General features: G+C 27.7%; 1 protein-coding gene across 4 annotated transcripts; it reads right to left on the reverse strand.

Annotated features, from left to right (window-relative positions):
• Nucleotides 1–3,138: 3,138 nt before the first annotated feature.
• On the reverse strand, nt 3,139–59,100 carry LOC136974107 (ankyrin repeat and SAM domain-containing protein 1A). Of its 4 annotated transcripts, none has more exons than XM_067268938.1 (22): nt 58,787–59,100; nt 46,310–46,390; nt 45,378–45,534; nt 37,430–37,504; nt 37,034–37,255; nt 36,845–36,920; nt 29,131–29,232; nt 28,807–29,011; nt 28,376–28,578; nt 26,292–26,362; nt 24,967–25,500; nt 24,327–24,362; nt 24,006–24,035; nt 22,660–22,825; nt 17,082–17,375; nt 16,498–16,622; nt 16,155–16,415; nt 6,953–7,063; nt 6,561–6,824; nt 6,293–6,451; nt 5,382–5,519; nt 3,139–5,292 (listed from the first exon to the last, which is right to left on the reverse strand). In XM_067268938.1, the coding sequence occupies exons 1-22, from the start codon at nt 58,888–58,890 to the stop codon at nt 5,065–5,067; spliced, it is 3,642 nt and encodes a 1,213-aa protein (XP_067125039.1). In that variant the 5' UTR covers nt 58,891–59,100; the 3' UTR covers nt 3,139–5,064. The 4 variants fall into 4 exon arrangements, with proteins under 4 accessions (XP_067125039.1, XP_067125095.1, XP_067125177.1 ...); XM_067268994.1 differs by having other exon boundaries at nt 6,561–6,803; nt 58,787–59,099; XM_067269076.1 differs by lacking the exon at nt 24,006–24,035.
• Nucleotides 59,101–72,089: the final 12,989 nt, after the last annotated feature.

Here is a 72,089-nt window from a genome sequence, read left to right on the forward strand (position 1 = left end):
ATACAGAGATGGAATATTCAAATTACTTCTTTATAACGTTTCTTAAGTCGGGGTACTTCAGCGGAGGAATCCATAGCGCATCATGCTAAACGAATAACAATAGCTGCTTTTACAGTGATGAATTTATATATATGAGGCTTTAGGTGTAATTAGTTTTCGCCCGTTTATAGAAGGCCCTAAAATTCAAATTATTTCTATATAACGCTCAGCTTGAGCTGGGGGATGCTTCAGCGGAGGAATCCACAGCGGCGCATTGTAAATTTAGAATACAATTAAACCGCCGTTTTGTCTAATTACAAGAGAAAAATAATTCATTCGGTACCTCATATTTATAATTTAAATTATATTAGAAACAAAGATTTTTGGATAAAGAAAAATTTCAAAAGGAAAACAAAAAAAAGAAAAAAAACGATGGGAATAATTGTTCGTCCATCGGTGCTGCTTTAATCGCAATGACAGAAATAAACAAACGCTTGATCGGGTTTCGTGTTCCCGTTGCACCGAACCTTTTGGTCATTAGATCGGTTCTTATTGAATCTGTTCTTTCATCTGTTAACCGGATAACTACCGCTAGTTGTATGGTGCATCGTTAGTTGAAGAGGAACTACTTAATGACGTTTTGTACGGTCCACTTGGTATTGCTAATAACCAACCGAAAAATCTTCGCCGCCATATACACCGGAGAAAAGATTAAAAGTGGAACACAAAGACTTCACAAAACCAAGACTCGTACTGGTCAACGGAGCGTAGAGCCATTGCCAATGACGTTCTTTTGGTTGTCGTGTTTGGTGAGGTAACATGGTCCATTGAATATATACTTCCATTTTAAACTGCTTTCTACACTGGATACGGAGAATTGTTCTTGTCTGTTCGAGTTTGTTTGTAGCCAACTAATAACGTTACGATAACAAGGCGTTATTTAATGCATTAGCAACACCAACCGTATTGATTCGTTCTTGATTGTTTTAATGATTTATTCGAAATTACTTACGCCTAACTTGAATATAATAGTTTTATTTCCAAAATCCACCTTGTAATTACGCAATCGAACAAAGAAAACTAAATCGGGATTTGCCAGAATTAATTCCACGTTTTCCATGATATTTTACGGATTTGCGCCTCTTCTACAATGGATTCGTGCATTCGCCGCGTTTTTTCATATACAATGAATAATTCGCTAGTTTGTTGCTATTTTTATGGAATTTTATTATTCTAAAGTATACAAAATAGATTTATCGTTCTTTCGTTCTTTCTTGAAGAAGAAACACCATTGAAGGCCTTAAAGTGAAGAAACGATTCTATACATCCACTTGAGAATTCCATTGGAGGCCTTAAAGTGAAGAAATGACTCTACAAGAATCCACTCGAGAATTTCGGCGATTAAGAATTCTATTCGATATTTAAAAAAATGCGAATATTCCCGATAATTATCATCAATTTCTAAGCATGGCACTCAGAAGTAGATGCTTGGATTATGTAAGATTAAATAGTCTCTTGGGTCTTCTATCATCGGGCTAATGTATGTCTAACAAATTAATCCTCTAGTTAAACAAATCCGCTCGAGTTTTAACCATTTTTTTTTCTTTTTAAAATAAATTTAACATTAATTTTCTACATTTTATATTCAGAAATTTTTTTTAATTGCTAGTTTTTAACAAAAACATTAAACTTAAGCGTTAATATGTATTTAGAAGGTGGCTCAAGTCAGTAAACCTTGTTTTGCGTGTATTCGCGAATATGAACGAAGTTGAAAACGTGTTTTTTTATTTACAAAATTGGAGAAAAAGTGATAAAAATGTTATTAACTATTTAAGCAAGTTCACAATTTAGTCTTTACAGTGATTAACAGACTTTTGGGCTACTCTTTTATATTTTAATTAAACAATAAGGTAAATTAGAAATTGAATAATATTCGATTTAGCGACAGGAAAAATGTCTTAAATACTTAATTTAATTAACCGAAAATATTTAATTTTGTCTAAATATTGTTTTTCATATGAACTTTCATATTGGAATTCATTAATGGCACTAGAGTAATTGGTTTTGTATAAATCACCAACTTTTAAAATATATTCTTAAAAATAATTTCAAATTAAAAATAAGGCATTATTTTTTTTTCTTAGTTTTCTGGAAGTGAATTGTAATATGCAAATGAACGCCTTACCTCAGCATTTTATCGAGGAGATATTCCATGAACATCGTATTTTCACGACAGACTAGTGCTGCCATCTGTGATAAAAATTTATACTAAAAATTCGTTAGAAATTTCTCTTAAATATTTAACGTTTTGAAATTAAAGCTGTCAATCATTAATTTTAAATTATTTATAAAAGATAATTAATTAATTAATGCATTCGATAGTAAATATAATGTCTACGTCATCGGTAATAAAAACGATTTATATTTTTAAATAGAAAAAAAATATATATATATATATATATATATATAATAAATAAATAAATAAATAAATAAATAAAAAGCGCCTATTAAATTCTAATTTTTATAATAATTTTTTTTTTCTTTCGATTTCCTTCTCTGTTTATGGTAATTTATAGTAATAAAGTCGTATCCAGTTTGTTAATAACGTGACAGGCCCCCTTTTAATTCTAAGTTTATGACAAATTTTAAATAAATGATGCTAAAATTTAGTATTTTATTTTTATTTATTATTTAAAAATAAATATTTAAAATAATTGTAAAGATTTATTTTAAATTGAATGACTTCTACGGATGTAAACGTAAAAATTTACACGTGACAAATGGGCTTTGCATTATTTATAGGAATTTTAATTATTAAACATTTTTTAACTCGATAAAAAATAAATAAATTATAACTAAAAACTGTTATTAAAAATATACCAAGTCCATAGATTTTTTTATGCTATTTTTAAAAATTTTTTCAATTTATTTATATTTTTAAAATAAATTTATAACGATCTCTTTATAAAATAGAAGGATTATATATGAAATTTTTTATATAAAAAAAGAAAATTATATCACAGTTAATTATAGGCTGTTACAGATTATTATTATTAAATAAATACTTCTGGTATAAAATTATATAAAAGTTTTTTTTTAAAATAATTAAAAATGATTTTGTTATATGTATTTTGAAAAATGTAATAATGAGAACATCAATTTATCATTTAGTCTGTTTTTTAATATCACATTATGAGCACTAGACAGCATACACAAATCTGCATGGATGATCAGCAAAAAGAGAAATTTCTCTGGGAGGGGGGAAAACACAAAATTTATAGCTTCCATATACATATATATAATATATTATTATATATATTATATAGATGTATACTTAATTATTTATATATAATATATGTATATGTATTTTAATATTATATAAAGAATATTTTAAAGATGACACACAATTCATAAAGAAGACCCGATTTTAAAGTCTTATTTTCAGAAGGAAAAAATCACATTTTTTCTCTAATAATAATAATAATAATAATAATAATAATAATAATAATAATTAATCTGTACACTCTCTTATTTACACTAGACAGGATTTAATTCGAAGTACTTAGAATGTAGATCTATTACACAATCCTGGAGGAAAGATCTGCTCATTCTTCCACCCATAAATCATTATCATTATCATCTTTCACAGCTCAAATTTGAATTTTTTTTTAAAATCTTGTTCAAGTTGTGCTGACTTATCCCTTATTTTTTACTATTATTATTTTTTTTTCCTGTTGATAAATTTAAGCTTTAGCCACCAATTATGAACTTCATCCTGGACTCTTCTGTTCTTGGTGTTCGTCTTGCAATAAGAAACATCAGTGGAAAAACTATATATACTGTGTATGTATATATATAAAAAAGAAGGGAATTGACTGAAGCACAGTAGCAGAGAAACAAATCAGGTGAAACGTCAACAACGCAGATGATATATGACCTCTAGGTGACTAGACCTCTATCTGTATCTGACGTTACAAATGGAACGACGAATTTTTTTTTTTATATTATTATTTTTATTTTTATTCGCGGTAGTAAATAACTGCCAAAGAATCAATGTTCATGAACAGAAATATCTTTAAATAAACTGCATGATGTCATTATTTTCATCCATTTTGTTTTTTCTTCCTGATGCATGATTCATATATTAGAAAGATTCTATTTATGTATTTAAATATATTGAATTTTTATGTATTTCTAATAAAAGTACGAATTTCAAAAAACTTTTTATCTAGAATCAAAAACATTTTTAGGTACTTTGGCAGTATTCAACATTACATAATTCATTAACTTTTGTCGCTTTTTCTTGAAGAACTGATCCCTCAAGAACTGTTTCTTCTTGAAGAACTTGAAAGGGGGTTTGTTTGGAGAGAGATTGGGAATTTTCGAAGAATCATCATTGTTTATTGACTTCAACTGATCGATAATCATGAAAAGAAAATGTAAATTTTACTAATTACTATTGTTGGTGTTATTAGTACCTGAGGTATTAGTAAAATGTCTTTCAGATTTTTATAAAGGAACCATGAGCAATAATCTTGTACTTTTCTGTAGAACAAATACTATAATTAACATTCATGATAGATTAGTATATAAAGTGGATCCTATCGGAAAAATTCAAAACTACACGTTTCTGAATAGATTGGAATTGTACTTTGAGCATTGGAATGTTCGTTTGCAACAATCGTGCTCTCGAGGATAATGCCCCAATTTAAAGAGGTAATTGTTCTTTAATTAAGGTATGAAATTTCGAAGCACCAATACACTGATACATTGAGGAATATAATATGAAAGCATACTTTTATATATACTTCGATTCCGTTTTACTTGAAGCTTCAACTTTCATGGAAATATTCGAAAGCTTTAACCCGCTTTCCAATATAATTAACATTAAAATTTATCTCGTAAAACAATCACTAATTGGGAAAACAAATAAAATAATAATAATAATTTATAAATTTTTTTTATCCGCTCTTTTTTTGTGTTGATTTTTTTTTCTTATTTTTGACGCGCGAATCTACCGATCCATTTCTATTTTTCAAAATTTCAGCGAAAATCGAAAATCGAGACTAAACAATTCATGAAAAGTCACGAAGACTGTTTATCTTCGGAATCGCCATCCTTTTCGGTTTTCTGTACTAGCTGCACGGTGATGTGACTGACATATTTCTTCTTTTCCTCGATTTTCTGGTCGTCTGACTTGTTCAAGAAGTGGACGAATTTTGATGCAGTTTTAGTTGAGTTTTCCTTCAGCGCTAACTGATAAGCCACTTCGAATGCTTGCCCCAGCGTCAAAATAATCTCCGTTGCTACGTCCTTTAATCAGAAAAAAATAATAAAATAAAAATAAAACTATAAATAAAAACAATTAATTCATTTATTTCTGGTATTAAGAAATAACTTACCGTATTCTGAGCTCGAAAAACATGGCAGTAATGATTTGTTGTTTGGTGCTCCTTGGTAATGTATGCGAAATGATTAAGGTCGTCGGTATCTTGGCATGCGCAGTGGATGTTTCTGATTTCGTGTTCGCACACTAATTGCTGTAATGTGAAAACAATACTCTAAATCACACTATATTGTATATCCTACCTATTTATTAAATAAATAAACAAACCCGGGCCATTGAGAGCTTGGCGTAGGGCACGGAAGTAAAGCGAACAAATGATATATGATATTTCTTTATTAATTAATAAAGAGCAGGCTTAAAGATTTTTTGTTGGTAAAAATAGCATTAATTTATAGAGGCAGAAGCCATTACGGTCCTAGAAAAAAATTCCAATTTCCCCTCGACGTCCCTGATACCTGGTACAGTCTCCTCATCCATAATGACGAGAGTTAGACACGTTCACATACTTTAATAGGCCAACAGTTCATACAAAATTCGGGCTTTCTTACAACTGCTAAGATACAACTGAACCTCGATATAACGCCAGTAAACGCCTGTAAACAGATCTCCTCCATAAATACAATATTAAACAAAGAACTTTTCAGTAGCTAAATTATCAAAGGATTTTGCAACGCAAAAAGCGTTATCACCACCACCAAATTACGTAACTTTAAAACTCTCAAAACTCGAACTTGTATGCTGACCGCATTACTATAGGCCTAAATAATTCTTATTGTTTGAAGTACTTCAGTTTAGTGCCAATTTTAAAGGCACTAAATCGAAGTTCGACTGTACACAAACACATTAATTCATACATACAGATAACTTATATTAATTTATCATTTTTAATTTTTAAATTCTTGAAAATACTTTAATTTACAAGAAATTTGGTATATAATTTAAAAGAAGAATTTCAAAATATTTTACCTTTGTTCTTCCATCTATAAATTTTACTCCTGAATGCGATATCGAAAGAATAACGTTTGGAACTTTTCCAATATCTCTAGATGAAGCTTTTAGTTTCTGTATTGACCTGAGAGTTGACTCCATTCCTTTCAATTCTTTTACTAAAGTGGATCCTAAGTACTGAATAAATTCAATAAAAATCAAAATAGAAACATTATTGCTGAAATTCTTTGTATATATATATATATATATATATATATATATATATTGAAAAATAAATAAAATCTACCTGCGCACTATAATTACAAGAACCTCGAATTAACACTTCTGGTTGATGTCTCCACTGTGTTGCAAACAAGGAAGGTATGTCTTGGAACAATTGCTGTGGTGACCTCAACCCTACTGTTGTTGGATCACCCATTAACTGCGTTGGTGGACGAATTTTTAAGTCTTTAGTATCTATTTCCATTATCGACTGTTGGTTTTCTACAGAGGTGGCTTCTCCCGACGATGCCTTATTGTCGTTACGTTCCTTGTACAAGTTAAGAGAGTTCTTGTTAGAAAAAATAATTTATTACTTTTTAAAAAAAACATTTTAAAGCTTTCGGGATTAAAAAGTATATCTTAAAACTGCTATTTTCTTAGATTTAAACATTAAAATCAGAACTTTTTTCCTCTTACCATTTTTAATAAATTTAAATCTTCTAAATCATCAAAATGCGAATCCCACGATCTGTCTCCTAAAGATGCTAATATTCTTTTCCTGTGGCCCATTTTTTCTATTTTCAGTATCTATTTTGGATCAATATTTTCATATTGTTTAATTACTACGGTTTTAAAGCATATAATTTTTTAAAATTTATTACAAAATGTTTTATGTTATACTTTTTTACACATTATTTAAGCTGCTATAATACTTATTCTAATAAATATAAATTTAATTAATTATTCAAATATTATTATATTAAATAGCAGATAATTTAAATATAAAAATTAATTAATTAATTTATTATTTAATATTTTTTAACACAGACCTACTTTCTTCCCCATTAAACAAGCTGGATTTTAACGTATACCGCGCTAATACTTTAATTTTAAATATAAATAATTAAAAATATAAAACTTATATATACAAATAAATAAGAGTAAATTGTATAAATTAAAAAAATTAATTTAAAAAATTAAATCAAATATATTATTTTTATGGGTGTAGTTTTTAACGCTTCAGACTGATGTAACACGAAACTCATTTTAAATTCTAAAAGAAATTCGTGAGTTATTAAATTACTGAATTTTTTTAATTATCAGAAATTTAAAATTGAATATTTTATTTAGAAAAAAGAAAAAAAATTATTAGCTGTTACATGAAACAGCTAAATTTAATTTTTTGGATAATGGCCAGAACTACGTAATCTAATCGATGCTTCAACTTTCCACCTTTCTAAAATCGATTTTAACAGATTTATTCCTATAAACTTAATCTTTAATAATGAAATTTAAGAAACTTCATTTTTTTTCCTTGAAAAAAAAAAAAAATAGAAGTGCTGCAGTTATTACGAAAGCTGCAATACAACAAAATAACTGAAAGCACCTCCAGTACAATGCATTTAATTAAATTACAATTGACATTGTGATATTTAAAAAAGGGGATCTACTCGCAAAGAAAAATTAAAATAAACGTACAAATTCACAAAAAAGGGCCAATTGTTAAGAAAAATAAAGGTGTAACGATACAGTAATGTAATAATGAGATGAGCATCAACCGATAGCAAATGAACACGTTATATATTATATATATATCGTGCATTTACTGCATTAAATATATATATATATATTAAAGCTTTAAATTTAAAAATAATATATTATATTTTATATATTTTTTAAGTAAACTGCATACAGTTTAAGTTTGTTTATTTATTTTTCTTATTTACAATAGGAAATATCTATGGCAATGGATATCCTCTCCACGTTAACAATAAAACCCCGAACAGATACATAAAATGCAATAAAAAATATAATAATTAAAACGTTGGATAAAATTTAGAAGTGCAAATTTTAATAAATTAAAATTTGTACTTCTAAATTTATTATTAAAAAAATTAAATCTATTGTTAATAATTAATTTTTAATAATAATAATAATAATAATAATAATAATACAGGGAATCTGTAAACTGTAAGCTAATTTAAATATTAATATAAATTTTACTTCCGAAAATTGCTGCGTGAAAATCAATTATTTTAATTATAATTAATGTAGGTTGATACTATTGAAATTTATCCTTCAATTCAAATTGGTTAAGCTTCGAGTTTCTACCAGTTTAGTAAGTTACAGAGAGAAAAGGCAGGAAGGATAATTCTTTGTTTTGCACTGATCTATTCAACAACTTCACAAACAATTTAATGATTTTATCTTTCCAGAACTTTTTTCATATAAAATAGTACAAATGGAAAAATTCAAAGAGTTGAAAATCGAATTCCTCTTCCTTCTTTCCTATTCCTAGAGGCACAATTTTCAGTTTTTTTTAAAGCTTTTATGCTGTGAATATACCCTATTGAATATTGAATTTTATCGATCTAGTTTTAACAGTTTCGCCAGAAAACCTTGCAGCAATAAAGATTCTTTACTTAAAATTCAAGAAAATTTCTCAAAAAGTGATATATATATATATATATATATATTTTTTATATATAAATATACGAAGTTACTTTCCATAAGTTTTCACTTTTTGATTCAAACTTAAGTAACTTATCTTGGGTCGAAATACAACTCATTAAAAGTACTTTTTGCAACTTGAACACAAACTATATGGTGTATTTTCTCGGACACATGGCAAATTTCATCACTAAGTTTTCCTCAGTTTCATAAACACTACAAAAAGTACTTTTATTAATCTCCTAATTAATTATCGAATTTTCTTAACATTTTTGATATTCGGTGTAATAAAGATCTATCAATTAATTAACAAAAAATTTAAATATTTTAATTAAAAATTTAGTCTTTTATTACATTGAAAAATTCTAAATAATATATTACTATATTTATCAATAATTCTACATTTTAAATATCAAATTAGTAATTAATTGATAGATTAATATAGATTCATACTGTCTTCCTTCTGTCTGTTCTTCCATAATCTCGAAGTTAGAAGAAAATAGAGGTAGGACGACCCGATTAACTATATACGAACTTCCGGGTCTGGCCCGGAAATCACGTGATTTTTAAATTAAAATATGATTAAAAATTGCAGCCGGCATTGTGACGATGTCACAATAAGAAATTGCTCGTTTTTATAGTATATTCTACTAAATAAATGAATCTAAATTCGGTAACTTTGTACAAATTTAAAGATCAAATTTTTTATAAAATTATTCTTCTAGAATATATTAAAATTTAAAAAATAAAATTGTGTCTTACGATGTAATTCCTTAATGCCTCATAAAACTAATATTTACAGAGAGAGAGAGAGAGACAGCGATTTCATTTGACATTTCCTCAAATTTTTATTGTTTATATATAAAATAATTTAAAAAGGAGTCAATAATTTTATTTTTAACTCTTACACGCTATTTTATCAACATTTATTACTTAGTTTAAGGTAATCAGAAAGCCAAATGAAGCTTAGAAGCCTTCCACCAACAATTATAATTACAGTACTCTATAACTCATGGAACCGTATCACTAAGAAATCTACACTTAGTATATCACAGAATAAATTTTTTATATTAATAATACCCAAATATATTTAATTAAATGACTATACAAATATTAGAATTATAATTTAAAACTCTGCTTAAAATAATAACTATACGTAAATTCTCTGAAAATTCTGAAACTGGGATCAGGAGATCTAATCATAGAATTATCCACATGAAAGCCCTAATGGAAGCCAATCTGACTATTAATTAACTATTCCACATTAATGAAGTCGACCTTTACTCCACTAGATCAACATTACTTCATTTTTTTTTTCTCCTTCCTAAAATATGAAATCACTAATTGGCAAAGAGAAGCGAATAGGTTGCTCCTGGTTCTTCGTATTTTAGAAATTAAAATAGAAGAAAATTCACCAAAATGAACGAGGTCCAACCGTTTATAAATTTAATTATTTAAAAATAAGAAATGTGTACTAATTATTGTATACAAGAAATCGTTTTCTTGAGAAATCCCTCCGCCAAATATTGACTCTCATTGATTTTATATATAAGCCTTTAATTAATATTTTTGTTAACGTATAACATTGCATTTTACACTATACTTCTGTTAAATAGGAATTTTAATTCGTACGAATGATAAAATATCACGTTACGAATTAACAGCTCTGTCAACAATGATGGGTACTTCGAAAAAAATATCTCGAAAATATTTAATTTTAGTTTTCAAAAATAATATTTACTTTAATATCATTCAAAATTATTTCAAAGGGATGCTGAGATGCAATTCGCAAATCACTGAACAGTTTTTTAAATTATTATTTGATTAAGAAAATTTAAACACCACGTTGCTGTGTTTGTATTATACATATTTATTATTTGTTTAGTATAAACTAAACAACATGTCTTGTACGTCAAAAATATCTAAATATAATTCTATTAATTCAACAAATCTACTGTATATAAAGTTTTCATGTAATATTGATTAGTTTCTAGATGAGTGAAGTGATTACAATTACACGAAACTATTATGTCTGTGAGTACAAAGATTAGAAAAACATCTGTATTGTGTTTTATTATTCTACTGTTGTACAATGTGGGTTGTCCAAGACTTATTAAACCTGATAGATAGATTTCAGGTTTAACAAGTATTAAACAACAGCAGATTTGTGGAATAATAAGGAACTCATTGTGGACTAGTGAAATAATAATAAACAGTAAAAATAATACTCTTTAAGCTAAAAATAATAAATCTATACTATGATAGAGATTTTAATATAAGCTCAATGGGAGAGAAAGTAGCCACGTTTCCCTACTGTATAAGCTCAAGCGATTTTACTGTTCACTGTTGAACAAGAGGAAATTTTAAATCATATAACTGAAATGTTATCTTCATTTAGACCAGGGGTTCCCAGCCTTTTTCACGTGTTGACCCCTTTTAAGAAAATTTTTTCCATTGACCTCTTCACTATTATATTATATGCTGTGTTATATATTACGTATTTATGTAACAGCCTTCATACATAATTTTCAATATTTTCTAATGAATTTTTTATATTTACAAAGTTTGATCGACCCCTCTTAAATTTTCATGGATCCCTAAGGGGTCGATAATGACCTCGTTGGGAAGCCCTGATTTATACTAAATTACAACTTTAAAGATACGAAAGGGAGAGAAGACGATTTAAATATTTAGTATGTTTATGGATACTTTTGCAAAAGAGTCTTAAGAGTGAATCCTGACGTTTATGACTCGTTAACGTCAAAAGCTACATCAGGATAAGACAATAATTTTTAATATAACAATATTAGGTTATAACTTCTAATAAAGAGCTAAAATAAGACAAATTAAAAATAAAAAATTTACTTATTTTATGGTAAATTAAATATATAATGTCCGGCACTGCTCGGGATTTTGAGGGGATGGAGAATTGGTGAGATTGGATTGAAAGGGGGTGATAAAAACAATGATCTTAATCGTTAGTAACTAACAAAAATGCACATTTATTGACCCGAGTATTTACAATAATGAAACTGCAAAACACAAAAAATTGCTCAGACTTAAGAAGGGGTGACTTTAGGATGGGGCCTCCACAGTACTTTTCTAGTGTACCGAAGAATATTCTTGACAAATTTAGTGCGGATACGTTGAACGGTATAGAAGCCTTTGCCTAATATATACTGTACAGTACATACATTTCGACATTTTTATATATAGAGATATCGATATATAGATATAAATTAAAAATATATAGATGTAGCATATAACTAATATACATTATATAGACCTAATATTTATAAATAATTTAATTAGTTGTTAACTGTGATAAAAAAATATAATAAAGGATTAGAGCATACGTTCAAAGTATAATAACAATTTAGTACTATTAATATTTAAATTTATATCACATTTAGTTTATCCTTTTCTTAATTTTTTTTCTCATTCTAATATTTCATAGAATCTAAAATAATAGTAATAAAAAATTCAACATTTTACGAATTTACTATGAATTATACACAATAGGTTGTTCTCCTTATCATAGTTTAAATTCGATATATGTTTAAATTTTTTCTTTAAACTAATAAAAATAATGATAATTTATATTTTAAGATATCCAAGTTTAATTCCCAAATTAATTTTTATATAATATTTATAAATTTATTTTTTGAAACGAAAAATAGGCCTATATAAATCATAATCTTAAAAACAGAATTGAAAAAAATCGATAAAATAAGTACCCCAGGCATTTTTTAGTATCTAAAATAACATTAAATATTTTTATATTTTATCAATTTACATCAGATAATATTTCTAAATATATACTAAAAAAACTTAGGATATTCTTGAATGAAAATAGGAAAAAATTTGATCAATGTTTAAAATAAAGTTACTATTGTCATAATAAGATAAGTGTATAAAGGATGATGCTTGTTTTCCTGGAGAGCTGTGCCAATAATATGGGCATCATATATATAGAGTCAATGTTATCAAGATAACGAGATCAACGAACACTAGAGTAATGAAACAATAACTTCTAGAGCTTACTTTTAGATCTATGTCATTTATTCAATTTTAGAAATTGCTCCGTCAAAAGATTATTCTTTAAAAACATAAATGGTAATAATATTATTAAATGTACAAACAGGGAGGAGACAAACGGGGAACTTGTATTCCCCTGTGATCGAATAAAACTTTTCAAAATTATAATCGTAAAAGTGATTGAGATATTAACTTTATATCATCAAACATGACTGTGTATTCTATAATCTACTTGTATAAAAACCTCAGAAAAATAAATAATTAAATAAAAGTTTATTGATGTAATTACTTGTCTCCAAGCTTTGCCCCTTGATGTACTGTAAATGTTTAATGCAATATAAAGAAAATACAATATGTATTTTTAAAGAATACCTTTTTTTATGATAGAATAATTTAATCGTCATGGATCTAACACGGTATTTACATTTGTTACTTTCTTCAAGGTAGGTTATAGACGTTATTACAATATATATATACGGTAAAAATGTACGTATTGTAATATCTTATAAGTTCTAGCTCAAATACAACAGCGCTTATTGATTACTAAACTGGAGATTAAAGGTAACATAATCCACCGTAAATGGAACAGAATATATTTATTTAACTCAAGAAACATTACAGAATTAGACAAAACTTTAGTAGATCAATAATTAATTCAATTGAAAATAAAATTAACTTTTACAAAGAATTATAGAATATATCATCTGAGATAAATCTGAGAATGGATTCTTTTCCATAATTTTCAAGTTTTAAAAAGTGTTCTACCCAATGATTGATTAGAATAATTTAAAAACAGCGAATAATATACACCTCTTAAATTACAAAGTATTCTTTCAGGAATCTGATATTATAAATACAGTAGCAATTTTAATATATTAAAATCCGTTATTATTTTATAAACTGTTGCAGATTTTAAAACGAAAGAGAAGTCAGAAGAGAAAACAGATAATTCAGAACTTATTAAAGAAACAAATTCATATTAATAATGTAATTTAAGTAGATTTTTTCACGTGTACTTAAAAAAAAAAATACAATTTTCAAATAGATGCTTCAATTAGAATAATTACATTATATTATAATTAAATTATAATTTAGTTTTTAATACAATAGAATGTTAAATACTTAATGTTTAAGCATTGTACAATGTAGTAAATTGCAAAAAATATCACGAATAAATTTTAAATAAAAATTTATTTTTTATAATTAGATTCATTGAGAAAATAATACCGTTCTGTTAGCATCTTGTGAAAACTTTTGAAATTTATATTATTCTTTAACTTAATTGAATAAATTCAATAATCCAATAAAATATTAGTAAAATTCAAGTGCCATAGAACTTTACTATAACCTAATTGCTACCCGAAAAGCCGTCGTAAAGCGAGACGTCACCTATTTCTCACAGGCTCAATGACATTGAAAATAAATTCCAAAGAAAAGATTTTAATACATTATCAGATAAAGTTAACATAAATTAAAATATGGCACTGAAATACGATCAAGTAGTCAAACATATTGAAATTTATATCAGTCATTGAAGTGGGGGTTGTAAAACGGTGAAATGTCAAGCAAAATCAGACGCAAAACATCTACATTTAATAAATTTATATTATTTAGAATGCATTTAAATATGTCTGCACAAAACAATAGCGCAAATTTTAAGAACTAAATAAATAGTAATATAAATAAGAAATTATTTTAGTTATTCATTCAATAAATTAAATACCTAACTAATCTTTTATAAATATAATATTTTATTTTGGTTACTATACATTAATTATATTTAGAAATTTTTTATTGAATTATTTTAATTATTCTCTATTTTAAAACTGCTTATAAAATAAAAATAGAAATGTAGTGGTTGTTAACAATTCCATTCAAGTTAATGTACGGCAAAAAAAAATTATTTTAAATATTTTTAAGTAGATTAAAGTTATATAAATTAATTTATCAATAAATAAAATCCGTATTTTCGATAATAAAGAACATTTTTACGTCATAATATTAATGATATCAATAATAACAATGATCAGTTAAAATATGTCATAATACATTGTCATATTATAAAAATAAGATATATAAAATCTGAAAATACTAAAATTCTTCAAAAAAATTTGAAATAAAAGTAATGTTTGATTGATTAATTAACACGAGACACCAGCATACTTAATCTGTATGGTCTGCCACAATTACACAATTATGGGTGGGGCTGACCTCCAATGAGGTCTACCACCATCGAGAGGGATGAAGAACGATGTCCCGACCTATACTACACATGATAAATTATAGGGGACTGAACTGTAGGTGTTCGAACACGGATCCCCACAGAGATAGGGCACACTTGTATGGAGTGGGGGTAGAGCGGGTCCCTTTTACTGTTTCTTTCTTGTTTTTTTTTTTTTTTTGAGCGAATGAAATGAATAGAATATTTCTTTATTAATAAAAGCAGTCTTAAACAACTTTATTTTTTTATTTTTAATAACATTAATTTATAGGGGTGGGAACCATTATGGGCCTCTTTGTCTACTCTGAGGGCTCCTAGCTAACAAAACTAACATTTAAGTCTAAAAACTCCTTAGTATACCGTAAATAATAAAACATTCCCTAAACAGATATTTCTTTTTATTTCATTGCGACTTAAATTTAAAGTATAATTTACAAATTTGCATGAATTTAATGATAATTAACTTGTTTCCAGGAAACAATCTGTTCAAAGCCATCGGTTTTATGCATTCGAAAAAACCTTACCTCTCACCATTTATTTCTGTAAGGTTTAAGCTATGTTGAATATGTTCCAAAAGTTACTAAGCAAATTTATTGAGTTATTTGATAAGTGTTTACTACTTAAAAAACATCATAAAACATAAAAGTAAATATTTATCCTGCATTTTAAAAACATCAAACTTGATGTTAAATAGTTTTTGTATAACATTAAAATGAGTAGTCGCAAAGGAAGGGAGACATTTTAAACATCTGCAAGTCATCGCGCCCACACAGATTTGAAAATATTAACACACGCAACGACAGTTACATTGTCGATATCATGTTTTATTATTCCACCTCGATAAGCTACTTCTCAGTAACTGCATAAACTGATACCAATGAAGTTATTTACGTCATACATGATAATTACATTAAAACAACTAAAATACATTAGGAAAAAAAAAACTTATAATTTCAAAATAAACCTTACCAAAAGCAGATCTTCGTTCGTCAATGTGGTTAATTTATCCAATTCTGTGAATTCATTCTCCGCAAATACGTTCACATAACTTTCCAAATTTAAAGACCTTAGCCACTGTTCTATCGAGTTTGGTATTCCAGCTTTGCCTTCTCCTCTACCTATAGGGAGAAGATTTGGAAAGTCTTTAGCAGAATTAAGAATCTTCTGTCTGTGATTTTCCGCTAGAACTCCAATTTCTATAAGATCTCTATCGTCCAGAGTCGTACTTCCCTACACAAACATAACATAATCATATATAATTTTATTCTTAAAAAACAAAATTAAAATGCTAATAAATTTTAAAATAACTCACCAGAAAGTCCACATCATCGAAGCCATTTTCCATCAATAAATTTTCATATTCTGCCATATCTAAACTTTCTAACCACTCTCTGACTGTACTAAATCCTCTGGCATTGCCCGCTTTTTTCCTGTTATCTGAAAATATTTTAAAAAATAAAACTTTACTAAGAGATTCGTAGATAAATATAAATTACATCTATGCTAGAAACCCTTAAAAAAGCCTCGTAAATGAATATTCAAAGACGTATATGAAGCATAGATTAAATGTAAACAGCGAGAGGGGGGCAGAATGCAATTAACTAGGTCCCAATTAAAAAAATAGAATAGATTTTAAAACCATTTTATTATTGGTTCCAACTTCGCCATTCTTTCATTATTTATTCAAATAAAGATAATTTGAATAAATAATTTTATCAGATTTAAAATGGTAAACACGAATCTAGAACAACAAAGAGGGGGGAAAATTATAATAATAAAATATTTAAATGCCTTAATTTAAATAAGAAAGAAGTTTATTTATCTTCCGTACATAAACAATATCGTTAACGAATTCACGAGATAAATGGAATAAAATAAAAAAATAAAAATTTTAACCTGAACTAATAAATGTCTTGGTGAACTGCTCTTCGATTTCTCTTGCAAAGACCGACTCTCTAGCGATTCCACTTCCAAAAGAGGCCATAATATCGGCTATTTCGGCCCATTCGGCATTCTCATCGAAAGGGCTAAGAAGTGATAAGCTGCTCCTTTGATCAGACGTCCCTCCGTCAGTCATCGTCTTCAATTTGGTGCCAACATCCCCATCTTGGAATAAATTCATCGGCCTCTTTGTTGGATGTCTGTCATCTGTACGACCATCCAAGGGACAGACGGAGCCTCGACATAAACCTGTTCGAGCACAATGACCATTGGGGTGATAATGCATATAACTAGGGTTTATGGATTATTGATTCGACTAGCCGTTAACGGAAAAAAATATATTTAAAATATACAAATAACTTCTTATAATTTAAAGCATGTAAGCAATTGTCTGTATTTGCAATTCTGTTGCTTCTAACTCATAATTTACAATACTACTCGATTAAATATAAGATATTTTTCTACATAACTTATAAATTATTATTATTTTTTAATACATTTAAATATATTTTTTAGTATTTTTAGTATCTTAGTCATCGTAGCATGATTAAGATAGATAGAGACGTGCAAGTAACGTTAAATTTATAAATATTCAGAGTCAATATTTATGCATAAATAATGTAATTATATAATTATATATATATAATAAATATTATAATTGTATTAATTATTCGGAAAATTGTAAATAAACTAAGTAAGAAAAAATAAAATAAAATGTTTATTCTATTTTTTAATTAATTAATTTACTATTCATTGATCAAAATTTTGAAAAAAATATAAAATATTAATCCTAATTAAAATTTTTTGTTTAGTTCTAATTATTATTTAAGAAAAATAAATAAATATATTTTAGATTTTTAAAAGTGTAGAAATTAATAGAAGAAAAATAAAGTATTTTCATTTAATTTCCGTCCTGAATTCGTCATTATTGATTTAAAATGAACGTCAGAATGAAGTACGTCGTCACGATTATAAAAATTGATTGACATATATATCAAAATTTCATTTATATAAATTATTTGTAAAAGAGTCAAGTGATCTAATATTTATTTAAATGAATACTTAATAATTATGGATGACTTTACAATCGAGTTTTCTATATTAAATTTTTATTATTTATTACAATTTATTTTTCGAAATAAACCTATTTAATGTCATTCTTTCTATATAAAGTTAAAAAATGCCTACATCTGATAATATCGATTATATATATATATTTTTTTCTGTTTAGTTATTACTCTTATTACAAGTTTGCAGCCCTAGTCTTCTATTTAATTAATTATTCAAATTTTTAAAGTATTATACGCAGAACAATTAAACTGTGACATGGCAAAGGAATCATTATTTAGCAAAGACGATGGTGGTAATAAATCAGTCGTACGTTATGACAATGTTAAATGAGCATTGGCATCTGATGATGACAACGAATTTTTGGATATGAAAGCCAGTAATCGGATTCACGACTGTGCAATTCCCTACTGTGGAATAATATCTTGTTACAGTGTCTACTAGGAAAAAGTAATAATAATTAAAGAAAAAATAAACGATCCTTTTGCTAAAGCATGTAACAAAAGAAAAAAAAAATTAAGAAGAGCAACAGGTAGTTTACGTATCGCATGTCTTTAAAATGAGTAACAGGTAGGCTGTTTCAATTTTTTACTATGTAGGCTATGTATTGCACACTTTTTAAGAAGCGTAGCATGTATTTACAATGTAGAATAAATAAATTATTTTTTAAAATAAAATTAAACATGTATAAATCATAATCATTGGCGAGTTTACGGCCCTATCCTCCGTTGAAAGTCGTAAAAATGTATAAATATAATCAACGAAGCAAACAAACTGTAAAATTTAAATATTTTTCTTAAAATTTTTAGTTTAAGAAAATATTTTACATTAATTCCTTACTCTAAATTTAATATTAGAGCAAGGAGTCAAGAATATAATTATGAAATTTAGAGATACTTTGAAGTCTTTTAGTCTGAACAAGACTTCAAATTTATCGATTTATTCATTTAATACTCAATAAAGAATAGGATTTATCAGCCAGACAATCTAATTCATTTGAGAATTTTTATTTATTTATTTTTTCATGATTTAACTCAGATAATGAATCATAACTGTTTCTCAGTTGTTAAGAAACTTCCCCATTGCCTAATCGTTATCTCAACGACGATTGACACTACAAAATGCAATCCATACTTCGAATTTTGTTTTATCAAAAAAATTTAAGACTTTTACTCCTCTTTCATACACTGATTCACTAATTTCGTATAAATTAATGTATTTTTTTTTTTACTTTCAATTTTGATATAATAAACCTACCAGAAGCAGAAAATCTTTAAAAATTTCATACCCATTATTGTAAATTGTACATTGATATTTATCAATTATTTTATTTGTTAATAAATATCAAATTACAGTTTTAATGTTGGATATAATTGCAGTTCTGTTATTAAATTACTTAAAATGACGTCATATATGAGTTACTTCATCATCTTTTTAGTTTTCTTAATTATAATTAATCTTTTTTAATTTAATATTAATCAAGAATATTTAAACTGGTTAAAAATTATTAGATAAACTCCCTTATAACTTTTAATCTGTATCTTACATATTCATAATAAACTCTAAGTTTCTATAGAAGCAATAAATAATTATATTAAATTTTATTAAAACAAATTAAATTATATAATTGAATAAAATTAAATATAAAAATTCTGTACAGAATTTCTAAAATTAAAGTTGAAAAAAATGTTGACATATAGAAATAAAAGTTAACTGAGCTTTTGGTATGTCAGTCTGTATATCTTGATCAACATAAAAACGTCCGATAAATTCTACTTTTCTTATCAATAAAATTCTGTCAAAATCAATTTGTGGAAAATACGGTGCCATAAATTTAGATCGAATTCTATTATTACTTTTAGTGAAATCTTATTTTTATAATCCAAGATTAAAAAATAAATAAGTAAATAAATTTTTTAGTAGGACTATTCTCATTTATCCAGTTTTTAGAAATTTACAACAAAAATTAAGATTAATTGAAAAAAAATTTTAAATTTTTTATCAAAATTTAACAAATAAAACGCTGACAAGCAATTTTGTTTATGAATTCAGCTTAATATATTGGCATTAATAAGAAATTTTTGTAATAATTACTCATTTCATAAAATTTTTTTTAAATAAAAATAAATATTTAATAATTTTAATTTTTAAAAAATCGACTTTTTAGATCCAAAATCTTATAAAATTATAATAAATTTCAGAGCAATTCATCCTCTAATTAATGAATTAAATGTCTAATAATCTAAATAATCATAATTCCTACCAATTATTAAGCTATAGTAGACATATTTATATAGTAACATCATTATCTTCTCTTACAATACAAAAATGATAGACTCATTAAAACAAATATAATCTTTTATGACTCATTTTGTAGTGTTAAGTACTTAAAAATAATTACTCGTTGGATTAGAGTATTATTAGAGATAATAATATACTGCTACAAAGTGGTATATTGCTAGAGTATATAGAACTTATATACTATAATACTACTTATTAAATATTCTTAAATATTAAATATGGACTTGAATCTTTAGAGATTTCATAAATCTAGTGGAAGAAATCCACATTAAATATAAAGGTGAAAGGAATATAATTTTTCTTTTCAACATATTCATCTTATAGGCCTATACGTCCTTGTTTTTATCTTTTTATGTATTTACAGTTAATGTCTAAATGTACTGTATATTTGTTTTTGCAGTTTGTTATATGGTTATACTTTGTAGCCTTTACCAGAGGGCATAACCCTGTACAGCAACTAAACTGATAACACAATAAAAACAAAGATGGAGTCTATAAAAATTTCAAACATCTTTGCAAAGAATAAAGCTGCTATTATTAGAACATATTTAATGCTTCATTCTAATAGATTTAGATTCCAAAAATTTATGAATAATTAATCAATTCATTCAAATAAACACCACCAAATTAATTTAAATTAATCAATAATTTAATTTTGTTATTAAAAAATAAAATTAAATAACATAAATAACAGCTCGATATTTAAAATTAATTAACAGAAGTAATAAAATTTTTTCCAACATTTAATATTAATTAATAAACCTCTATCTGTATCAGAACAAAATAAAATAAATTATTTATCTAAGAACTAATAATTAATTTTCTGGGGTATAATAAAGGGATAGAAATAATTTTAAAATAATTAGATAGAAATAATTAATAATTAAATTTTAAAATATGCAAATAAATATTTAATTAAAGACAAAAACAATATTAGGGGGTCTGAATTAAAACCTGCAAACCATATTCACCTCTGTGTAACCACTAACACTGTGGATAGAGTAAACTCTTGGGTTTTGTATACACATGTCTACTGTGTAAGTGTATTTATCACATTCAAATCTTTAATTTTTTCTTTATTTATAAAGATAAATGGGGCCTAGGGATATACTACTGATTACAGATATTGTAAAGTGAAATTCAAGTTCTAACAATGATTTACATTATATTCATTTTAATTATATTTAAATTTATACTTAACAACTATACAATTGTATATGGCATTCATTTCACACATAATAAAATAACTAATTCGAATTTTTAATAGCAATGTGGAGATATCTAAGGATAAACTTAAACTTGGACTCCTTCCAGGGTTATTTATTGAATAACTCGGTTACTAGTCCAGATAATCTTGTAATGTATTTAATTTCTGGGGGAGGAAAATACCTTTAATTGTAATCTAAGCAATTTTTCGAATATTAAATCAATGTAGATTCATAACCTTTTAAAAAATTAAACTTAAATCATCCGTAAATAGAAGAAAACTCAATTATTTTTTCAATTCTGATTCTATTTACGATTTAATTCTAAATTAACTAACTTGCCATTCAATGTTTTCAAGGTTTAATGACCTAAATAGAAATGTGTGTTTCAAACATCCAATGCAAGAGCTTGAAAAGTGCCAAAATTAACTTTTGACAGCAGAAAAAATACTGTATTACTTTAGTTCTAAGTAGTGTTACTAATAGCCATTTAAATAAACAAATTTAGAATATGATAAATAAGTAAGAACAAAGTCTGAATGGGCTTAGGAAATCGAAATTTAGGACACTTTAATATAATGATCGAGCTGATATATGAAATGTATGGCGTCAAAATGTGAAAAAATTTCGAAATAAAGGACGGACACCGATTGTAATCCAACAACAGCTGAAGTAGCCTTGAGGCACAAGCAGCTGTTGATCAAAATAGAGCACATCGAGAATGATCTAGTCCACTTTTAAGTACGTACGAAATATTAATGGTAAGTAATTTCATATACAGAATAACTCACCTAACAATTATAATTTACGACATACTTTTTTTGTACAAATCTCACGTTTTCGAAGGTGATTGTCAACACCACTGACGTCACGAGCCACGCCCAATTCTGACGTCACGGTGTCGGGCTCCCACCATTATCGTACATAGTTAAAATAGTCGAATAGGAACGTAATCTTACCTGCGAACGGGTCGTCCTCCATAATTTCTTCGATAGTATCTGTAGACACGGACTTATTTTCCTTGCGTAATGACACTCGCACGTTGCCGGAAGGATCGACGGTGGCGAACAACTCCTCTTCCGTCAGGGTCTCGATGTCACGTGACAGACGTTTCCTCTTGTACTCCTGGCATAGCAAGGAGGGGGTGAAGGAAAAGTGGACGGGAAGTCAGATTGAATGTAAGGTTATCTTCCAGTCAGTCGCATAAATGTCAACATGTGTGAGTGTGGGTGGGTTGGTTGCACGTGTTAAATTGACTAGAGTCGCGTTGAGTGATAAAACGTTCGAGGGGGGAAGAAATCTTATAGCGTATTGACTAATAATGGCAAATATAACGCTATTTAAACGCGAAACTTTGAATTTTTCTAATTGAATGCGATCGAGTTACATTAAACCGAGTGTTAGTATTGTTAGATTCAGTTCTTTTTTTAGTAAAAAAAAAACAAAAAACAAAATGGCAAGTTCGAATTATTGTTTAAGTAGAGCAATTTATATATATAAAAATGTCTCGTGTATCGGGAGGGGGGCGTTGATCTTTCAGCTGTGTTATGTCTAGTCATTTTATCATCAGATAAAACCAAATAATTGGACTGATTCGAACAGATTAAATTATTGCTAGTGATAGCATTTGTTTTTCTTTCGTAATCTCCTTGAGTATTCAGGAATATAAGCTATTTTCATATAGAAAATTATTGAAGAATATCTCAACAGTAGTCTTGACGGTATCGCCATTGGTGTTATCAATGTATTATCACAAATTAAATTTAAAAGCGTAATAGATAAGATGTGTTATAAGCATCACAATTATCAAATTATCGCCCAGAACTTTGTATTATATTACGATGATTTAAAAATCCGGTTCAAAATAGCTTCTAATAATTATTATCATATAAAAATTTAGATACAGCCGAACGTCCAACAACGGCCACCCCTAAACGGCGGCCATTTTCTCAGGGGACGTTTCTCTTAGAAATGCATACAGACAAACCTCCGAACAACGGCCAATTTTTATGTTCCCATCAATGGCCGTTGTTCACAGGTTTGACTGTTTGTGTATGAAATATTTTATACGCTGTTAAGCTGATTTTTTTCTTTTTATAAATAGAAATTAAAATTAATTTAAGACACAAAAATAAAATTAAAAAATAGATATATATTTTTATACAAATAGACATAATACATCTGAATAATTACATGTTTTTTTGTATAGTTTAATTTATATATATTTATATATTAGTTTGATTACAATATTGTTATTATCAGGGCTTGATTAAGTCCATAATATTTATATCGTTATTGCACTTACCGTCCCGTTTACTTCTTTTAAGAAATTAACCTTAAGAAAGAAAATAAAATAAACTAAACCAAAAAAATAATAAAAACTAAGCTAAAAACTTAAATAAATACAAGTTTAAAACAGAAATTAATTCCGTTATTTTCTGCAAAATACGGCAAATATTCGAAATTTCTTTTAGGTTTTAAAAATAATGTAAGGCATTAGAGAATTTCTAGACAATTTATTATTATTATTTATTTTTTAATGTAATGTTTTTCTCTTTTTTAAAATAATTTTCTATGTGGAAAGAGTTTTTGACAAGTGGTACTTTATCTAAAATAAACTACTCACCTGACTATCCAGGTAAACTGCTAAACGTAAATCGTCCTTTAAAATAAAGAAAATACTTTCTAAACAAAAAAAGAATATAACAGAAAACATATTTAAATAAACAACGTGAAAAATTTAACGTTTAAATAAAGAAAAAATAAAAAAAACTAAGAAAATAAAGAACACAAATAGTCGAAATTAAATTATATGTTAATAAAATTTGTTTTTTTAAATTTATATCAGGAGAAGCAACTGAAAATAATGATAAATTATTCATTCCTCTTTGGATTTTTATATGGTGGCAAAATATCAAGTTTTGAAATTATTTCATATTTTTTGGGTATTTTATGCTTCTACTGCGCATGCAAAAAATATATTTTGTTATTACTAGTCATTAGATCGTCGTATGACGCCATACTACAAGTTATAAGTGATGGAAATTGGATAATTGACAATTTAAAATGTATCCTTGAGTGGCGATTAGAATACGAAAAAAGTAATAAAATGCTAAATTATTTGCTCAAATATGGTTCCTTCGGTGTTCTAACTAACTCCGGTCGTCATATCTACGTTCTAAAGCCCACATACTTCAGCTCGTAATTTTAATATCTATCAAATTAGGTGATAAATGATATCTGATTTAAAAAAAAGGACTGCCTACCTGACTTAGAGGGCGTATTTTTTCGTGTATTCCACCTGCTGCTGTAGAGGGTGAAGGGGGAGGGAAATCGGGCGTCGGAGGTTGTTGATAATGAGTAGGGCTCAATGGTATCTGTACCGTCGCTCTTTTACTCCTAAAATCTAAACTATTAGGTTTGTTGGGACGTTCATCTTCGCAGCTGGAGACTGATTGTCTACCACGTGACAAAACTGCGGGGGAGTTATGGTAACGGAAGAAAGAACTACTAAATGACGTCACTCTTCCACTAGCGATGTCGTCATAAAGAGCACTGAAAGGCGAACTTTCCGTTATCTTCCCATTCTTGTTATCTAAGCTGCCTTTCCTCTTCTTTGGCTCAGCTTCGTTGTCGGATTCGTGGTGACCGTCTGATAAAGGCCTCGGCGATGTGCGTCCGCTGTTTGGCCCATGATCTCCTAATAACAGTTCGCAACTGTAACCCGATAGTCGTGTGGGCAGCGACTTGTCTATTGGAGATACTGGGGCTATAGAGCGTCTAGGTGGCTTGGCCGGCGGCTAAAACCATACACAACGTTCTCTATGATTATCACAAGTAATAAACTTCCTCTACAATATAAATTTATCTATATTATATTTTTAATATTTCTTTAATAGAAAAATATAAATAATAATTAATCAAATGTAATAAAAGTGGATAAATCATTAAAATATTTTAAGCCGTTGGAATTGCATTAATATTTCCGACTGAACGAATAAATTAACTTCATACAGATAACATTCGAACTCATTTACTCATGGAAATAAAAATTAATAATATATTTTTGCTTACTTCCTTTCATCGTTTATACGCGGAAAGGAAGTAAGCAAACATTTTTTCGTTGAAATTTCATCAAAACGACACCTTACAAGATCATATGTACAGTCAAACCTCGATATAACGCCTCCGAAATTGGCACTAAATGGAATGTGGCGCTAAACCGAAGGATCTCGAACAATAAGAATTACATAAAACATTGATTTTTGCATTGCAAAGGGCATTGTTATCAAATCACAATGCCCTTTTCAATGCAAAACTCATAACATTTAGTAATTCACAGGGTTGAAAGAATTATCTATTTTTAATATTTTAGGAAGAAATTCATTGGCGCTAAATCGAAATTTGCTGTATTTTAGAGAAAGGAATGGAATTTTTAAAATAAATTTTGTTTTCATGCAAAAATTGTTTTTATTCATTCAAATTAATTTATATTTTAACATACGTATGCATTTCCAATTTAAATTTTAATGTGTAAATTCCTTTTTGAAATATATTATTAAATAGAAAAATGAAAAGTAATAAAATATACCTGAGGTTTCGTGCCATAAACAGTTCCAGATGTGATTCTTGATGGAGGGGGAGATGGAGTCAGTTCGTTTCCTAATCGAATAAAAGAATTCTTACTTAATTTAAAATATTTTTCGTTTAAAATAAATAAAAAGAATTCTAAATTAAATATAAAATTTTGTTAAATTGTTTAAATTTATATAATTTAATTCGTTGTGTGACGTGAATAACTTATTTTGATCATATAATAATAAATTATTCATATTCTGCATTTCATCCTAAATATAATTGTTTGTTTACCTATGGAGAAAGGATTTTCTTCTGCAATTTTTACACAAGAATTAAATTTTATATAAGGATAAATAATTAATTCTCACATGGAATTGAATTACATTGAATGCAATTTTCTAACGAACAAGAATTAGTAAATTAAATTTTAAAATATAAATGCTTTTATTATTTATATAAGTAGTAAGTTTGCTTTAATACTATAATCGATTTGAAAGCAGTAAAGCTTCATAAATATATTAACTGCGTGTTTCCGGCATTGCTCGAGCTTTTGAAGGGTAAAGGTGACAAAAATAATGGTATAATAGGGTGAGAAAATGTGTTATTAAGTAAAATTTACATTTATTGACCTGTGTATTTACGTTAATCAGAAACAAAACAAAACAAAAAGGATGGGCTTTGGAGTGGTTGGGGTGGGAACCTTAAGTATTTTTTATAACGTGTCAGAGAATATTCATGCTAAATATGGTGAGGATAAGTTGAATGGTATAGCATCCTTTACATAACAAATGCACATAAGTTAAGAGGATGAGAACCCCACAGTATATTTTCTAGTATGTCAAAGAATGTTCAAATGCCAAATTTGGTGTGTCTATGTTGAATGATAGAGCCCTTTGCCTAACAAATATATACATATTTGACTTTTAAAATATAGATTAAAATATTTACACATTTAGTAAGGACTCATCAGTAAAGAATTTTAAAAATTTCACAATTTCGTTTTTACTGTTATGAATGTAAACAGTGTTTTAAAACTAGGCCTATTCTAGTAAACTTTTTTCGAGCTACTGACGCAATTTAAGTTTATTATTTCACTCATTTATTGTATATCTTTATTTTTATTTTGTTTATCTGTTCTAAAATCTCGTAAGTTTTTAAACTTTAATTTTAAAATTGTGTTCTATATTTCATATTCCAATCAGTTAATGTTCGATCTTGAAGATGGCTGCCTAAACGGCAGAAAACGTTCGATAAATAAAGTATTTGTGTTGGCAGAGGCTTAAACTGTTTTTATTTAAACTTTTTTTTTTAAAGCAAAATATAAAATATATAACTTAAAACTGTTATTTTATACTATTTTCATCAAATATAAAGGTGTTTAAACTGTAATTCTGCACTTTTTTTAGTAAGTGGAAAATGTATAAAAAATTATATTGTATCATATTTCATTGAAGTTGTTTTTAGATTATAGGAAGGACATAATTTTATAATTTTTTTTTTATTTCTACTGACAGATCTTGATAATTAAAGCTATATATAATCTTACTAATTATCAATTACTCCAAATAGTAAAATAAAAATTAAATTAATTCATTTAATTTAATTTTTATTTTCTTAATTTACACTTAATATCATTTCAAAAAACACTAATAAAGCTCATTTTTAATGTTTTTTTCGTTGAAATTATCTCGAAAAATAATGAAAAAATTGAAAAAGAAACAAAAAATAAATTTACATTCTACAGTTTTTCAAAATTTCTACGTAATAATTATGTTATTTGTATTTAATATTTTTATAATAAACAACTTAAGAAAATCATTTTACAAAAAGGAAAAAAATAACACCTAAATTGAAAAACTGAACAGTATTTATCTAATAGATTTTTATCAACAAAACTTATGAAATATTTTTATATATATTTCAAGTTGACAGTTTCCTAAGTGTTCCCCACAGCTGGATCTCATCATATAAAATGCACATTGTAAGTAGCAATTGTTGGTCCTTCTTTCCAGTAGAAAAAATAAAATTGACTGCAACGCTACACTTCAAACAATAAACAATTTTATCATCGCAAACGAAATATATCAGAAAACTCACTACTAGTCATGGTCGATGGAGAAAGTGAAGTAACGGTATCCGATGATGTCACTGTTACGTCACGGAAAGCATGTGGCGCTTGGATAGGAGAGTTCATCGAGCCTGAAGGGGTGCAGCTACCAGTAGATGCTTTGTCTAAAGTGCTATCAAGAGATTTCGATAAGAGGACAGGGCTTGTCTGATGAGCATCATTACCACTTCCCCTATTTACGAGAAAAAATATGTTGGCTTACATGTAGTAAGAATTTATAAGGGAGGAGAGAGAGAAAAAAAATGAAATGTTTCAGTTTATATGAAAAATTTAACTTATCAATATATAATGTTACAACATTGTAAGGACGGTTAAGACCGTTCTTTTTTATTTTTTTATTTATGTTTTCCGACATAAGTTTACCTAAGAAATAAATATGTTGTCGTAAATATTTACTTACGCGGATGATCTTTTATTGGACATAGATAATTTATACTGATGAATAGGGCCATCAATGTGATTTATTTCAGATAAAGGAGACCTAATCATCCTAGGGGGAGAAGTACCATAAGATCCACTACTACCGTAGGGACTGGGAAGAAACCCATGAGGAGATGACAAGTTGCTTGATACTTCAGTACCTTCATCTTCAGGAGTAACATGTCCTAAAAAAGGAAATAAGAAAAAAATTGAAAAATGTAGATAACCTTTACATTATTATAATATATATAATATAAATTCAATTTAAAATGTTTATATTATTTACAGACATGATCGAACTAACCTTTTATAATTTTATATGTTTGCCTAGCAATATTAGTGTTTAAATCTTTTAATAAATCATAAACAGTTCTTTTAAGTCCGTCCTGTAGGCTTGTATCGATACCTAAAATGTAAAATAAAACTATAATTTAATGATATTATATTTACAAAAAATAAATTAAATAAATAAATTGGCAGACGGTAGTTAAAACTTTATCGCAATACTAGGAATTCGTAATCATTGTTAAACCAAGGTCAACGTTCCCCTTCTCTATTATAAGCGTCAACTTATAAAGTTAACTTCAAAATTAAAACTATCACGCGATAAAATGTCACGAAAAGTAATAGGTCTCAGATTTATATCAACATTACTAACGAACGTTAAGTAGGCTGATTTTCATGTTTGTGCTACCAAACGAAACGAAATTTATTAAGGTAAAAGATACGCTTATTGATCAGATGATTCACGGTTAGATGAATGGAAAATTCTTCATTAAGCAACATTTTTTTTCAAATGTACACTAGAAACTGTATTATCCGACTCCTGACGGATAATAGAGTTTCCCCTAACAATACAGAAATATTAATTTATTACCCACAATTAATACAAATCCTGCAAGTACAGTACTGTATAATCAACAAACTGTATCTTAATTGGCATGGAGTACAGAAATAGAGGTTTATAGTAAAATTCAGTATAGTAGCCTATGTACTGTACAGTACTTCATTATGATATAGTGAAAAAGAAAAAAAAATACAATAAATACTTCCAAAACTGAATTTAGAACTCTGACAAGTTGCAAGAATAACGGATAATCGAGTTCTCACTGTATAGTATTGTAAACACTTCAATATTTATAAAATAATTGCAATTTTTGGGTTTTAATAAAACCTTAATGTTATTATTTCGTATGTATATCCATATATATATATACTGGATATATACGAAAATTCTAGGAGGTAAGTAATTATTAATACATATAAATAATATCTCATTTAATATTTTATTAGGAGTTATTACTATGCAATAAGTATCATTTTAAGAATAAAGCGATAAAAATGCAATTATTTTAAAATATTTTTAAACTTAAATTTATTATATAATGACCATTATAATTTATATTATTTAAAACGTTACGAATGACCTTATGAATTTTAAATCAGGCTGATTTTTTATTCATACTTTATAAATGAAAATGAAGCGAAAATATGTTTTAAAATTGTGATACAATTTAAACATTTAACTGTCCAGGAAATTCTACTAAAATAATGTATTATTAATTACTGAAAAGCTATTGTAATAACAATACATTACAGTCAAACCCTGTTATTATACGAAGTAGATTTGTAGTCCAGTGGACGAAGTAGGATAGGCATTTCAATGTTAACAGTTTGGTTAATATGAATTTCGTTAATATGAAGTGCAAAATTTTGTCCCTTCGACTTTGTTTTAACGGGGTTTGACTGTATATTGAATACATAGATTTTTATATCGTTAATTTAATACCATATAAACTCATTGACAAAAAAGTTAGGCACCAAGATAGAATTGTCTGATTACAGATGTCAGGTAATGCAACTGGTGTCTTAAATTTTCTACTCCCAGTATCCTACAAATCGAATTTTCAGTTTAATAAATGAAAAATACAGAGCATTCACAAAAGATAAATCCTTTGTCGTTGCCTTTTCCTTTCCGTCGTTGCAGACCATGAGTAGTCCATCGAAATTTACAAAAATTACGGAGACGACCTTCCTTTTTAGGCTACTGCCGCCACAACAAATATGCAAAAATGATAAAAACGTCCTCTGGTGTTTCGCCACTGCCACAATAATACTTTTTAAATAAAATAGCAAAATAAAAGTTATCTGTTTCAGTATATCTGTTGTTTGCGTGTGTTCAAACGCCAGGCACGCCTTTATGACGCAGTCAAAGCACAACTGATAAAAATTGAGAGCAGAATGAGCGCTTCACCGAAATGTCCATCATCTGAGCCGTTTTGACCTGACTGTGAAGAGATGTTGGGGTAGTGAATACGTGAGAACATACAAACATTGTGGCCAAGCTTTGGACATTCCAGACAGACCACCAGAGGAGATGATCGTCTGATCATGAGACAAGCTAGAATAGTTTAAATAGTATCTTTATCCATCCCCTACCATTAGTAGGTGACTAGCAAAGGAAAATTTGCATGTACGGCGACCCCTAGGCGTCGTACATGCAGTTAGTGGCCATTAGTGGTGCCATAACAGAAGCGTGAACTGCAAAAACTGGCAGCGTATTGTCTTCAGCGACGAATTACGGTTCTGTTTGGAGACGGACGACAATCACATGTTAGACGTACAGGACCACGGCGAGCACTTCAATCCTGCGTTTACAGTTGAGCGGCACACTGCTTCCACTCCTGACGTGCTGGTTAGTAGACCCATTTTAAATAATAGTCGGTCACCTCCAATAGTAATACGAGGGCATTAATGGCACAGTGGTAGGTTCAGAAAATCCTGTGCCCTCGTGCGTTGCCTTTTACAACAGGACTGCAAACAGCCAGGGTTTCCCAGGAATGTCTCCGTCACGTTGCCATACTTCATTGGCCTGCCTGTCTCCAGATTTCTCTCTCATCGAGCATTTGTGGGAACAGATGGGACACCAGCTTTGGCCATTTACAAGAGTGGCAGCTGCAACATCCGAGGTCAAATCTATTGCAGAATACAGACACTCTGTATACCTCCATTCCCGACTATAACGTCGCATGTATCCAGACAAGAGAAAATTCTACAAAGTACTAAAAGTTCCTTTAAATTGTTGTTCGACAGAACATTGTTTTTTTTTTTTTTTTTTTTTTTTTTTGCTATGATATTGTAATCACTCATTACATCACCAATATGTTCGCATTAATAAAATTTCATTTATTTCCACTGCCTCTCGGTGTATAGCCTAAGATTTTTTTTTCAATGAGTGAAAGTTATACATAATAAATCATCATAATACTAAGTACAGGTACGTAGGCCTACATATACATATAATCAGCCATCTTTTTTGCTGAAGTTGCACAACTCTTTGCTTGAAATTGTTATTCTGTGTAAACATCTGAATAAGAATGACTACACTTTGTATATAATGGTTAAAAAATGCAGAACATGCAAATGCTTTCAAATCATAAAATTTATAGCAAAGAATTAACGCCTGATACCAAGATATTAAATCAAAAATAAAAATCTTACAGAATTACTACAGGTATAAATTATTCTCTAGAGTCTCTACATTTATAAAGCATAAAATTAGATTCTACTGTTAACTATATATATAATTTGTTTTTTAATACTCTTTGCCTTGTAGGCACTGAGACTTTTATTTTTATGAAGCCCACAATGGATCGGCCGGGTGATGAGGGACGGGGCCGACCAATGTGACACTTTTTTTATCCTTTATATTCATTCATATCAATTAGGCGTACAAATGTTTCTCCTATATCAGATATAATATGATAAATATTCAAAACAGTTTCCTAAAGAAATTACAAAATTAATTTTTTATGAAACTGCTTACGTTAAAATTTTCTATATACAAGTTTCCTTTTATAATATAATATAACAGAAAAATAGCTTTAAAAACACCTGAAAAATTTTATTAACAAAAAATATTTATTAATCACAGACTACAGAACTATGAATTAGTGTTTATTGACCGTAAATTTTAAAATGTATTCAATCAAAATAAACGAAAAATATATATTATATGAAACCTATATTGTATCTAGAACGAGAAAGTAAACAATAAAATTTAATATTGAATCTCCTGTCCAAATGAGTGAATACTGAACATCCTACATTCAATACTCAGTCGTCTGAATATAAATAAAAACAAAAATGTCAATTAAATAAGTGTAGATTTGTAACTTAATAAATGAAATACTAAACTACTTCATTATATATTTTATATGCCAATTTTTAAACTTTAAATTAAGAAATTAAAAGCAGAAAAAAACGATTTAATTTTAATATATTTTAATCAGGAAATGGCTTACTGTATAACGAACAGGTATAATACTTCACTTATATCTCAAATTTCTATGGCTATGTAAATTTTTTCCAACTTTATAAACATTGGAAATATATACTGCAGGTAGTAATAAAACAGATTATATTTATCTTATATGCTTAGCAACGTGTAAACACACGTAATAAGATTACATGTTGGAATGTTTTGATCTTCGCATGTTTATTCTGCAATTCTATTTGCATGCTTTCAAAAATAAATTCAAAGAAAAAATTATTTTTGGAAAAATAAAATTAAAATGCCAAAAAATAGATTATGTAATTACAGGGCATAAGCCCTGTAATTTCACACTTACGCCTAGGCAAACTAGATAACTACTAGAGCCCGGATATTACATGAACCTGTAAATCGATTTGTAAATCCACCTATAAATAAATAAAATTTTACGTGTATGGTGAACAATGTAAACATAGTTTCTCCATGAGATTTCAGTGATAAATATAACAAAATTATTGACTGTTTTTTGCTTAGTGCTTGGGATTTCTCTAAGCAGTAACTGATATTTACAGATTACTATATAATTCAACAAATAAACAAAACTCAAAATTTCATAAAACTTTGAAAAATAAATAAATAAATAAGTTATAGTCTATAGCTTATACATTAATTTGAGAAATTTTAAATCATATAAATTTTTTAAACAAATTTTCTTACTTTCCTTAGTATATTACAATTTTTCCTTGAATATTTTTCAACGAAAATTGTATATAAATAAAATAATAAACAAGGTGATGAATAAATATCCAGAACTCTCTGTAGAAGAGATTGTTGGAAAAATCTCAACCAAATTTGATATGCATACCGTCCTGAGTATACGGATTCGATCTTTTGAAAAAAAATCTAACTTCGAAATTCAACCACTAGGGCGAAAGTTAGCGCTGCTGTTCCTTAATGTGCACATTACGTACGTTTTCCAACGAATTTCGAAAGTTAAGAAGCAAGGTGCAATAATTTTATTTCAATTACAGGTATAGATTCGTCAGCGCCAAATTTTACCCTAGTGGCTGAATTTCGAAGGAACTTTTTCGAAAATAGAAACAGCATACAAGGACAATATGCACTCCAAATTGGGTTGTGATTTGCTCAATTCTTACTTTTACAGATTGCTATGAACACCTACAATTTCATTTTCAGTTCTGAACATAGTAAACAGAAATAATATTTTTTAAATATAGATTTCACCTGTAAATGATATTCTAATACAAGAATTATTTGCAACTGTTGCATTACTCTAACGTCAAAAAGTAATTTACGTTTATTGATATTTTATTACATCAAAATATCTTATGCAAATATCAGTTAAAATAAGATAATTCTGTAACATTACGCGTTACTAGAAAATAATACTTCTACCGATTATAGAAAATTATTATCGGAAGTATTATTATTTTCTACGAACGCATACATTTTCCGATATACCTCTAGCTTAATTTTCTCTTTTCGTAAAATTTATATTTAATGTTTTTACTCTAATTCTAATAACAATTTTAGAATAATAAATAATTTAATCGGGAGATTTCGCAGAATCTTGTCTGTTAAACACAAGATTATATACTAGAAAAAAATGGTATACTTATATATACGACTTGCTTAGCTTTAAATACCTTTTAGGACATTGACTTAAACTGTTTCAATGCATTATAATATGTTAGCGTGACTTTGTAAGAGAAAAACAATTGTTATTGTATTCGAAAGAGGATGACTTACTTATTTTACTTTGTTTCACCTTTCAATCTCTGGCAGTTTATCAGATACTTTGACTCATAAGCTAGCTGAAGAAAATTATAAAGCATTTTCTTGTTTTTTGTTAGGGTTCAGACAAAATATATAAGCAAAATATCAGTACCAGAGTGAGTATATGTGAGTTATGAAGTTCAATAAATGACTGACGTATTTTTTGATAAATGAAGTCGTTCATGGAACTTCATTTGTTTGATATTTTTCTGTATAGAGTAGGTAAAAATAATCTCTCTCTCTCTCCCTCCACTTTTAAGTAGAAATATTTAAAAATCACTTTAAATTGTTTTAATATAATTTAGTACAAATTAAATTAGTTTTGTCGTTTTTAAGATACAGGTTATCATCTATACTAGTGATACAAAGCAATACAGTTAATCAATAGACGAACACAGGGAGATAGATGGGAGGTGAGGATTTTTCCCCGTCCTAGAGCAAACTTAGTGGTCTGTAGTGATTTTTACACTCCAATAAATAAAATCTTTAAGAGTGTTATTTATTAATAAAGTGACATTCTACGTATTTCATATGTTCAAAAAAAAAAAAAAAAAAAAAAAAAAACGCCCATACCAAGCTTTTGATGACCCAAGACGAATATTACATTAGCATTTGTGAATACAATTAATCCCATCTAAATTAATCTAGTATATCATCAAATCTACTTACAACAATAAAATTCAAATAATATAACTTAATTTTTTAACTATTACACCCCTTTCTACTATATTTGAAATTATTATTTATATCGCTATTTACTATTATAATATGAAAATCGTTATTTCTATTTCTAAATCGTTATTACTATTATAATATGAAAATCGTTATTATTATTAATATCGTTATTTACTATTTTAATATGAAAATCGTATAAATGTACACATACACACATATACATCAAACAATATAGTTTCAATTAATTAAAAACATTACTTACAAAAGAATGATTTTTGTTATTATTCAGAAAATATAATTTGGATAAAATCTCACTCATTTAAACTTAATATAATCTTACGATCTTGTTTCTTAATCACTTTCTGTTAATTTGATATAAAAACATTGTAAAAATCGCTTTTTTTTTTACATTATGACGTTTAATCTGTGCTCGCTCTGCATCAGTGAGGAATCATTTTATCATATTTATGTTATATATTCTTCGATTACACTGAATAATTTTTGTATATAAAGCAATAATTTTCTGATTCATCGAATCTATATCAAAATGATTGATATATTTTAAAATATCTAAAGTGTAATTTATTCCCTAAACACTTTTATGCAATAAGACTCCTCACCTTGTATGATACAACTATGATATCAATAAAATTTTCAGCATCGGAGTCCAAATAAAACCTTGCAGAAAGTAATTTTATTTAGATATTGTGATAAAATGATAAATATGTGTGCAAACAATATCTGAAGTTTAATGTTTCCTGAGTTATATATATAATATAGTTAACGTTAGAATTTAGATATTGTTTTTACTGTATTAAATAAATTTTATTTATATATATATTGATAATTTGATACAGAGAATGAAATAATATTTGCTACCATGAATAACAGAGAATGACAAAATAGTAATCGTGTGAACAGTTATATTAAATTGATTAATTAATGAAAATATTTTAATTTATATTAATTTTTTATTACACTTTTTAATTTTGTAATACTGAAATAATATAAAGTAATATACTATTTAAGAATAATTTTACTTAATGAATTACTAGAAATGATATGAAAAAAAATTCTATTCTGTTTTCTGATTGTATTTTAATTTATGTTACATTACATTTTATAGTATATGAATATATACTGTAGCATATAAATGTTATACCAGAAAACATATGTTCAAAATTAATATAAAAAAATTAATAAAATATAATTTATATTCCTACTCATTAAGTTTAAAATTTGTTTTTTAAATTTAAAATCTTAAACAGAATACCTGCGTCAAGAAGGAGTTTTACAACTTCTACTTTCCCATAAAGAGCTGCCTCGTGTAACGAAGTACCACTATTAGTCTGAAAAATTAATAAAAATATTTATTTACAACAGAGAAAGTTACGAAAAAAAACAACATTCAAGTATAGATATTAAAAGACAAATTATTTAAATAAATAACAATGATATATACCAAATAATTAACTTCAAATCCGGCATCTAAAAGCACTTTAACAACTTGTTTATGGCCATTCCTGGATGCCAGATGAAGTGGCGAATGTTTTTTCACTCTGTCTTGTATTAGATGCGGATGACGATTTACCAACAACTCCACGGTTTCCAGCCGACCATACTGAGCAGCTAAATCTAATGGAGACTCTTCTTTTATATTCCGGACACTTGGATTACTGTTGTGCTGGAAACAAAACAAATTCTCACAAAAGGAAATAATTTAACTTACACACTACCCGTCTCATTGTAATGTATTGTATAATTTCGAGCTTTGTAGAAAAACGTTAAAGCTTCGTTTTAATTATAAGACCATAAAAATTCAATAGATCTTACATGTAATAAAATTAACTTATCTTACCTTTAACAGAAGTGCTACAACTTCAGTGTGTCCGTATTGGGCGGCTGAATGCAGTGGAGTTTCTTGATCGTGATTCTATAAACCACAAAAAAATAATAATTAAATATTTATAAAAAGTAATTTAGTAATTTACAAACTGATTTATTTTTATTGCTTTTGTTCATTGTAAAGTCTCCTTTCACTCAGTTGCGACATAAGTCCATCTTAGAACTTCACATAATTAATAATAAAAAGAAAATGTTAAAAGCTACAAGATAGAAATGAAGATATTAAAGAAATGATTGTCATTTTTCCAAAAGTTAATATTATAAAAAGCAAATAAACTTAGTAGCTGAAACATTCAATTAGTTTTAATTTACACAATATTACAATAATAATACTGTATACGATTTAAATTAAATTTACACTAAATGGCACCATTACTAATATTCAATTTTTTTGTACCGGAATTACATAAAATAAGTCTAAATAATCATTATAGTCATTAAATTATAATTATTATATATACAAGTCTCACTGAGTAGTAAGAGACAAATATTATAATCTTATAAGTTATTTCAATGCTCAGCGTTAGTATTATTCAAAATGCAGCCTGTATTAACTGGATGAATTTCGTAAAATTTTAGATTTTTTTTTGTTCGAATCTTAATAGGAAAAATATATTATATGTCTGATTCTAACCCCTATTGATCGACAGACACATCATCACTATACTCGAGGGATGTTTATAATTACAGCGACTATTTAATCACAAGTATATGTATGATCTAATTATATTATACACAGTGAAACCTGTGTAAAGTGGACTCGTACGGTACCGATTCCTGTTCAAAACGGCAGGTCTTCGTTTTGAACAGGTTTCATTTTAATCGCCGCCTCCCTATGAATTTTTTGTTTAGGCAAGTTTCTGTTTTGGACAGGTTTTACTATATAACTATTGTAAAGATATATTAAATATCCTTACTAATTTTCTTATCCAATCGTCTTTTTTAGAATTATAACGAGAATATGCACGCATATTGACTTTAAATTTAATGTCGTGATAATATAAAGTTCAAATTTGATATAACTGGTTAGTAATATTTTTAATAAATTTTCTCTGCTATTATATGAATGAGGAGATAGTGCGAAAACCAGTAATATCTCAGCGAAACTTTTTTCACTCTGTTGCCGTTTTATTGCAACAAGATAGCAATAAAATGGCAGCCAAGTGAAAAATTTTCTGTATTCTTTCTTATAAAAAAAAAAAAGATAGCGGTTATAAACAGTGATAGAAAAATTTGTCGAGAGATAAAGTATTAATTATAATTAAATTAAAGATTTTATCTGACTTCTCCTTCCATGAATATATTTTGAAACTATTCATATCTAGGGAGAAAGAAAAAATAACCTTTAATTCAATAAGATATCCTAGTAAATTTTTTTATATCACATCTTTGTATTGATTATTTTTTATATGGCACATACATTTGCTAATATATAACATACAAAATGTGTATTATATATTATTAGTTTATACAGTAAAACCTGTCCAAACGGAAATCTGCCTAAACAGAAAAAATTCTTCGGAACGGAGCGATTTTCTTATATTAAAAGAAAAACCTCTTCAAAACGGAAACCTGCCAAACCGGAAAAAATATTCGGTACCGCGCAATTCCGGTTTACACGGGTTTTACTATATATATACTTCTTCAAATCATATAAAATAAATTCAATTTTGCAGAATATAAAAAAGATTATATACTTATATATTAATTTTAAATAAGTAATTTAAATTTATATATATATTAATATAGTATCAGAATGAAATAAATATGGAGAAAATATTTTAAATTCCACGAATAAACTTAAGTGATTTAAATATAGAATTTAACAGAGAAAATTAATTTAAATATAACCCGAAACGATTTCCTTTGTTGCTTAGAACAAATGAGAATAATGAATATAGCCTAATAGCAGCAATAAAATATAACATTCATTAAAATTATTAATATTCCAGGAATTGAAAATTAAACTAAATATTCCTGTATTACAGAAAGGGAAATTTTAACATGGTGTTTTGCTTCAAGAATTTATTCAACATATTCGAAAATAATTTTAAACCTTTTCAGTTTCTGTTATTAAATAAATGTATTTTTATCATCACATGGGACAGGAATGAATTCTTAATCCAGAATTTTCTTTTTCCAGTTACTGTTTAACTTTCAAATGGAAATTAGCAGAGCGATGGATATAATTATATTTTACTGCTAGAACCTATGTAAATCACATTATTGATAAATGAGTTTATATTTTATATTTTTCTCGCAAATATTCAATAAAGTCATATTTTACTTTTTAGTTTACATTTCTAACAGCCCACCAGTAGCCGAGTGGATATAACCACTGAAATTTGAACACAGGTTAGCGCCTCACAACGGGATGCCACGTGCAGTTTTCCGGATTTTTTTCACGTTTCTAACATCAAAATAGGGGTCATTTCCCCATAGAAAGTCCTTCCCCCCTTGTTCCCTTGTTGCAACGCAACACGAAAACGATCTGCTAACGGGAATCATCAAACATTTCTATTTGTTAAAATAAACCCGCAACACGGAAGATTATGTTTAAAATTTAACAGGAATTTCATCTAATCTCTATATTAAATTTTTAACAAAAATTTCGCATATCAATTATATAAATAACCAATTTTTAGTAAGTAATATAAGTTTGATTTTCGATTTTACATAATACATATTATGACTCCGAATTGCACGGATCGAATACTTCGCTACACTTAAATGTTTACATTAATATAAATACATAAGAGCTTAACAGAATCCTACATCATTCGTAATATAATGAAATGATAAAGTACTGGTAATACCTCATAACCGTTAGACGTGACGCATATTCGATCTTTGATTGGTTGAATACGGAAAACACATAACGGTAAGTGCCCGGAAGTACAGTACTTGCTGTAAATATCTTATTGCAATTGTTCAAATACATTAAGTTGCAAGTATTATGACTGGCAACTTAAGTTATAAAGTTAAGTTCTATACATTAAGTTGCCAGTCAGTCTTACCGGTATTGAACTTCTAAATTGGATTGGATTTTTTATTTTTATGGGCCATCGGTGCGTGTGGACTGTACACGCTGACCTCAATTTTACTTGTTACGAAATTAATCCTCAATACGGCAGGTCAACATAACAGTGGAATAAGGAAACGAATGTCACCATCCGAACTATTCATAATAAATTATGAGAATCCAAAAGAGATTCAAACTACATCTCTCGGATCTAGTTCGATTTCCTTGTGGATCTTCATACGTAAGCCGATAGAAAAACCTTATCAACGAGGTATATATAAAGTATGAAATAAAATGAAGGTATTTCAGCGAATAATTAACCGAGAGATTAATTTTTAAATATTTTTTGGTTCGTTGACTCGCTCGGATTCGATTCCGGGCCCCAGAGCGCCTAAACCGCCGTCAAGAGAAATTAATATTTGAAAAACATTACTAAAAAACTATTATTTTGCTCATTTTTCATTAAAACTGTTTATACTGCTCTTAAATTATTACAGGTTTTAAATATTTTAACAAAAATGCACATTAATAAGGAAACACTTGGATTATTTTAAGAACTTATCAAACACAACGAAACATTAAAAACAATAATAAAAAACGCTAAATATTTATCTGAAAATCAGCATATTTTTTTTAAAAGTCATTTCTGTAACAACAATCCAATGATTTTGAAATTTTCGATTGCAATAGACTTGATTGCAAATATATGAATTTATACAGCCTATTGATAATCTGACAGCAATAACCTAAACAGTAATGTACAGTACAGTAGACTTTCACTTCTATTACTTAATTGCCTTCGAGAATTTATAGTTATTACTATAAAGAGACCAACATATAATTTGACATTTTTTTTTATAATGTTAACATAAAATATGGAGTATAAGACGGTAGGAGTAAAGTAAGATATAAGCATGTTATGGGATATAATCACCATAAAAGTGGATTTTTAAAGCAAGAGACTGTTAAAGCAGGAGATTTACTATGACAAAAATTTTTGCCTTCTCTTATCTTTATTATTTTACAAGAAATTAAATATTAAGAAAGTAACTATGGCTATTTTTAAAATCTAAACATATTTTCATGCAAAAAATACCAAGTAAAATTTTCATAGTATCTAATATTTATAACTTTTCTTCACTTCTATCTGATTACAATGATCCGTAAGCATAAATTATTCGAAGATGAGAGAGCAGAATATTTAAATTTTAAAATAAACAGTATAAAAATCCCGTAATTCATAATTTAAAAATTCTCATTTTAATAAATGGCCATTTACATTATTAATTTTCTTTCTAACAGGTATAAGTTTAAAGGATATTTTATATTAATAAAATAAAGCATATTTTCTAAGTTTATCTTAATAACCTTCCATTTATATGCGTTATTTTTATTTAATTAAATTATAGTTATATCTAATAATTCATGTTAAATCTCTCTTCAGCAATATCTCAGTAAATCTTTTTCTTCACACAAGATATTCTTTCAATTTAATAATACAAATTGTGTATCAAGAACAGTCCATTCGCTGATTAATTCGTTAATTTTATTATGTTTCAGCAAGAATACGGCATTAAAAATAATTCTTTCGACATGTTCTAGACTTTAAAAAAATCCAAACGTCACGCACTAAATGCAGATTAATGTAAATTTGGTCTTTACAGAATAAACTCGTAAACATGTTTTTATAAATAGAGAACTATTGAACATAACGATTGCATAATAATGTTTAGTTTTATGTCAGCTTTAAATTGTTCAATTAAATTTATGTCAGGATGTCATTAGTTAATAATCTAATCCTGTACGACGATAAAATTCTAATTGAATCAGTCAAAAACGTTTGAAAAATAAGTGGAACCTACTACAATTAATAAAATATTTTAATCCTCAACAAAAGATATCAAATAATGATCATAATTTAATATATTTACATCAGAGTTATGTATTTTTTCCCTCCTTTAAAACCTTTCTTTAAATAATGCACTAGAGGACTGACAAGGAAATAAAATAACACTTAAAAATTGTTTAGTCTTCATTCTTTGATAATATATATTGAAAGCAATAATTATATACACTAAAAAGTATAATATTCTTTTAATTGTTCTGTATATTCATATACAAATTCTCAATATATAGTACAGCATTCATAAAACACCGAAAATAAAAGAAATCTTTATCCATACATTTCTGAAATCTGTAATTTTGCTAGGGATATCTTCAACTTCTTATCATAAAAATTCAGCAACGAGTTGTCTAACTTTTCGGGCAACATTTTGTGGCGCCATCTGTTATCATATTTTAAAATTTTTTAATATTATAACTACAGTATTATAAAATCGCAAAAAGCTCAATTTTTATGGAAGGGATGAGTTTTATAAAAAATTGTAAATGCTAATAACGAGTAAAATCGTCATTAAGTCCGACCTTACTGGAGATACACACGATTCCCTTTATCTCTCCATCCCTGGACCTTTAATCACCAAAAATTAATAGCACCAATCCCTAATAAACAAATCTCCCTGCATAATTTCGAAAATTTTCGACAAAAAGAACAGGAGTTATTAAGCTTCAAACAGGATGAACAAAATCGTGCCACCATACACTAACATTCATACATACAAAAAATAAACCCCGAATTTTTTTGCATTTCTCGACGTTTCAAGATGTCCTGACCCAAAAATGTAAAAATCTTCTGGAAGGGCCATTTATTGACAGTTCGCCACTCTTTCCCTCTGCTATATATAACAGCTCGGATAGTAAAAATGATATCTTTAGTTTACAATACTATTATTTTTCCGGGATTAGGTTATGTACTTTCTTTCAAGTAAAAGCATACTGTAAAACTACTGTAAACTTTATACAGTTTTTCTTTTATAATTTACGATTACAAATATGCAAAACTACTAATTATCAGTGGATATAAGGCTCAATAGTTTCTCTTACATAGAGATAAAGTTTTTTCTGTTTGTTGTGATAAAAAAAATCACTCATATTACAATAAAACTCTTTTCTGCAACTCTTTTTTAATTGCAGAAACGGTTATTTCTTCATTTTCTTCAATTTAGTAATTGAAGGAAATGAAAACAATTTCTAATTCCCCCGCCATCTATACAACAAAGAAAACAGAAAATAAAATCAATGGACTAAATTCAAATGTTTTAAAAGCCAAAATGTGATTAAGAGTAATTACCTATTACTAGTAAATATGATCACAAATTTTCCATAGGATTAATAAAATATAAACAATATTAAAAAATGAATTGTGGACACACTTAATAAAATTATTGTGAGTTTTAGTTTTGTTAATTATTTCATATTAATTCAAAAATTTATGCAGAGCTTATTAAAGCAAATAAATAATTTCAATTATATAACACAATTCATATAAATTAATTCTATAAAATAAATGTTCATTGAACAATCTAATTATAAAAGCAAGAATCATTTTTTTTAATAATTGATAATAAATGGTTTTCTCACATTATTTCACACTTCTCTGAATACAAAACGGTTCTCATTAACTAAAATTTCAAATTTAGATTATTAATATTCCACTTTAATCAAATAAATCTCAATAATTTCAAAACAATAAGATATAAAACAAATTAAATATTTATAATTCTAAGAAAAATAATTCTCTTATTTAATTTGATAAAATTAAATTTCAAGTTTCATTTCATTAAAGAAAATCGTAGTTTGTTAGATAGATTTTTATAGTGAAGGTTATGGAGCTTTTTTTATAAAACAAAATGAGAAAATTATATTATAATTTCAGATTTAAAAAATATTTAATCATTATTGAAATCATAATGAGTTACTCTTTAATTTAAAAAAAAAAATCTGTTCATAGTCAAATAACATTATTTATCAAATGATTACAACAAGATATGTTTCTGTTAACTTAAATTTCATTACTCTAAAATCATTATATGAATGAACTTGAATAGCAAAAATTAAAAAAAATCTATATAGTTAGAAATTAGAAAGTTATATATATTTAATGCCGTACAGAAAAAATTACTAATCTACTGATTCTGTAAGTAAGGACCAAACACCTTATTATCAGCAAAAATTTTACTAAGAACAGAAAGATAGGAACCTGAAGATGGTCTTCAGGTTCCTATCTTTCAGATACATTCAGAAAAAATACTATTTACAGATTAATTCAAGACACAGAATTTGTTAGAGTAGAGGTGCACAAAATTCACAAATTACCCTTTCCTTCTGAGATGCATCAATATTTTCGTTCCTTGTCCAACTCATACAAAAAAAAAAAAAAAAAAGGTATAATAAATTTTTCTACTTACAAACAAAAATATCTGAAAAACAAATATATACAAATACAAACACGTATTGTGTTATACTTTTATTGTAAATGGTTAAAATTCTGCACCCACGTTAACCCACAGTACACCACTGTGCTGCTAATGGGAAACACAGTTAAGAGGGGGAAAAATGTATTTCACATTAATTACATTAATTCTTAAAAAACATTTTAAAATAGTGAATTAATCGTTTATTTTTTCCTTTACTTCATAGTTAATGTTAAATTTATCGATTGATCTCCATAGTAGGTTAATTACTAGTGAAATTACTAATGCAGAATCTCACTGTACAAATATTTTTAGGACAGATTAATATAGGGACGAATAACAAATGAAAATTTCATTGATTTCTATGGAAAATATCGTAGGAAATTAATCGATGAAAACCTATTTGAACTATGACTTTAACACGTTTATCGGTTATCCGCTCAGAACAGCGATCTAAATTTACAATTTCCGTTTACTGATTTTGATATTTATTTCGAATACTTTTACCATTCGTGCAGTCAAATAATATATTAAAATAAATAAATAAATAATAGAAAATTACTTACAGCTAAATTAACATTGGGCACGGATGGTCCCTGCTCCAGTAAAACCTTCACAATTTCAGTATTTCCTGTCCAAGCAGCTAAGTGTAGGGGTGTAGAACCTTTGTGATCAACGACGTTGGTAGATGCCTCATATTGTAATAATAACGACACAATTTCTCTGAAAAAATAAGGGAATTATAACGTTTTAAGCATTTAAATACACTATGAAAACAGAATTATAATTAAGAGAGGATAAACATGTAGGAAATTCGATCGTGTTAAATGCGTTATACGTATCAGAATAATAATTACATTTATAAATTCTTTCTGGATTATTATTATTATTATTGTAATTCTGCTTAAAATTTACCGTTTACGCGATTTATGATTTACGATATTAGTGATGAGGGATCATTAAAAAAATTGTAAAATGTTCATTAATCCTCGTGTTCTCCGATTGTGGGAGCGCCTTATACGATGTCTCTACTGTTTGACAATATAGTCATGACATGAAAGATTCCTTCAGGAGCCACTTTTCATTGCAACGAAAACGTCAAGTTTTGAATATGACATGGCCATTGCAGAATGGAGAAACAGGGATGCACTTAACATTCCACATGTCGTAGTTTTAGTGATTTAAAATGTAGTAGAGTATCTGTCGTACATTCGGTCGAATGACTCTTGATGTACGATAAGTGAAGTTTATTGTATCCATTTGGGATAAATTGTTTAGAATAGGCCATAAAATGAACTCCATAGAATATACAGAAATAAATTTAATGATGAATGACTCGAACGTGTGTGTGCCCCCTCCTTTTCAAGACTTAAAGCTCGGCCATGCAACATTCATGTAATTCGTTGCAATTTCCCTCTTTAAATGCAAATATATTAGAAGAGAAAATTTAATAAATATTAAAAATAATTGATGACAAACTACTGTTTAAAATACTCACTTATGCCCGTTGAGCGCTGCGTGATGTAATGACGTATAACCAGACTGGTCTTGAGCATTAGCACCTGGCCCGCGACGTAAGCTGTACAAAAATTTAAGTATTTTAATGCTATCTTAATTAATATTCATTACAAATAAAAATTAACGGATAATTCGGCCGATAATCTGCATTAATCGATACGCAACATTACAATTTTAAGTCCTTTTCACTTAAAAATCATGCAAATATTCATTACTTTTTAATAAACGTAATATATAATTAAAATATATTTATCTATTTTAACACAGGATTTAATGAGATTCAAATCTCTCATTTCTAGAATAATATACAGGTTACATGATTAATGTTATATTTAGGTTATAGGAAAAAAATGTTAAACTTCTATTTTCGTTAAATTTTTCAGGAAATTACCTGCATGCTTAACTTGTATAAATTATATAGCAGTGCAATCATTTTAAAGTGACCCTGAATTTAAAAAAAGAAAGAAAGAAATAACCTTCACTACTTCCTTCTGATATCATATAGCAAAAGTCATAACAGGAAAACAGTTATCCATTCATAAAAGTAATTCTAACATTCCTTAATGAACAGAATCAATTTTAAAGAATTAAAAGTTTGCATCTACAGTAAAACCTGTCCAATGCGGAACCCCGAATAAAAAGGAAACCTGCCTAAACGGATCGATTTTTCTACGTTAAAAATAACCTGTGCAGAACGGAAACCTGCCAAAAACCAGAAAAATATTCGGTACCGTGCGATTCCAGTTTACACAGGTTTTCCTATAGAATAATCTCATTCGTATACAGACGAAAATAAAAGTGCTAACGAGATACGAGATTTTTCTTTAGTGAAACATGGACGTGATTTTCTTCCTTTTTTTATTTTCTTTTTAATATTCTTATCAGGAGAATAACATAAAACACATGATATATTATTTAAGCCATCAGACCTTTGTAATTTTATTTCAACGACAGATTGAGAACAGGACAAACCAATCGGTTGAATGCTATTCAAGCGAAAGAGATAGGATAACAATGCGACGACACTTCGGCGACATACAAACGTGTCCCATGTCACAGATAGTCTCGACACTGTAATAATCGATCGTCTTTTGGACAGAAAGTCGATGATACACAAGATAGATAGATCCAAAACGCAGAAAGGTGCTTTCGAGAAGTTAACGATAATGGTTTCTAAGTTACCCTTTGTAGTATTTAAGATTTTGAAAATAAGTCTGAAGACCATGCACACCGATCTGGGCCTGTGTCACGAACACACAAAGAGCTAACTAAAGAAAACGCGTGTTGCTACTCAACAGCACTTTTTATGGATGAAGAAAACACAAAGACATCTTCATTAGTGAAATTTCATCTGTTTCCATTTGTTAATAATACCAAAAAACAAGTCCGTAAGAATTTGTAAAACCAGGATTAAAGTGTTGGGGAGTGAAAGATTATAATGAGCACAATATCCTCATAAAATTTCAAATCTCATCCTTATTAGTATTATGCGCTATTATTAGAAGTTTCTAATAATAAAATACATGGATGCGGTTGACATCATAGATAACGTCATCAAAAAATAACAGCGGTAAATGTTTACGGTGAAATTCTAAAACACACTACGTACAAACACCTTATACATAGATATACACGCTAAAGTAATTATGTAAAAAACATAGACACACTTTTCTGAAAGCCCATTAATTAATTGTCATGCGAATAACAGAAAATATTCTCTACTTTATCTAATTTCATGCGCTAAATTATATTTATCTTACAAGATGACATTCTAATTTCTGGAAGAATATCGAGTTTCGTCATCGTAGTCGAGTGTAGCACGTGTTTCGAAAGGTCAAATTAACAAACAGACACAGGTATATTTTATTGAAATTTCGAAATAGCTTATTCATATTTTATAATGCATTAAAATGTATTTCTTATTCCTCGAACATTAAAATCGAAGCACCTTCTGGACGTATTTAACAATCGCGAAACACGTCAGGTGAAGCAATAAATGACGTCATCTCACCTAGTTTTTTCCTTAACAAGACTCACTCGTTACGTCATTTTACAACGAACTTGTTGAATCATTCACGTATACAAGGTTAAATTTTATCATAAAATATTATTTAACTGAGAGAAACAATGAATAAATAGGTTAATATCAGTCTTATTACGTAACCTTATTTTTACCAATTAAATCGGCATTTAGACCCTAAAGTCTAATTATCTCCTTAAATATTAAACTACTAATACCTATTGCACTAAACAGGAAGTATAAAAATATACTTAAAGCGGTGTACATCCTTCAAGTACGTCTCTACGTAAACTTCAACAGAAACTTGCATAAATTACCACCAGAAAATCAATCCACCTTATTAAAAATATTCGATAATATAAATTTTAAATATCAAATTATTATTTCTAAAGCCGAATACGTACGAGTCCATTCCCTAAATCGGGGAATTCTACTCTTAAACAACCAATAACCTGAATTAGAAAGGACGATGACCTCGCATCAAACAACAGGAGACTAATATTCGCCCCGTTTGCTTGTACACCAGCATAATACAATATAATCACGGAATTTAATTTAGATTATAATTAATATATATACATAAAAATCTAAAACTGGATGAATATAATTACAATTAACTATCGAATTTTACAGACAAACAGCCAGGTTATTTGCAGAAAACGAGCCAGAAAATAATTTTTTTTTTTTTTCAGAGGGGGATATAAGTGTGTACCATAATTTGTATGCAGTTAATAAAAACGATTACATTTTTTTTTTTTTAATTTTTTCTCGTTGTTACAGTCTCTTAGTCGAGTACAGAACAGAATAGAAGCTGACTGAAATACTGAATGCGAACGATCGAATGAGACTCATCCATTAATCATGATGTGTCTCGCAGAGCTTACGCCACTTCCCGACTTTATAAGCGGGATTCTCGTGTTAAATGTCTGCTCCTCACCTTAGAATAATTTTTTTTTTAATCACAGAACTGACTAATCTACATCAATTGTCATTTGAATATCGCCGTAAAATATTCAAAGATGCAATTTAAACCATTTATTGTTCGACGTATTCGTAATTATTCTACCTTAAAATTTCCAATCCGGTGGAATTAATGGTAAAGCTACCTTGATCAAGATTTATATGTTTACACAACTGAAGCCCTACATGCATAAAATGTAATAAAACGTTTCTATCAAATTTAATTCATTTCATAATAATCAATATATATATAGCCTATATATATAAAATTTTAATAATATATTATTGAAACCGCAAGCTTAAATTATATAGAATTCGTTTTAATTCTACTCACTAATAAGGACACGTCGTGCCCCGGGAGAACCCTCTTAACCTAAATTAATAAGTTATCCTCTCTATAAAAGAAGATCCTGTGTTATTTATAATTTCATTGCTTCTCTAAATAAGAATAATAATAATGATGATTTCTACTTCTAGTTTCTTCCTGGATTAAGAACTAGTGGAAAATAATACAAAGATTATCAATTAGTCTCGTTATTACTTTCCCTCTGTTGTATGCTATATAATAGAGGGAAAGTATGGTAATCGGTGAAAAAAATGACCCCCCTCCCCCAAAATTTTTACATTTTTGAATTAGAGAGATCTTGAATCGTCGAGAAATGCAATAAAGTTGGGGTTTCTTCTGTACGTATGGTTGTTACGTGCACTATACGTACTTCTGCACTATACGTACTTCTGTACGTATAGTGCACGTGTGTGTGAGAAAAGCACGATTTTTTCATCCATTTTGAAGCTTAATAACTCTCGTTCCTTTCGTCGAAATTTTCTGAAATTTTGCAGGTTGGTTTGTATATTAGGGGAAAATTTTCCTAGAAATTTTCAGGAAAATTGGACTACAGATTCGAGAGATATGTCTCCACTCCCTTAATATCTCACGAACCAATATGAAGACTTAAAGGTAATGGTAGTAATTATTAGGAATGAAAAATAAAGAATGCTGCGAAAGTCCAGCAACAACGTTTTCAGCTTTTTTGATATATTCTATATTAACATATTTACAACTCCGAATTTAACGCATGCCCCATTTTCAAGAAGCGATTTTCAGGAAGACATTCAGGTGGTAATTAAAAAATAAGTATATTTTATTAACGTTTTTCTCAGTTTAAATTAATTTATTAAACGCTAAAAACGTTTAATAAATTAATTTAATGTATTTAAAGCATGATGTAATTGACAGAAAATACAAAATAAGCAGGAAAACTAAAAAATTTCATTATAAGAGTGACAAGGCATTTCCCGAATTTAAGATGTAATCCTTGGAAAACGTGCAAAAACTACGTCTTAAATGCAAAATAATAGCCTGCATTATATAAATTTTATGAATTTACAAACCTGTGAACAACGATCACTAACGGGAACATAAAACTTACCTTTGTTCAAAGGTTACTTTTGTATACATTTCAAAAAGAAATATTCCCAAAACTGGTCGCCGTTTAGAGATGGTTTTATCAGAGGTTCGATTTTAATTTCTTAATAAATATATACATGCACTTTTGAAGTGGAATAAATCTAAAAATTCGAAAAAATTTTCGGGAAGAAGAAAATTCTGGATGATAATTAGAAGAAAACCTCGATTTAAGACGTACAAATTGACTTTTAATAAGGAATTTTCAGGGGTAAAACCTCAGATTTCATTCTAATTGTCATATCCCCCCTCTTACACCTCTTTACAGTGCCAAAAATCAGGAATTTCTACAATAAAAACAGCGCAGCCACGTACTTTCCAATACAAATTGTAGTAATTCTATAATTTTTGTATGGAAGCCTTGTCGACGCGTAAACTATTTCAGTTTAGATAAAAGTGTAATTATTATCTAATCCTGTGTAAGAATATACTACAAGAAAATCTTATTTCTAAGCATCAGTGCAGATCAATTTATTGAGTGATGGTTTGATAATGTAATAATTGAAATCTTCACGCTTGGTGGACTCACAAGAATAAAGATTTTAGTTAATTAAGATGTCGAAATTGCTTTCATTTCATTAGTTTTATGAAACTACATTAAATTTTTAGTAAAAATATTGAAATTACACCTTTTATTAATTTTATGGTAAGTAACGATCGTTCATCTTTTTATTATTATTATTATTTTTTTAACGTATAAAATTTAAAATGTATTTAATAAAAATAAAAATTTGACTTATAAATTTCGTGAGATTTCTTAATTAAATAATAACGATTTGCAGATAAATTCTAATTAAAATATTGTATAATGTAATAAAATGTATGCGAAATTTATTAATTCTTGAAAGGAAATTACGAAAACACCGGTGCAACGAAAAATAATTTCCTAACAGGAAATAATTATAGTAATACTAATACCATAAAAGAATATTTAAATTAAACAATTAAGTCAATTTTTATGAATATTCAGAGAATTATGGATGAGAATTGGAAGAAAACCTCGATATAAGACGTACAAACTGATCTTTAATAAGGAATTTCCAGGGGGGGAAGGATCAAAATATGGGATTTAAAGATTCACCCTTCTAAAACAATTTTCAGGAAAAAAATATGGATTATAATTAATAATAACCCTCGAATTTAAGGCGCACTCCGATTTTCAAAAAGGATTTTTTTGAGGGGGAGATTAAATTATAATTAAAAACCACGATTTAAAGATGCACCATTTAAAAAAAAAGGATGAAAATTAGAAATTAAACCTTCAATTTTAAATTTGGAAACGTGAAAAAAGTTGAAATTTACGAATATATAATTAAATTTTAAAGCCATAATTCATTCATAAGCTAATAAAAAATACAGTATATATAGAGCCTATATATTTACTTTATATTATTTAAAGTAGCGTAGTATTAAAATCTATTTTTAGACGTAACTCTTCGTACCACTGAATTATTTTTGTCAAAGATATTTTCGTAGCTACAACAAAAAATAAAATAAATAAATATAAAAGAACGTCAACAAATCATACGACGCGTTTTCTCTTATGCACTTGTTTACGATTTATTTAAAGTATTTTATAGTATTATGAAAGTTTATATCAAGGCATGTTTATAAGAGCAAGAAATTTATCTTTAAAAGCTCTGAAAATATATAATGGAAACATAAAATACATTAAATTTCCATGAAAGGACTGTAAAAAACACTTTAAAAGTTTGCAGCGGTTTAAAGTTTCGTAACTTCAAAGAATAATGGAAATGAGTGTAAAGTCTGCTAACAATTGTGCAATAAATAGAAAAGGTAACATGTACTTGTAAAAATGATTTAGCAAAATGGACTTTAGGGTAATTAAAAATACAGCCGTTTAAATATTTAAATACGGAATAGAACTGAAAATAAAGCAACGAGAAAGTAAATAAATTTCAATTTAATAAATTAAAATACCTAATTTTTTACTCAGAAAATATTTAAATTGTACAGCTTTTATATTATATATTACAGTAAATTATTCGAGTGTTTCGTCCCAAAATAACAGTAAAAACAATTAAAAAAACATTTTTCTTGTATAAAAGTATTCAAAATACAGGGATAAATTAACCATTGTGCAAAACACGCAATTGTATAGTGACGAAAGGTAAAAAGGGCCCATAAAAACCAACTTTCTTCGTTATTTAACAAGACTTTTAAATGAAAAGTTAATGTTTATCGTGTAGGATCTCACGAGAGTTGATTGCATAGGGCCTCATAGGGTCCCAATTCGGGCCTATCATAAAGAAAAATATTCTATTTCCTTAATCCGCATCTTCCTCTTCTTCTCTCCCACAATATTTTCCTTTCAATAATAATAATAATTAATTAATTATTTCTCCAAACTCAATTACTTTTTCTTCACTTGTTCCTGTATAAAGTAAAAGTAAATTAAATTAATTTTTTAAATTTGTATTTAAACAGATATCTACAATATATTAAATATGGAATATTTGAAATTTCATTTCAATAATTATAGTAACAAGCCGCTATTTCCGGTGCTATTACCGAGTGTTCATTATTCACAGCAATGATCTCACGAGGGGCATTTAGAAAACGATTCCACTTCCTTCCTCGTACTGAAAGATTTGAAATATTTCACAGTTTATATTTTCCGTTTCAAGAAAATGACTCGACTAATTCAGAATATTGCCTTACTTTTCTAAATTTCTCTGTAAATATGTTCTACTTTAATTGATTTCTTTTATGGATAACGCCAATGCCCATATTAATAAATCTTGCATAATTTAATAAACATTTCTCTCTACATATTTGTTTAATGGTAGCAAAGAGTGAAATATAAAATTAAGATAATTAATACGGCGATTTTACTAATAAAATAAAATTGTTCACCAATTAATCTCACAGAAAATTACTTCAATTCCTCCAATTTTCTTATAGCGATTTCCTCTATACACATAATTTTCTATATAATAAATAAATGTACCTAATTCAGGGTTTCTTAACCTTTTTTATGCGCCGTGGACCCCTTCCAGAATAATATAAATACATAAAATAAAATACAATGGATTTACTTTGTAATCCTGTGTATTAAAATATATTTTTTTATAACTATTTTAATTAAATATTAAAAATTATCAGCTAATTTACTAATGGATTAAATAATTAGAGATCGGTAAAAATATTATTAAAAAAACTTAATTTTTTCCATACCAAAGTACACCGACCTCCCGAAATCTATTGATCTACAGAAATCTAGTAGAGTCCTCGAACCCCAGGTTAAGAATCCATGGGGTATTTCATTATATTTCAAGTAAAACTTTATATTTTAGACACTAAAAACGTACAAAAGGTAAGATATTCCATTAAGAACATGTACAAAATACACTTAAAAATTGCAAAATTGTATAGTACACAAAGACTTTTTCCTGTACTTCATTTACTAACGACTTTAAGCTTTCCAAATAATATAAAGGAAAAAAAAAAAAAATAGTAAATGAAAAAGTAAATAGCTAAACGAGAAAGAAAAACAGGAAAAAAGGTTAGAGTCATGCTGAAAGAAACGGGTATAAGGAATAAGTAGAAGAAAGTTATATATATATATATAAAACCGGAAATAATCCTGTATAAAGAAACATTTAACAAGAAAAACATTGCTCCAGGACTTAATAGTTGGTAGGTGAATAAAAATCAATATTAGAGAAAAATGAAGTGGGGTTTATCTATTTTTGTATCAAAGTATAAGATTATTCTTTACAGATTTATATCATTAAATATTTAATGCAAAGCTTACTATTTTTTAAATTTAATATTACAGGAAGCATTCTGCTATCGAGAGATACAAAAGATAAACGAGTAATTAATTGAGATAACAATTTTAAAAAATAAATAAAGCGCCTGCTGAATAAACAAACGAAAGAAAAATTTAAATAAAATGAAATTTTCGATGCAACCACAATTATTTTTTTCTAATTTAATTCTATTTAATTTATATTTAAATCTTAACAGGAATTCCCTTAAATATTTTAATTATAATAAAAGGTTTTATAATTCAAAAATTGAAGCATTGTCTTAGATAATATCAGAGTGAATATCAAATTATACATTATTATTAATACTAATATATCAGGTAATTTAACTTATTTTACATCCCATATAAAAATCTAGAATGAAAGAAAAAATTTGGAAAATGATTTTTGATGATGACCAATCGAACTTATTTTTTTTAAAACTACATTACATAACTTTATATTAAGATTTAATATCGAATTAACCGATCCAGGTTAACAGTTCACAAATCACTGAATCGAATTAACGAGAGTTACTCATGTTGCATTGAAAAAAAACTAATCTATATTAAATTGAACCATAAAACTTTTTCCGAATAATCAAACCATTAAATTATAAAGAAAAAAACAATGTTTCCTGATAACTATCAGCGGGCTGGACCTTCGATCTTATCACCGATTTCCATAGGTCAAAATTATTATTGCAATGGAGGAAGCAATCTTAAAAAAAAAAAAATGTTTTTCTCGTGAAATTCTTTCCGATATCATCGTAACAAATCGAAAAACGTGACGTATATTATCGAACACGTACCACTAAAAAGCTCATGACCCTATACCACCTGTTGTTTCCAAGTGAAGAGGCAATCCAGACAGTCCCAAGGCCATTAGCAACTTTTGACTACGACACATCTGCAAACTCTAACGTGTCCTTTGTCCAAAGGGACCATTTATTCTATTTAAAATTATTTTTGGCAACATCCCGAGGAAGTAATTTATAAAATTTTACGGCTATTTTTCTGGAAAATTAATTCGGAAATTATTAATTCGGCGAATATCTTAGGGTCTTGCAATTTCTTCTGTTTTGCTTTGTTTCTATTTTACTAAGGGGGTGGTTTGCTATTAGGAGCCTTTAATATATATCGATTTTACACGAAAATCGGTAGTTTTTAAATTTAAACAGGAGTCGAAATGTAATTAAACCTAACAAAGCAATGAATCATAATTTTAAAATTAATTAAAACACGGACGGATTTGTTAAATTTAATTAAGTAAATGAATCAAAATTTAAACAGGGTGTATGCTATATAATATTTACAGATTTTGTATTCAATTAAGCGTTATAAAGCAAAATTTTTGCATGTTTTAACTTCTCAGATGATAAAACTTCCACTTTTTTAAACGATTAAGCTAGAGTTCATCCCCCAAATGAACTTTTAACATTGATTAAAAAGAAGAAAAAATACAAACGATATTATTCACTGGGGTCATGCGGTCATGCTTTATTAATAGAATAAAGAGCGTTCTGAATGCCAAATATATCAAATTATACTAATTAATAATATATAAATATCTATATTAAGATGGAATGTGTGTGTATATATATTCCTAGCGAGACAAACTATCATTAGTGCTGTTTCGTGTTCAGTATCAATAAATAAATATTGTGTTCAACAAATGAGACACTAAGTTTTTCGCTTTAATACAAATTCCTATAGTAAATGCAACGTTTACATCTATTTTTTTTTTTTAATTAAAAATGCCGCGTATTTCTTTTCAAATTGCATTTCTTCTACATCAACGATTATATTGAAATCCATGTGAAATCAATAAGGCGAAATCTCGAGTTTAAAAACTCACTTAAGTATCCATTCTCTCCTATTAAAATCAATGCGTCATTAAATAGTTAATACTGTAGATGTATATTTAATGAATGCATTAGCTAACAGTGGTATATCTACAACGAAATTTATAGAAAATGCTGAGGAGAAAAAAAAAACTGAGTTATTGATCTTGTGGCAGCTTTCCTTCCTAACAAACATGCAAAGGTCACTTCTATTTCTACTATAAATGAAAGGCAGATGATGATTTATTAAATAAACAAATTTTTCTTGACCGAAATTAAGCACTAGCACTTCACATTCTTCCATTTAAAATTACTAAATCATTAAGAGGAAGGTGTTAATCAGCTGTCTATAAACGTTCAATAAAGAAGATTAATGAAGAAATTCGTGTTCTAAATTAATTTCGATAGTAGTATATTAAAATTCATTCCAATAGAAGTTTATTTTATTAGTTTTTTAAATGTATTATGGCATACAATTACTGATAATAATAATAATAATATTTAAAAAAAAAATTAAATTTTTTCAAAGAAAAATCTTCTCTTTCACTGACCTATTTGAAATTCAAAGTATAATAAAACTAATAATAACAACAACAATCGATTTGCTTTCCCTACATACAGCTTGTGAGAAGTAAAATGAATGAATAATAGAATATTTTTTTCAATTTATCAATAGAATATTTCATTGCAAAATAATTACAAACAAATCAAAAGATTCAACTACAATATATAATAAAATTTAATTGTTGAAATCCTTTCAATTGGAAATAATTTCCATTAATTAAAAAATTCGGTTTCATAAAACAATAATAATAATAATAATAATGATTATTATTATTAAATTTTATAATGGAAAAATTAAGAAATCTTAGATGCATATAATTGTTTCCATAGATTTATAATTGAGTGTGTGGAATTTTGTGAATAAATCATTTTTAATTTGAAGAAGAATCCATTCCAATTATTTTACACTCAACTGAAAAATGAATAAAAATAATTGGATTTTGTGTAACAGTTTGTATTGGATTTCTGTTTTCATTACATTATTTCACCATTAAATCAGTGTTGAATGTTCAGAATTCTTAAGTTCTCAAGTATCAATGGAGAAATTATTATTATTTAAATTAATAATTTAAAATAATTACACACATAAGAATACCTTGGAGTTAAAAAAAAGCCATTAAAACACGTTTTCATTTATATTTCTTGTATATTTTAGTATTAAATATAGATTGTATCGATTACTATTAAGTTATATTATTATTTTTACCTTTATTAAGTTAAATTTACGGATAATCGCGTGCTAAATTATGATAAATCGGTATTCTGAAAGTAAATAAGTAACTCGATTATACAATGAATATTAAGATAAAATAATCTTTGCCGATTTTATTATATTTGTGATAAGATTACGGCCAAAAATAATCGATGTTTTTGAATTATTGTACTGAAAGATATCGGAGCAAAAAAAGATAAAGATGTTTATGATGATAGGAAATGAAACTATCGATAGAAACTAAAATAATTTCATTGAAATAAAACAAAATTAGCATTTTTACAGCTTATAAAAATATAAATTGCTTCACAGAATACGACATTATTTTATATTTCACGAAATAAATCGGTAAAATCGGCTGGAAAAAAAAGGAATTTATGAGTAAAATTATATTTTAAACTGCGAAAATTTATATAATTAATGCTGCTGGGAATAATTTTAAAGTGAACACGATATTTTCGCTAAAATCATTTGACACCTGTATTTAAAACAGGTGTGTAATACAGGACTACAGTATCTCGTATATTAATCATTCTGACATACGAACTATATAAATTTCGCCATTTTTACAAGAAAAAAAAGGGGGAACTGTATATAAATATAAATTCGCGTTATAACATTGCAGAGAAGTAAAAAAAAAATTTTTATCAATTAAATTGCATCCATCCACACAAAGAGATCGCAATTAAGCAGGAAATGAAATGTATTTACGAACCGGCAGAAATTCACCATTTAAATATTTGTATTAGTTCCATTTCTTGTGAAATGAGAGAAAACATGGAAAACACACACACACAGACACACACACGCACAATATATTTATTCCTTTCTCCGTTTTCTTTCACGTCCTCTCCAATGACGATAGCAGCAGAGCCGGATGACATCACTCTGCATCACTAAGATCAATATTTACAAGGATGATTTTTATTTGTTAATTCTTTTATAATGCCGCACGTAAGAAAACAAAAACGTGCAGAAAACTGATCGAAATTCTTCATATTCGCTTCATAATTATAGATAAAAGAATGGGAAAATTACTAGAGTGTTAATAATGTAGTTTCGGAGATCCCATCCGAACCAAGCACCCCTCGGATCTAAGTGCGAGTTCCCCAGGTCTTACCTCGCTAAAGGTCCTGTTTTCTTGGCTCTTTGGCTCAATATTCTCTCAACTACCAATATATTACCACTTCTGGCTGCTTCAATGAGTTCTTGTTCTTTTCCCATCGAAATTTTTGCGCTTCTAAGCGCCTTAAACACCTGCCGATCAAAGAAATCACATTGCGCCTGACATCCTAACAACGCTCGCCTCGGACGTCCATGTTGATCGAACGGGATTGACCGCGATACCGCTCGTGCCACAAATATACCAATGGCGTTACTTCTTTCAAATTTAAACGATAAATACCGTCTTATTCTTAATTATAACGTATAATAACAATTAAATATAGCTTTGTGACGTTTTATAATTTTCGCCAAATAATAATTACGAAACTAAATTCGGAATCGTCGACCAATACGTTTTCGGTGTTGCTGTCATACGTAACAATAGAAAAAAAAAATTTTGAATTTGAATCGATAAGAGACACGATACTCTTGAATGATAATTTTCAAAAACGTTTTCAATGGCGAAATAGTAACTATATTTATTTTATCGCATACGTATCTATGTTTATTTTTTCTCGATACGAAACTATATATTGATCTCGAAGCGTTGAAATATTTATGATTTATTTTTCAGGTGCTTTGCATGGAAGAAGTTTACGGTATTTAAATTCTGGTATGATTGATTTTCTAAGAGCCAAATCTATAAAAGAAAATTAAATTTATATGTTTATTTCGTAAATATAATATTAACATGTTCATCTATTACTGCTGTAATAAATAATTAAATCTAATTATAAATTGGCTCAAAAGTACAGAACATCATGGTTTGAGTCTTTAGTAGGGACAGTGGTGTGTTATGGCCTCATGGGGCCCCATGCAAATTTGAATTAGGAGGATCCCATGTATAGTGTTCAGACTTCAGACATTTTTCTGGGGGGGAGAATATTTTCATATAAAAAGTTGCTTTGGACTCTGTTGGTGGGGGCCCATGCAATTGCCCTTTTTGCCCATAGGATAACATGCCACTGAGTAGGGATTAGCTATATATTAAATACACTGGTACGAATGTAACCCCAACGAGGTGGTTGGGACCTTATCTGAGCTGTAGACTATGCCTGTAGGAATAAAAAAAGTCAAAGGAACCAATAGTCCACATGTGACCCTTTGTGAGATATAGATCCCTGAAATCAGTCCTCTAGTGTAAAAATTTGAGGGGTCCAAATCCCTTGTTCAGAACTTAATTTTATGTATATACTTATATGGATAATGTCCTTAAAGTAAACTTTACTGAATGTGTTTTGAATATATCAAATTTTCAACTTTTATTTCAAAAATTAAAATCTGAGTATGTTTTGTCTGAGGAATTAGAATAAAAATAATTATGCAGTATGTACACATTATTATTTTATAACACAAGTCACACTTATATAATGTGTGTAATCTGAAGGATAACTTTCAGAAAAATTTGTACTCTTCTCTAACCACTTAAATAATACACAAACTTCGACACAAAAACCTTTAAAAATGCAGCCTTTTTATTCCAAACGTTTTTGGCCAGTTTGAATGGCCTTCCTCGGGAACAGAAAAATCGAATGATTTTGATTTCTATAATGAAATTTGTTCTGGAACTTTTTAAAATGTTTGAATTTTCTTAGACTTGTAAGAAAATAGATGAGGTGAATAAAAAGGTTGCATTTTTAAAGGTTTTTGTGTTAAGATTTGTGTACAAAAATTTGTAACTAAGTTAATATCTTTAAGAGATTATATTTATAAAATATATAGAATAAAAGTGTAATTGTATTGAAATAATACTATAAAAATTATTTTAAGATATATTAATGATGATGAACATTTTAGTAGTAGTGAAATTGATGATGTCACTTTTGTTGTGTGTTACACACTACTGTTTTTTTTTGTTTTTTTGTGTATTTTTAAACAAGTTTACCTTCTAACTTTTGAGTTGTTCATTGACAGTTGCAATTCTAGTACAGTTTCTAAATAGTCTTGGATTTGGAATTAGAGCAAAGAGTTGTTATAAAATTTTTTTCTCTTTTCAGGAAAACTAATGTGGAAATGACTGAGAATTAAGGAAGTTTTTAAAAAATCTTTTATGCACAAGTCTATAAATAATCTAAATGATTTTGGGAAAAATTTTTTTTAAGTTTGGAAAAATATCCTAAAACAGTAATTAAGATTGTTTACATTTTATACAGTAAAAAAAAAATACTAAAATTGCTTGTTATATTAGGTATATTGCTGATTTGTGATTATTCATTGACATCCAGACCTATTTAAAGCCAATGCTGCATCATATACTCCAATAATGAACTATTTTTTAAATATATATAGATTGTAATGTTCTCTTATCAAGCTACTAAAGTAACTTTAAAAATATAAATATTTTGGATGTGTCTGGTTTAACTGGAAGAGACATCAGAAAAACTAGATTAGAATAATTCACTAAAAATAGCTTGTAGATTTTTGAATTATTTTTGATCTTTGTTTCTGTAGACATGGTTTACAATTCTTGGAAATTGTTTATGACAAAGATAAAAATTCTTATAATCTTGTAGACACAGAACAGAATAACAAAAGAACATGCACTTTTCAATAACATATTCTCATTTACTAACACTGTTTTGTTCATTAACTTTTAGTTTAAAAATTTTAGTGTTTTCTTTATAAGGTTAATCTTTAACTCTTTATATATTTTTCAAAATGCATGTATTGTTGAGTTCATGTTTTCTTAAATTGTTTAAACACACTTCCAAATTGTTCAAAAAGAACCTGATTAATATTCATTAGTGTGCATAAATTAAGGAAGTTCCATGTTTTACTGGTTTTAAAAGAATGAAGTTGATTTTTTCATTTAAAACTAGCAAGCATACATGCATTCTGATTATCCATTGATTAGTAAAACTGTATGCAAATGTTCTAGTGCAGCAACATTTATGCAAAGTAGGAATAACTAAAATCAGCTCTGCAAATGCTCTTCCTTTAATTTTTGATGTAGCAACATTTTGGGAAAGCTAAATGTTCTTGTTGATTTGAAGTTGACAATTAGAGGTAGAGCACCTTCAGCAGGATGGAAGTTGTTTGAAGTTAAGCAGCAGCTTTAAGATATATGAATGTGTCTAAAAATGTCACTTCAAAACTATTATGACAGTTTTAAGAGAGAGAAACATATACTAGATGGATATCCAAAGGCTGATATGGCACAATGGTTGAGGATGAACGCTAAGTAGTTTTAACTGCAAAGCACAATAGACATATGACAGCTTGCAACTATCCTTGGAATTTTCCTTAGCAACAGGTAGATTTGTATCATGGTATACTATATTCAGAAGACTTCACAAAGGAGGATTGTAGAAGATCTCAGTTAAAATTGGACAGCTGAACAGAAGGAAATTTACTCTACAGATGAGTTGAGTTTTGCTACTAAATGATTCTTAGCACCAGGGCAGCATCATGAGTGTGTACCTGTATGTAAGTAGGGCTTGTGCTCAGTTACTGCTTGACCATCAACATTTTGGAAACATTTTGCCTTTATATTTTGCATATCATCATCCTACACACCGGGGTGTATAAAATATAAATCGAACTCACTTGTGCCTATTGACCGGTGTGAAATAAATAACTTCAATTCAACGAACGTTTTCTGGACGCCTTCCGTGTCCTTCAGGTTAACTGCTGGATTCTATTATTTTTAAAAAACTCTTTTTTTAAAAATAATAGAATCCAGCAGTTAACCTGAAGGACACGGAAGGCGTCCAGAAAACGTTCGTTGAATTGAAGTTATTTATTTCACACCGGTCAATAGGCACAAGTGAGTTCGATTTATATTTTATATTTTGCACTGGGCTTCATAAAATATGGAGCTGGTTTGACTTAGCACCAATACATCTGGGAAAAATTTAGTGCTAAAAATCATTTTTTCAATATAATGGAAAGGAATAGTTTTAGAAGTGGAGAGATACTAGTGTGGATAGGTGTCATGATTAATTGCTTACATCTCACTTAATGCTGTCAATAACGAAACTTTGATAGTGCTCGATATTGTGATGAGATCTTAGAACACCATGTGCACTTCTTTGAGATGCTGTTGATCCAGATTGTTTTAAGTAATGATAATATCCATCCTCATAAGGTAAGATTTGTGGATGAATACCTTGAAAGTGAAGATGTACAATAAATGAATTAATCAAGCCTCAAGGCCTTAAATTCCATTGAGTATGCCAGGATACTTACAAATAATAAACTTCCTCTAAAAACAACTTATGGGACAAAAACTGCTAGAAGAATGTATTCTTCCAATATTTTTGTACTAGAAAATTGACTCCTTTCAAATGTATTTTTATTTTATACCATACTACAAAAATTAGGAGTAGAAACATATCTGCTTCTACTCCTAACACAACCATACACAACAGATATGCTTTAATTTTATTTTTATATCTGCTTAAGACCTGACAATGATAAATTTTTTTACTTTTCATTGGACCAACCTGCAAAACATGTTGTAATGTTCATTGTGACCAACTTATGTTTGTCACAATGAACATTATTTGGTATTTTACAGAAGTTTGAGTTAAAGCAAAATTTATGCCTATACAAAGTTAGATTAAATTCTGTACAGGTTTGTTTATGTATTTGAATTTGTTTTACTTTCTTGATTTATGCACATCAGTGTATATAATATCTGTGTTAACAAATGTCTCATCATTTCACTAATAGAATTACTATTAAATGAACAATAATAAAAAGAAACTCAAATTACTTTTTAAGGAAACCAAAAATAAGAATTTACTAGGAATGTTTTTGGTCTGTTCAGCCAACTTCAGCTAACTCTGCTCAAGTAAAGTGTGCCCTTCACAAACTTCAGTTTTATAGAAATTAATTGAATTATTTCTGAAAATTAACTGATATGTGTAGTAAAAATGTTCAGAAGATACATGATTTAGAAACTTAAAATTATTAAGAACTTTACAAATAAAATAATAGTAGCCTTCATTAGTGTAGTAAAACAAGGTTTTCAATAATTTGAAATTAACAATGTTTTAAATTATTCATATTGTATATTGCTGAATTAAAAGTTATTTGAAGAATTATTGTTCTATCCAAATGAATTTAGTTTCCAATTTAATTAAGAAATTTTTCTATTCTATAATTTTCACATATGATATTTTTCTACTTCATTTAGATAACAAGTGAAAACTTTTCAGTTAATAGCTATTATTTAAATACAGTATATACTAAATGCCATCTAAGAAAATCAATAATTTTTTTACATAAAATGTTACCAGGAGTATACTAATGATAAATCAATCTATGCATGTATATTTTGTCAAACAAATGTAAACATTTCTGCCATAATTTTTTTCAATAAATTGAGATTTAATTTACTAATTGAGTTATTCTGAATATTTTAAATAAATACAAAAATATCTGCATAAATTTATTTAATATAGTCATTAATATTTTATTTCATTGTTCATTGTATATTGTCAATTTTTCTATATAAAGTCAATTACTTATTTTTATGTAAAAGTTTTAGATTTTCTTCTTGCTATCTTATTTCTACACCAACCTATATTAAAGTTTATTTTTGAAATTAAGGGCACCAAATCTATTTAGAACTACTACTCTGAAAAATAAAATATTGACATCTCTGCTTTAATATTTACATAAAAATCTTAAAATAACTATTTGAAACATGTCAGTATTTTTAGAATTCACAATTTTTATTGATTACACATTTAAAAAAAATATATATTCTGTCTTACGTTTTTCAGTATTACATTTTTTATAAATTTTATTTTGAATTCGAAACAAATAGTTGAAATGTTTTATGTTAAAAATTATTTTATTGGTTTTAAAATTTTTAAAGTTAACACTTACAATAATTGATGTTGAAATAATAGATGAACATGTATTCGAGATATAAAATTTAAACTGTTTTAATGGGACAGATGTCAAATGTTTCAAATGAAAGATGACTCTAAGAAAAATATTTGGATTTACTCTTGATTAATTGTTTATTTAGAAGATAGATCAAGAATTACATAGCAAGTTTAAATCTTTATGTACTAATTAGTTGTATAGTTCAATTTATATACAGTATATGTTTCGACTTGTATATATTGTACAGTACTATTAATCTGAAATCCTTTATGTATATTATAAGGCATTTGGGCATAGGCAATGGTGTCCATTTTTGTTAGAAAGTGTTGTAAAAAAGGAAATGACATGGTTATCACTAATATTGATTGTCATCTCTAACGGGATCGTTGTGAGATACTGATTGGCAGATAAGTGTTAAGAAGAATCCATTATCTAATAAGATTGGTATCAATTTGTATTGTAGGCAGATGCTATACTATCTGAGTAACCCAAAATATTGTACAATAATGTGTAGTACAATCATTATGCTGTACAGTACATTAAGTAGTAAGATAGAAAGCACTTAATTAGGCAATTAACTAACATTAGATAAAAGTATATGGTAAACAGATCCATATTTATGGTAAAAGTTTAATGTTTTTTAATCAGCAATGGTTTTTAAGTTTTATGGAAAATTAATAAAAGTAATTTATCAGAGTTTCAATTAGAACTAAAATAATTTTTAAAATATGAAAATACTGGTGTTTAAATTATACTTCTAATTAACTGAATTATTTGTGAAATGTTTATAAATTTATATAGTTAATTAATACAATAATCACAAACTTACAGACTAGATGTGCTCTGGAATACAATAATGCAGTGGTGCACTCAGGATTTAATCTTAGAGTGAGCCAAATTGAATAGAAAAAAAAAATTTTAATCTGAATTCAATAAAATTTTCACTTTATGTGACAGCTAATTCATAAATAGTATAGAATTAGAAGACACAACACACATTTAAAAAAAATTAATTTTAATTACTAGAAAATTTTTCAAAAATCTTTTCCTATCTTTTTTCCTTTGGAGTGTGCCGAGCCCCTTATCCCTCTCTGAGTATATGCCATTGCAATAATGGCATTTACATCTCTAAACTTTAAAAGATGACTCCATACATATAAATGTTAGAAACTTGAAAGGGTTAATTCAAATTGAAATGATAATTTGAAATTTTTTCTTAAATATTACCAATGTTAAATCTGAAATGAATTAATACTTTTATTTCTAAGCTTCAATATGATGATGTATACAGTAAATCGTACAGTTATTAGCCACTTGAAATTTTTATTTAAAAATTCTATGACATAACAAAGATTAAATCAGGAAATACATTTACTGACAAATTTGTTTTTTCATAGCCTTTCTACTGCCAATATCTAGAAATTACAAATGCCAATTGTTTAATCCAAAATATGCCTTATTTTACAAAAATGCAAAATTGTATAGTTATTGGTCATATATAGCAACAGAATAACCTGTTGGAGTTTTTGCTGCCTACTAACAGTAGAGACTTGGATTAATATTGCCCTGTAATATTTCCAGAGTAGTTTTTATATAACTTATTAAGAGGTTTAAATTTGAAATGGCCAATAACTGTAATGTTTACCCTATACACTGTCAAATGTCTGTGTAAAGAATTACCACTGAAAAAGACAAAGAATATGTTGTTAAAAATTTGTTAGATGTAAAATGTAGCAGTAATAAATATAAGAAAAAATGCATTTTCAACATTCTGCAGAGAAATTTGTTATGTAGGCTTTCATAACAGAAATTTTACTGTGTATATTTTTGAATCCCAAGAAAAAATGGTTGTTTGAACATCATATTGCTAAGCAAAGATATTTTTTAGCATTGTATTGTATTGTGAATGAAGAGCCATTACTTTTTCCAAGAAATTATACAGTGTTTATTTGTTTTTAAAATACTTATTTCCTGCAACATTCTCTATATTAATTCAAAGCCATACTATAAATATGTATAATTTTTGTAAATCTTAAGTAAATTGCTATGGTGTCACAAATATATATATAAAAGATGATTGTAAAGCTCAAAAGCTATGATTTGGATATGTTGATCAGCTTTGGTTTTGTTGAATTATAAGTTATTGAAATCTTGATTGAGTATTTTCTTTTTGTTAAATTATTTTTTGTCTATAATTAAGTTAAAACTTTTTCTATTTGTAAATTTACTTTGTAATTTTTGCCATTGTTAAATATAGAAAGTCCAGTAGAGAAAAAAGTAATTCACAGTAGTTCTGATTTGTTTGTTCTAGTGGTGTGTTTGTTTTTCATTTTTTTTTTGTTTCACGAATAAGTGGTTTATCAAACCATAAATAAAAATTAAATGGTTGTTTTTTCACTCTGTTGTTTCTTTTGGGCTTGCATTAATATAAAGAAAGAGAAAGCAAAAAAAGAAAACTAAACATTGCTAATTTTTGATTTGGTTAAGTGTCTGAGGGATAAGAAGCCTAGATTTTTGGCTATTAAAAGCATGTAATCAAGATCGCCTGATTTAAAAGGATAGTTTTAACATGCTTTTTTGCCCAACTGATCATCTTAAGACTAAAGAGTACATGGAGATAATTTTTTTATATTTTTTTAAATATTTTTCAACCTTTCAATTATATTTGTATGTATGTAATGTTACTTTTTAACTGTAACAATGTTTTAATATCAAATATAAAATTATTCTAATCATTGTGGTTGCTTTGATTTTAAAATTTATTTTAAATAAATGATGAAAATTCTAATAAAATTAAATTACTATCTAAGAATCAAGAATTTCCAGAACTAAAGCATGTGCAACACATTTTGACAGAATTTTACTTTATAAATTTTTTAATGGTTTTATTGATCTGAGAGTTTTATATCTAAGTGTTGTAGCAAGAAATACCTGAAACAAATTGTGTTTGTACTATATAATTCACAAAATCACTTACGTAGGCGTGTAACACAATGATCTTTTTATTTTTTCAACCAAGTGGCACGTAATTTAGAAAAACTGAATGTTTCTTGTGTATTGAATTTTTAAAATTTAAAAGGCTATGTGAGTCAGATCTCTACTTGTAGAACTTGTTCATTTTCCCAAGTGTTATTTTCTTTCTGTAATTGTTTTCACTTTTATTATTTGTTTTCTGGCAATTTCATTTGGATATGTTTGTTTTTTTGGAGAGGCCAAATAGCCACTTTATGATGCTGTCTGTATTATAAATATTAAATGTAGAATTTCTTATACACATTCTTATGATGTGACACAAGCGTATCCTTTGCACATGCAATGTGAACTGTGCAATGGCCTAACTTATTCAATTTATTAACTTGAGAAAAGTGTAATTGTTTTTATTTTGAAAATAATTTCATCATTTGCATTAGTACAGGGTTTTTAAAATAGTGAAAATTTATTAATAATACGGATGTTTATGCAAATTTTTTTGCATGCATTTCTCCATTTTCTCTGTGCATGATTTCTTAATAATGTAAATTGAATCTTAAATTGTAATGAAAAGGAACTTCTGTTTCCTCGAGGTCATTACTAGAGTAAACAATTTAAAAATTCTTTAGCTCTTGTAAACAAACATAAGAAAATAATTAAATTGCATGCCAGACATTTGCCCTTACATCGCATGATGCACGCAGTGATTTGTGTCATGTCACTAATGGATCACAAAATAAATGAGTGATGAAATTTTAAATAGTTTTCTATTTATAAATATGACTGAAATATTAAGGAAATAGGATGCAGTTCCATTTATCATTCAAGTCTTACTATGAAATGCACCCACGGAGGGTCAAGGAGCCCTGGCAAATCCCAAAGAAAAAAATGCTATATTTTTTAAAAGCGTTTTCCTAATTAAAATTCATTTTATTTATATTGTGTTATGTCTTCTATTTATAAACTGCTAATGAATTACATAGTGGTCACATAAAATGGGAATTTTATTGAATTTGCATTAAAAATTATTTTATCTGTTCAACTCAACTCTGATCATTACAGAAAGTTAGAGATTCTGATTTTAGAATGTTTTTTTTTCTTGTGATCTAAGATTAGAAGCTTGATGCATGCCTCTGAAAGAAGCTGAAAACATTGTTTGTATTTAATTCAAAAACACATTATTTGCTGGAAGATTGTGTATGGTATGTAGGTTTAATTTGCATTCCAGCTGTTGAAGACTTTTATGGATATTCAGGTTAGGTAGGAAGTAGCTACTTGGGAAAATAAGTGAATAATTTTAATTAAACTAATTTTATTGATTTATCAATTGTTAAACATTTTTTATTATTTGTTGTGCTTGTTTGACTTGCATATTTCAATTAAGTTTATCTTAGAAAACCCAGCTGCTCCCATTGTGGACATAGCCAAACTTGTGATGAGCATTATGATCAATGCTGTTTGTCCTTTATTTTAAGTACGGTAGAAATTGAAAAGTTTCTACGTTACTATGATGAACATGATTAAAAATAAAGATGCTGTTTATTCCCATAAGATGAAGTGTAAAAAAAAAAATTAGACTATGGCCTCATGTCTTGGTATTGATCCATCCTTGATGATTGCACAAAACAATCAATGGTTTTCAAATCATTGCACAGCACTACACAGGTCCAACAGAACACATAATGTAAACTACTAAAGGCATAAATGTATGAGCACAGGTGGTATGCATGCACAACACCTGCAGACACCTATTGACTACAATTCTTATTTGACTGTTTTTAATACAAATCAGAATATTTTCAGGTAGAGATGGACTAGTTGGGACATTCTGGGAAAATTTTCCAATCAAGACAAAGTGTTTCAAATTGGAAAAATCCTGAAAAATTTGGACATATGACAACTCTAGATTTATGTGCAATTTGGCCAGCCATTCAAAAAGTTTGGTCACCACTAGTGTAGGATGTAAGAAGTTTAGACTCTAAATTATCTTTTAATATTTATTCAAATAATAATAATAGCACAATGATACAAAAAGATATTCAGAATCTTACTTCCTTTTCTTCCTTTATAACACTTCTAATGTCATTTTCCAATAAAACAAAACATACTGTTATGTTGTATGCATATCAAACAGTGTTATATGTTGATATTATATTTTGACTGGCCATATCTTCAGATTTATCACTTTTTAAGCAATTTTGGGATATGATGAAATGTTTCCTACAACACTCAGATTCAGCATAAACACTGAACACATTGAATTTCCAGTTCAAGAAGAAAGGTGTAGTATTTTTTAAGGCGCTGTTAGAAATTGTTGTATGTAGATATTTGGTTGTATGTATCACCAAGAAAATAGATTATTCTGAACGTTTTCTCCAACCTATTAACCGGAGTAATACTTTTTGATATTTGCTAACGCTTTCGATGGTTAATAGGTTGGAGAAAACGTTGAGTATATCATCCTGGTGTATTAGAAATGGAGAATATTTATTACATTATTCTGCTTATTGAAAATTAAATTTCTAAAACACTTGTTGAATATTTGCCGCAATATGCAACTAAAGTTTATCTGATTGCTGCTGATTATCGATTTGAATTGATCTTCAGTCTTATGCGATCTCGCATTTAAGAGATTTGACATAAGTTATACTTTCTAAAATAATAATAATAAACATAACTGTTCATTGTATGATGGTTTTGACATCAAATGCCTTCCTGAGGAAAGATTAGAGATGATGAGGAAGCCACATATAGCATAAAGTATAGCCATTTTAAAAAATTGTATGAACAAATAAATAATTTCACATTTTGGTGATTTTATTCTCTACTTATCTATCATATATGAATGAGTTTGAACATCAGAAACATGTGTTATGTTAGAAGAAACTATTTTGAATTGAAACAATTACATAGTGAAAAATAAATGAAATCTTATGATGTGCTTCCAGACAATTAGAAGTGCAATGATGCTTTGAGCATACGTCATAAACTCACTATTACTAAACTCTGAACAGAACTGCATAGTAATATTATATAAAGTTAATCTCAAAGATTAACTTTGAAATTTTGAATTGGAAAGAAGATTTTGGTTGTTAAATCAAAATTATACAATTACATTGTATAATTGTTTTGTTTGTCTATTTTTAATTATATTTTATATTCAAGTATCTTTGAATGTATCATAACTTGTTTGTTAGCCATTGTTGTTACAATTTAATGTTTTATTGTATTATTCTTATACTTCATTTTTAATTCAGGTTGTTTGTTCAACAGGAGAGGCATTAATTGTCGAAAAGACATTACCATATTGAAAAGAAAAAACAAATAAGGATAAGTTATATATTGTCCAAGGATATGTTCACTTGTGTAATATTTATAATATAAAATTAACATATATAAACACAAAATCGAACAAACGACAAGGTTTTTTTGTTCAATTTTGTTTTTATTTGTGCTGTGGATCTGATGATGAGATGAGGATAAACTAGCCAATGTAGTCACTCTATTGAATTAACCAATGCATATTTTAACACTGGATCGAATTTCTCTCAAATGTTCCATCAATTTAGTAAAATTCAAGAATTTCAATGACTTAGCCATATGGGTATGAAATGAGCTTTCACCCACTCTTAAAGATGCATTGATTAATTCAGACAATGAGATGTACAACACCTTGAAATGTTTAAGAAGTCATGGTTTTAATCAAATAAATTATACAACAATTTTTTATTGTTATAGTTATGTTTGTCATAGATGTATCAAAAAATTAAAGAATTGCTTTATCTGAAGAGAAACAATTGTTAACCTTTTTACCATTCCATTCATTCAAGAACCCAAACAATTCAATATATGTTAATTAAGCACCAAAAAACCAAAAATCCAGCAGGAAAATGTTAACAAACAACATTAGCAAATGTTTTCTCCCTTGTTAAACAGTTATCATCAGGTTAATGACCTTTGAAAACTCAGATGCACCTGATAAAACAAACGGTTCAAATATAGTAAATTATTCAATGGGATTGATTATTTAGTTAAAATGGATAAAACTGACTGTATTTCATTTTTACAAACATTCAATCGTCATTGATCCCAAGGTAACAAATTACAACATTAAACAGTTAACAATAAAAAGATTTTTATTTTACTTCTGATTGCTTTTCCATTTTCTTATCCTTATAGTAAGTTCTTAAGATTGGTGGGTGCTGTCTACATAATATAATGGGTGATGTAGGGGGAGATTTGTGAAACTAAACATCATAAATGTCTTCCATGCCAAGGGAAAGCATCAGCCTCTTTAAAGTTGATTGCTGAATTTTGTTTCTAGCTGCTTTGTATATTTCCAACTGTTTTAAATATTTAAGCTGCTCATTGTGGGAGGTGCAGTGGAAGAGATAGGCTTGTTCAAAATGCACCTCAACATTTGGATCAGTTTCATATGTAGCCAAGCT

The sequence above is a fragment of the Centruroides vittatus genome, unplaced genomic scaffold, assembly GCF_030686945.1.
Source record: "Centruroides vittatus isolate TY-2023 unplaced genomic scaffold, ASM3068694v2 contig_10, whole genome shotgun sequence".
Classification (NCBI taxonomy): Eukaryota; Metazoa; Arthropoda; class Arachnida; order Scorpiones; family Buthidae; genus Centruroides; species Centruroides vittatus.

What these genes read in the sequence shown, in the direction of transcription:
- LOC136974107 (XM_067268938.1), bottom strand. Translation starts at nt 58,890, where the DNA reads ATGGGAAAAGAACAAGAACTCATTGAAGCAGCCAGAAGTGGTAATATA. An exon ending in TTGTAGCACTTCTGTTAAAG is followed by an intron (nt 37,256 to 37,429) that starts GTAAGATAAGTT and finishes TTTTGTTTCCAG; the next exon opens with CACAACAGTAATCCAAGTGT. An exon ending in GGAGGACGACCCGTTCGCAG is followed by an intron (nt 17,376 to 22,659) that starts GTAAGATTACGT and finishes GTGCTCGAACAG; the next exon opens with GTTTATGTCGAGGCTCCGTC.